General features: G+C 45.4%; 1 protein-coding gene across 1 annotated transcript; it reads right to left on the bottom strand.

Annotated features, from left to right (window-relative positions):
* Positions 1–39,069: 39,069 nt before the first annotated feature.
* Positions 39,070–71,741, bottom strand: Cybrd1 (cytochrome b reductase 1). The gene is made up of 4 exons (XM_048425938.3): positions 71,472–71,741; positions 55,346–55,554; positions 43,114–43,268; positions 39,070–42,428 (listed from the first exon to the last, which is right to left on the bottom strand). The coding sequence occupies exons 1-4, from the start codon at positions 71,656–71,658 to the stop codon at positions 42,128–42,130; spliced, it is 852 nt and encodes a 283-aa protein (XP_048281895.1). The 5' UTR covers positions 71,659–71,741; the 3' UTR covers positions 39,070–42,127.
* Between the last annotated feature and the right edge of the window lie 348 nt (positions 71,742–72,089).

The following is a 72,089-nucleotide window of genomic DNA, read 5'->3' as shown; positions in this document are numbered from 1 at the left end:
GAAACAGACCATTTTTATAAAATCTTAAAAAGAGAATCCTTTTTTATTTTATAGGTCCCAAGTAACATGTTAATGCATTTTGCCAATTATTAACAGCGTGGATCAAAAAAATTAACCTGTGTTTCATTTATGGAGAAACAATTTTTGCAAACTCTTCATCAGTAAAAGATGACTTTCTGTGAGCTTCTGCCTTAGTGGCCACATTATTTAATAAGCCAGCCCCCCATTTTGTTTTAGCTGTTAACATTTTTATAGAATTTAACCATGAATTTTTAGAAAGCAACTTTAAGAGCAGAGAAAATTTTCAGTAATGATAAACAGACAAGAGCATACCCAATAATATAGTTTAAAACCATGAATTCTGCTCTTTTAGCGCGTTTACTATGAAAATTAAACATTAATTTAAATATTAATTAGACAATTAAAAGAGAACATCTCCCAAACAATGAATTACTAATATCTTTGGAAATTCAAATAGCATTGACTTAATACTTTATGCCCTGACCACAATTGTTCTAACTAAAAGCTGGGCCCCATTTTAAATATTTCTTTTTCCCAAGAAGGGACCATTGACAATGAGTTATTCTCACTACTGGGGAAAAATAAAAAGCATTTTCCACGCAGGGATCTTTAATATAGAGTTATTCCTGGTCGGCAGGAAAAACAACAATAAAAATTTTTAAGCAAAGTTAAACAAACAGATAAAAATATTCTAAGCTCTGGCTTTGCTGTCGGCTCAGGCTGCAGCAGGGAGGCCCACTGTGGATCCTTCCTAACTCAGATGCTGCCACTCCGCGCTGGCAGGCCGATCTGTGGGAGCTGACAGGCAGACAGAGCACAGAGCTCGGACCACCCTCAGTTCCTTCTATTGGAAAGACCCTTTCGCTCTTCCTCCATTTCTACAGGAAAGAGGCTCTTTCCTTTCCTTGATTTTTCTCTTACTAATCCCCTCTAATTTTTAGGCCTTGAATCAGTATTCCCCCCCCCCCTTTACAGGGAAAGTCCCTTTACTTGATTAAGCATTTCTCCTTTTTCCTCTGAGAAATTTCCTTTTATTTCCACTCCTTCCCTCTTCGCTGTTGGGAAGATTTTCTTTTCCATTCCCTTTTCTCTGCTGGGAAGTTTCCTTCTTCCTTTTTTATTCTTGGTCTCTGGAGCTCTTGCGTTTTGAAATGCGCAGTTAAGTGTTCAGCCTTTCTAGTTTCTACATCTGTTTCATCTGATGCAGACGACTGGGCGGTGGTGGCGCCTGCCTTTAATCCCAGCACTTGGGAGGTAGAGGCAGGTGAATGTCTGTGAGTTCGAGGCCAACCTGGTCACAGTAGCTAGTTCCAGGACAGCCAGGACTGTTACAGAGAAACCCTGTCTTGAAAAACAAAAACAAAACAAACGAACAAAACAAACATCGGCTGAAGATGGAGGAGTGTCGTCTCAGTGTCCTGAATTCCTCTAAAACAGCATCCCCACTGACCTTTCGAAGCAACACTCTCCTCTGCTCACTGATATTTCCAGCTTGAGTGTCTTCCCTTTCACTTTCCTGCTCTACTTCAGGTACAGCTTTAAGTGACTCCTTGCTCTGCAACGGCTCCAGAGCGCTTGAAATTAAATTACATAAAGACCACAATTTTAACGGCATGGGCGCTCCTCTCGGGTGAGCTCTCCTCAAAGCTCTCCAGCTTCGCTTCTGCACCCTCAGTTTCAGTTGGACACGGGAGGTGCCTGAGACCGATGGCAATGCCGCTGAGTTAGCTGCAGAAGCTCTGTAAGCTGTCTTCCCTTTGCCTTTACTAACAGACATTTTAATAACTGTATATCCTGTTGCTCCTGAGGTGGGACGTTTCCCTTGTCCCTGCCGATCCTGGAGTTCCCTCACCCTGAGGGCACTTCCTTCCAGGTCTTAAAGCGGGGGCTCCTCTGTCCTTCTTTAGAAGATCCTTTGTCCATCTTCAGGATGGGCATAATTTTTAGCATACCCATACTTCCAGGATTGGAAAGCTAAGGCCTGTGGATTAGAAATTCAAGGCCAGCCTGGGCTATCTAGTGATACAATAAAAGAAACAATTGGAAGACCAAGGAGAATTCTGCCACTATCAGAGCCATCAATTGGATTTGAATGGTCCTGCTGTTGGCTGGAATACAAAGTATATTGCTCTGGTGGCGCTAAGACAATTCACTTTCGGGCTATGGAGATGGTGCAGTCAGGAAAGGCGTTTGTAATCAAACCTGACGACCTGAATATTATATTGGCAACCCACTTTGTGGAAGGAGAGAACCAACTCCCCAAATTACGTCTCTGACCCCCACATGTGACCCCCACTTGCACACAACCTCACAACTAAATAAGTAAAGTTAAAAAGAAATTTTAAAAAGAAAATTATCTCTTGATAATGTTGGGGGCTCAAGGTTTGTACTAAAAGTAAGGTGGGGTCTTTTAAAGTGGTATAACTTTTTTTTCTCACCCTTCTTCCAGTGTTGAGTTTTATTAGGAAACCTGCTTCAACATTAAAAACCAAGTGCTCATGGGAAAAGTATGCGTGCTGATGCGCAATCCATTCGCATCAATGCCCCACTGGATTGGGTACAGGAGTGGGATAATATCCCCTTTATGGGACTATTTAGGCAAGGGCATGTGTCCATTTCCAGTACACAAAATCTTACCAATTGGATATGAAGTATATTTACAAAGTCAAAACACACATCGACAGCCCCCCTTTAAGTTGGTCTTTTAATACTGCTGGGAATTGAAACCGAAGCCCTCAGCATGCAAGGCAAGTGCTCTTGCACTGAGTCACCTCCCTCGTCCTCCTTTTCTTTGGCTGTAGAAATTCCTACTGCCAGTAGCCTTTAAGTTGCCCACCCACTTGGCTGTGGCCTCTTATACTATTTATGCCAATGTAAAGCGCACGTCCGGCCTCTTTTCTGGCTCTGGGATTTGGCTGCTCTTCCCCTTTCTAGCAGAGGATTGTGATCTGTGAGTCTACCCTTAAATAAATAGCCCTCTATTATACTCAATTCCGAGCTAGTGTGGGATTACTTTTAAGCATCCTTCTTCATTCTTTTTACTTTTTTGAGACAGTCAAACTGAGCTGCTCAATCTGGCTGTGAATTCTCTCTGCCCAAGCAGAGTTGGGAATTTGCAATCTTCATAGCTCAGCCTCCGAAGTGACTGAGATTATAGCCCTTATATGAGTCAGGGTTTTCTAGAGTAACAACTTACAGAATGCTCTCTCTCTCTCTCTCTCTCTCTCTCTCTCTCTCTCTCTCTCTCTGATTTATTGGAATGACTTCAGTCCAGTTAAACCAACCATGTCTGGCTGTGAATAGAAAGTTCAAGAACACAGCAGTTGCTCAGTCTACAAAGCTGGATTTCTCAGCTGGTCTTAAGTGTATGCTGGACTCTTCAAGAAGTAGGCTTCACTGCTGGTGAAGGCAAACAGGCAAAGAGCAAACGCTTCCTTCTTCTGTGTCCTTATATAGGCTTGCAGCAGAAGATATGGCCCAGATTAAAGTGTATCTTCCGCCTCAAGTTATACAGGGGTCTGCAAGGCCAGAAGAGAGTGTGGGATCCCTTGAACCAGGAGTTACAGGCTCCCTGGTGTGGATGCTTAGAATCAAACTCAGGAGCTCTGTAAGGGCAGTATGTGCTTTTAACTACTGAGCCTTCTCATTACTGCCTGATCTCCCTCCAGATGACCTCCCTTTTGACCTATGTTTTTCTCTTATCATCAGGAAACCTGTGCAGTGCACTTCATAAAACAACTCCTCAGTTTTATCTGACACAGGAGTCCACACTTCAAAAGTAAAATATCCAGAAAGCAGGAAACTATGCTTAGGTTGGGTGTGTAAGGGAGGTAGTCAGGGATAGTTGGGAGTGTGTCAACAATGTGTGAGCAAAAGGAAATGCACTGGGGCAACTTAGCGAGGTGTATGTGAATGTTTGTGTGCACATGTGTGCATGTGTGTGTGTGTTTGCATTAGTCTGTGTCTGTATGTGTGTATGCATGCTTGAGTGCATGTGCATGAGAGACAGAGAGAATCCTGATACTCTTTTTTTTTTTTTAACCATGTAGGGAGGATACTCTGGAAAGAGGTCTTCAAGCTCACAACCACCTGCAACTCTGGGTTCGTGGTACCCCACCTCCTCTTGTGGCCTCTGCAGACACGGCACTCACATGCACCTACCCACACAAAAAATAAATCATTCAAAATTTTACAATGGACTAGAGAGAGCTCAGAGATCAGGAGCACTGACAGCTCTTCCAGAGGACCTGAGTTAAACTCCCAGTAACCACATGGAGGTCCACAGACATTTATAATGAGATATGGTGCCCTCTTCTGGCGTGCAAGCAGAACATTGTATACATAATAAATAAACAAATAAATCTTAAAGTTAAAAAAAGGTTACTGTAACTATTCTGGGAGGGGAATGACTGACTGCTTTATAATCTTCAAGGAAATATTGTCTTTTGAAGTTGCGCTGCACACATTGAACCTGGGGCAGACACAGATGTGATATTAGTGTCTTGACAGGCTTTCTTCTTCTTAATAATATTAGTGTAGTATTTGTTGGCATTCTAGCTGTGTGTGGTTGAGAGGGTCCCCGTGCTCAGGGACACTGGGAAGTAACTTGCTCCCCAAACACAGATACGGATCCCGGCTTTTGTCCTCCCTGTGACAGCTGACGGCTCCTTTTAACACATTAACTCCCTCTTCTGAGCAAACGGCTCCTTTGCCGAAGGACCGCTGCCATCACTCTTCCCCATGCCTCTGGATGCTGGTGAGCTAAACAATCCTTTAGCTCCCAGGGTGCTTATTCAATAAAGGACACTGCGGAGCTCCCAAAGAAACACTCCCAATTTACTCCCAGGGGATGCCTGTGATCAGGCTCCGACACCCTGTGGGTTGGTTCAATGAGAATCTGCACCTCATTCATCCATATTGTACTTTCTGCTTCATCTGTCCCATCCTAGAGATGTAGGCAGACCCAAGGCTCTCCTCGTACCTTGATGGTTGTCTACCCCAGTTTCCCCTACAATTTAGGGGGAAATGTTCATTGTTAAATATTTTAGAACTAATATTTTTTAAAGGTGTGTGTGTGTGTGTGTGTGTGTGTGTGTGTGTGTGTGTGTGTGAGAGAGAGAGAGAGAGAGAGAGAGAGAGAGAGAGAGAGAGAGAGAGAGAGATTCTGTGTGTGTTTGTTCTCACTGGGGCCAGAAGAAGGTATTGGGTCCCTGGAGCTGGCCGTATAGGCAGCTGTGAAGCACTGGATTCTAAATACTGGAGTATTTAGAATCAAACTGGTTCTTATGGAAGAGCTACAGGCACCCTTGATCCCTGAGCCATCTCTCTAGCTCTTTTGAGCTAATCTCATTTGATTTTTTTTGAGATACGACGAAGTGAGAAGATTGACAGTATCTCAAAAATGTATGCATGCACACCCAACACACACACACACACACACACTGGCTAGAAGTAAAGTAGATATAATGACTGATGTATTAAAACTGGCAAACCACAGAGTTGTTAAAGAGCTGAGATCCAGTCCAGCTTACTTCACAGATAAAGATCTGAGTCTGATGGACATGTTACAGGGGGTAGCCGCGACCATAGCAACAGGAATATTAATACTTAGTCCTCCTCGGAAGCAAGTCCAGACCTCCACTGTGTTGTTTGCTTGAGGAAATAAAATTTGTGCTGGAACAACACCCAATGGTTGTGCTGTAGACGGCTGCCGTGGTGCCATAGCGAGAGTCGTGTGGTTGCCACAGAGACCACAGACCACAAAACTGAAAATGTTTACTCTCTTTCCCCTTCCATCAAGCTGTTGTTTGCCCCCAGTGTAGGCCTCCAGAGTCCTCTGCTTCCATCTAGCAGACAGGAGCAGGCGTGGCGGAGAATGTAGGAAGCATGGGGCCACAGACAACACCAGGCCAGATGTTGTGGGGAGCAGAGGAAGCCTTGAATGAAGTCCTGAGTGACTGTGTGCTGTTGGCACGGGCATGGCCATGTCGAAGACCATGAGACCATAGTCTCAGACCTATGAGAACTTTAGATGTACCATTAAATGCTTCAGCGGGTTCCTGAGCACATCCGCCCCTGGAGCCCTCTCAACTTACGTCTCTGGATCTGCCTGGCACATGCTCACGGCTGCCACCCATGAAGCTGGATTGCAAATCTCTTTTTGGCATTGCCAGTTCCTTAAGATCACCGCGTGCAGAGGTGCACAAGGTCAGGAGGCGCTCAGCGACCTCTCTCGGGGCATCTTTTTCTGGAACTCCTAAGTGCGCCCCCAAATCTCTCGCTGAGGACGGCGAGTTTCGAGGCTGCCCTTTCTCTGCCGCCATCATCTCAAGCTTCGAGTGCAAAGCGCATCTCAGCAGAAAATGTGAGATGACTTCATCTCTATTTTGTGACCCTAACAAACATATAAAACGTAGAATGAAGCCATTTGGTATTTTCATCCGCCGCTCAGACCCGCACTTATGCAAAGCAGTCGCTCAGGCCATGGCTGCCATTATCCTCACTTTGAGCAAATCAAAAGGAAGAAGTGGCCGGGGCGGGGCGGGGAGCCCTGGGAGGAGGCAGGCGTGCTGGGGGGCTCATAGGACTAGGTAATCTTTTATGGGTCAGATTTACTAATTTGAGTAAGAGAGAGAAACCCAAGCCAAGGCTACCCAGAAGCCTCATTCCTGTTAGCTGTTTCTCACAGTGCTGGGAGGGTCTATACAGGCTAGCATGGGAGACAATAAGCAACTGTTTTACCCAGCTGTGACCATTGTGAGCTATAATAATCAAAGGTCTGGCCAGACATGCTCACATGTGCAATGATGGTAGGAATCTATGGGAGTTACCAACCACTTTCTGAGTGCATTTAAAGGCTGTTCCATAAGACAGAACTCATACCTGATATTCTTAACTGGGCCAAAAACCCATGACTGACTATGTTATAGGTCCCAGGGAGAATCTGCTTATTGGTTTCCTAAAAATGCATATAGTAGCAAACAGCCCCCTCTAAATTCTCATCATACCCATTTCTCGGTGTGTCTTTCAGCCCTTATCAGAGAAACTTCTTAAAGAGAAATAGATGGGTCAGACAGTAGTGGCACACACGTTTAATTCTAGCAAAGCCAGAGGGATCTCTGTGAATCTGAGGACAGTTTGGTCCACAGAGAAAATTCCAGGAGAGTCAGAGACACCTGTTTCACAGAGAAACCGTCTCGGAAAAGAGAGAGAGAGAGAGAGAAAGAGAGAGAGAGAGAGAGAGAGAGAGAGAGAGAGAGAGAGAGAGAGTAGCACAGAGACCCACAACTGGCCAACACACAGAGAATAAGACCGTGGGGTGTTTAAATATTTCACACTCTTCTCCAAAGGCTCAGGGCTCATTGTGGAAGCAGGGGACGAAAGCCTGTGAGGGCCAGAGGTGGCGGACATCCACAGCAAAGCGGTGTTTCCTGGATATTCACCGCTGTTGCTGAGCTCACAGCAGCTGTGGCAGCACACACAAGACCAAGCCAGCCAAAAAATCCTAGCATGGATGCAGAAGGCCTCATGAAGTCCCAGGCCTAGCTGAGGGCTGGTCTCGAACTCACAGAGATCCCGCCTGTCTCTGCCCCTCAAGTGCTGGGATTAAAGGTGTGCACCGCCACCACCTGGTGAAATTGTTTTTCTATGACTGAAAGAACCATGAAAATTCAAGATGGATTAGCAAGTAAGTTGTGAATCCTTAACCACATAGAAAAAAAAAGCATGAAAGGGGTTTTAAAATATAATTTGCTTGGGGTGTAATGTACAACAGATAGAACTGCAAAAGCAAAACCACGCATGTGTGTGTATGTCCACGTGTATGTGTGTGTGTGTGTGCGTGTGCATGTGTGTGTGTGTGTGTGTGTTCAGGAATATAACCTTGGTTCTAGGTGTGGCAGTTTGAATGAAATGCTCCCACCCCAAAGGTTCACATATTCGAATGCTTAGTCCCCAGTTTAGTTTATGAACTGTTTGGGAAGGATTGGGGGTGTGGCCTTGGAGGAAGTGTGTGACTATGACTAGGGTCAGGCTTTGAGGTTTCAGAAGACTATCACCATTCCCAGTCCTTCTGCCTCCCTCCCTCTTTTCCCCCTCCCTCTTACTTTCAGATCCAGATGTAAGGAAGTTTTGAGATTTCAAAAGCCCACATTAGGCCCAGTGTCACCCTCTCAGCTTGCTACCAGTGGATCAGGATGTAAAGCCCTCAGCTGCTGCTCTAGTAACCTCCCCTGTCTACTTCCCATCATGGTGAAAACAATCCAGCCCTCTGAAACTGTAAGCAACCCCTGATTAAATCATAGTGTCTCTTCACAGCAACAGAACCGTGACTAAGACACTAGGAAAGCTCTCAGCCAACCAGGTCGGCATTCCCAGCCTTTAGAAGCTTCATTTCAGAGGGTTTTGCTGGCTTCCACTTTCAGTCTCTTGCTATCCCCCCCACCGCCCGAAACATAATATTTGTATTAATTATTTGGTGCAGCGGACTGTGCCCATCTGCGCTCTATGCACCACCATACCGTTCGTGAACTGGGCAAGGGACTGGAGACGGAAACACACAAGGACACACAGAGACAGACAGCACAGACAGAGACAGAAACACGGGTCATCCTTGATGCCAGAAAGCCCCAAGAATGCCCCCTTTATTGTAGCTTATAGAGCCCGGGGCAGCTTATAGAGCCCGGGGCAGCTTATAGAGCCCGGGGCAGCTTATAGAGCCCGGGGCAGCTTATAGAGCCCGGGGCAGCTTATAGAGCCCGGGGCAGCTTATAGAGCCATGCCCCAGCCAAACACACCAGAAACCATTCCCCTGCCATCAGGAACGCCTGAGGGTCTCGTGCTCAGAGCAGCTGTAGGCACTCAGATCAGGGGAAAACAAGTTGTTTACAAGAAATTCAGGATCTGGGGTTTCACTGTTCCCAACAATTTGGGAATTTCATAGAATGCACCCCATCATACTTGCTTCGTATTCCTCCTGGGTTCGCCCGCCACCCTTGTGCACCACTCCCCCCCACCAACACACACATACACACACACCCCACACACACCACACAGCTCAATCTGTATACTCATTAGAGCATACAGCTGGGAGATCAAACTCCCAGCAGCCAGCCCCTTAAAGAAAACGGAGCCCTTCCCCGCCACTCCCACCAGAAGCCATTGACGGTGAAGAGCGTGCACTTCAGCATCTTTAACACAATTTTTGAGGGCTCTCTTCATAGCTTCCTTTCTGGACTGTTTCATTTGGCGAGGGGGGCAGGAAGAGGTCGGCACAGCTACATCTGTAGGTATCTATACCATTACAAAGGAAGCCAGCTTCGCCGGCCACGGCAGCTGGCGGCAGCAGGATCGTGAACCTCAACCTGGTTTCCAACTCACAGAAATCTTTCAAGGAGGCTTAGCTAAGGAAATGAACCACTCTTCATCTTGGATATCTTGTTGTTGCTTAGAGTCGGGGTTATTGTGCAGTTGGGCGGCACGTGGGGTGGGGAGCAGAACCTGACAGAGGTATAGGCTGCTACAGGCATGCTACCTTGCCCTCCCTGCCGGTACCCCAGGCATGAACATTATGTTTGCAGCCTGAGGGCAGCACAAAGGCCCGGTGCTCCCCTTGCTCCAACAAGCTGAGCCCACAAGGCCTGCGGGCCAAGCGGGCCAAGCGGGCCAAAGCTCTGCTTCTCTCTGCTGCTGCACACAGATAGGTTCAGCTGGGTCCCGTGTCCGTGTCGTCCCTGTGCCCCCCCCCAGCCCCCCCCCCCCTCCGCGATTCCCCCTGGCATCTCTCCCAGGAGCGATACTGTAAGTAGCATGACTATAGTTATTCTAAACTATTATGCATGTAATAAGATAAAGTCACACATTCATTAGGAACCGAGATGCTCAACACAAAAGCTGCCAATATAAGATCAGCACAGTACACACCATGTAGTCCTAAATTTGAACTGAAAATCTCAATACACGGTGCATCTTAAAAGGGAAAGCAATCCTACTTCCTACTGGAAGTCTGGGCACCCAGGCTGCTCTGCTGTTTGAACACAATTCTTCATCCACCTCACCCCTGCCCGCCTCCCCCCCCCCACACACAAAGGACCAGTACTTCTCACAAAAGTAGCTAATTTGAGCAGCAAATGATTACAGCCAGAACATCTAGTCATATAAAAGACAGGGAAGGTGTAAAAACCGCTAAGGTCATGGCTAAGATGTTCATTCAGCGGGGTTTCCTCAGACCAAGTGGAGGGCAATTCAGGCATCATGATGGATATCAGCGGCAAGAGAAATCAAGAACTATTACCCTGCGGTGGAAGACACCCAGGCGTTGTGCGCCCCCTAGTGGAAGTCAACTGTTTTACAGCGTATTCTTGAAATACAGCCAAATCTGAATCCGATACGGTAGCCACCACCAGTCAGACACATCTATGGATTTCAACTTCTATTAATCTGCATTTTTTTTGTCCAGTAGGGTAGCCACTTGTGGATACGTAAATTAAATGAATCGAAAGAAAGTAAAAAAAAAAAAAAATCGCCCCAGCCTCATCTACCTCATAGTCTTAGGAGCAGGTGTGCAGTGGGGGATGTTTTCATCGCCACAGACCGTTCTACGGGCCGGTACTAAAATGACTTCCAGCGTTCAGCGGGCGCACCTGGCGGGAGGACGCGGGAAACAGGTCCTGAAACGTTTACAGGAGACGTCCTAGTTTGCTTTCTTCCCCTGTAGTAAAGATCGCGACCAGCTTGGGGAGAAAGGGTCTATTTCAACATAGAGCTCCCAGGCCAGAATCCATCACCGGGGGGAGTCAGGGTAGGAACTCAGTCAGGACCCTGGGTGCGGGAACTGAAGCAGAGACTTTGGGAAAATGATGCTCCCTGACTTGCTCAGCCTGCTCTGTTCTTAGACAACACAGACTTACCTGCCCAGGGACGGCGCTGCCCACCTAGGAGCCGACGGGGCCGTTCTCATCCAAACCACCACAGCGATACTTCAGCTCCTTCTGTAAATGCTTGGTAAAGTAGATGAATGACTGAAGCTATTCTGACATTCTGGGTCTTTTACGTGCTTAATACTCCCCAGCGTCTGGAAGATACGAAAGTAAAATAAAAAAATAAATAAAGAATTCTCTGGTCTTGCTAGGTAGGATGCTTGCATGGAATGATTACAGAGACTAATGAGAGTAATAGCAGGCAAGATTAAAAAAGAAAGAGAGAGGGTCAAGGATTTAGGGATTAAAAAAAAAGAAACCTAAGGCTTAATTCTAATTTAGCGTCATTGGTAATAATGGCTAACACTAGGGAATGTATACACATTAACCCTTTGCAGGAAACCCTCCCACATCCTGTCTCATTCAAGTATATTTGCAAAGATAGAAAACTCTAGTGATTTTATTTTATTTTATTTATTTAAAATAAATAAAAATATTTATTTTATTTTGTTGTACACAGTGGTTTTGTGTGTCAACCTGGCACAGGCTAGAGTCACCAGAGGAAGGAACCTCAGCAGAGGAAATGCCTCCATGAGATCCAACTGTAAGGCGTTTCCTCATTTAGTGATCAATGGGGGAGGGCCCAGCCCATGGTGGACGGTGCCATCCCTGGGCTGATGGTTCTGGTTCTATAAAAGAGTGGGCTGAACAAGCCCTGGGAAGCAAGCCAGTAAGCGTCACCCCTCCATGGCCTCTGCATCAGCTCCTGCCTCGGGGGATCCTGCCCTGATTGAGTTCCTGTCCTGACTTTCTTCTGGGATGAACAGCAATGCCTAATAAACCTGTTCCTCTCCAGCTTGCCTTTTGGTCATGGTGTTTCACCACAGCGATAGAAACCAAAACCCTGACTAAGACAGGTGTTTTTCTTCCACATTTTACCTAGAGAATCTATAGATTCCCTATAGACTACCATTGCACATTTTACCTAGAGAATCTATAGATTCCCTAAAGACCGCCATTGCACACTTTGCCTAGAGAATCTATAGATTCCCTATAGATCGCCATTCCATTTGCCGTATTTGCACACATACCTGTACTTGCTGGAAGCTGAGGGCTTGGAAGGGTGTGGTGGGGATCAGACTGAACAGAAGCAACCCTGTGCTCTAACTGTAGTGAGACTTGGCATGAAATGATGACCTAGGTCCAGGTGACCCATCCTCTAGGGACACTGGCCTGCAAACGGAGAGATCTGTGCAGTTAGGAGAGAGGGAGGGACACCCAATGGAAGAGCAATAAAGCTGAGTCATATCGGAAGCTGGGCCCCATCGCCGTTTTAACCTTATATCTGATCAGCTGGACTTTCCACTGCTCTTCTGCATTCATCTCTATATGGCTGGTGTGAAACTTAGAGTCGTGAGACCAGATTTTTCTTTCCAATTCAATTGTAGCCTTCAGTTTCAAAGCAGATCCTAGCAGGTAAATAAACACCAGGTACAACGTTTTCCTCCTTCTTCTCCCCTTCTCCCCAGCAGGCTATGACCCTGTGGAGCTCACAGGCAAAGCGCAGGTGTAAGGTGGAGCACTGGCCTGTGCTCCTGCAAGCCCCCTATAGGAGTCCTGGGGGATCTCTGCTTCTACTGCGTCCAGCTGGTGGCTTTAATTCCATCTTAGAAGCTGGGCCCACATTCTAGTTGTTTCTGCTTTCGAGTCAGAGGGAGTCAGTTCCACAGTCTCTTTTCTTGGGTGTGTTCCCCGAACCATGCCGGCCCTCTCTGGGCTAAGAGAGGACACCTTGATTCAGTATAGAACATCTTTTTTGAGGTCAGAGGACAGCTATTGGGATTTGAATCTCTCCTTCCACCATGTCGGTCTGGGTATTGAACTCGGATTTGTCAGCCTAGGTGGCAGCTGTCTTCCCCGAGCGACCTTGCTGGCCCCAGACTCTCTGCCCATGGCAGTGTGGGAGAAAACACCTGTATCCTCTCTCCTTGTGGAACCACCAGGGCCTCCGCTCTAGCAGCTTTATTTAAACTCAGGTACTTCCTGAACACCCCGTCTCTAACTACGGTAGTTCAACTAAATTTTTATTTCAGGGGACCAACTACTGAAGCCACAGTACCAACTACCTCATTTTATAGGGATTCTCAGCACCTCCCCAATTAGAATTGTTCAACTCGAGCCTCCAGCTCACTCTTGCTTGATCCGGAAAGCCCCATTCTTCTTTTTCCAAACCCCACCCTCTCAATGAATCTTCAACAAAGAAAAGGCTCCAAAAGCCCAGTTCTACATTCTTGGCAATTGCAGCAGCCCCTCCCCTGGAGTTGCCAGTAGCCCAAGACCCTGCCTAAGTGGTCAGTGTAAGTGGAAGTGGAGACTGTTCTTTAGTTTTCCTGCAGCCCAGACCCAAATAATCACACAGAAACTATATTAATTATGACACCGTTTGACCAATAGCTTAGGTGTATTCCTAGCTAGCTCTTACACGTTAAGCTAACCCATTTCTGTTAATCTGTGTATCACCATGAGGCTGTGGCCTACTGGTAAGGTTCCAGCGTCTTTTTCCTTCAGCAGATACATGGCGTCTCCTTGACTCTGCCTTCTTTCTCACTGCATTCAGTTTAGTTTTCTGGCCTAGCTGTATTCTGCCCTGCCATAGGCCAGAACAGCTTCTTTATTAACCAATGGTAATAAAACATATTCACAGCGTACAGAGGGGAATCCCACATCAGCTCATCTTTGACCATACTTGGGCACAAACCCAGCAGGGACACTTCATCACCCCCTCGGTTACAGGGTATATAAGCTCTCTGCTTTAGTTCGACTGAGTGACTTCTCTGGCCCCAATCTCAGGGGCTGGAGGACTCCTCCAGTAGTTGCTATGCTGAAATATACTTGTTCTTTTGCTTTTTCAATTTGCCTTGCTCTGGCTTACTGCATTGGTGCAGAAACCTCTTATTGCATTATAGAAAAAAATCTATTAATAATCTTGTATGGTTTGAAGGCTTCTGGTTCTTCAGCTAAAATATCCGGGAGACCTGAATAACAGGACCTTGTCAGCCAAGTCATCTACGATTGTCTTGATTTTCCGTTTCCTACTTTCCACAGCTGTGAGCAATGTGTGTCGTTACAAAGTGCCCATCCCCAGGTGTTTTGTTATAATGGTACAAGCAGACTAGACATGAGCAATTATATCTGGGAAGACTGCAAATACTGGCTTGAAATCTTTTTCTTCTTTCTCTGTCTGACAAAGATATCAACGAATGGAGACATAAAGATAAGGCATGTTTTGTTTTGTTTTGTTTTTAAGTATTGGGGATGCAGAGATGGCTCAGTGGTTAAGAACACTGGTTATTCTTCCAAAGGGCCTGGGTTTGATTTCCAACACCCGCATGGCAGCTCACAACCATCTATAACTCTAGTCCTAAGGGTTTCAATACCCTCTTCTGGCCTTTTCAGGCAACAGGGCACAACCTTTAGCCATGTCTAAGTAATTCGTTCTCTTTTGCTTGAGAAGCCATGGCAAGACGTCTGATATTTCAAAATTACATTAAAAACCAAGTTTTAGTGTGTCACACTTGGCCCTTGGGTAATTCATTTTGTTAAATGGGTCTGTGGAGGAGAGAGTCTCCTTCAAACAGAACCACTCAGATGTGTCATTGGAGGACACATCCCTCCTTCCCCAGTTTTGTGCACCGAGTTCAGCCGATGCCATTCCTCTCCGAGATTATTTACTTACTCTGAAAAATGAAAAAATGCCGTGGTCTGTGAACCATGAGGTTTTATTCTTTGCTTGCATATCGTGTTGGTTTTTCTTCTTTTGCCTTTTTTTCTTTTTAAGAAAAATCACAAGAATATATAAAAGTTTCTGATGAATAGAACCCTACATTTTTAGGGAAAAATGGCTGGAGCAGTTTGGGGCTTGGGGCCGCCTGTTGCTCTCCGGTAAAAGCTTCCCACAGCCTTGGTTTTATTCCACTGCATGCTTGGTGCCAGGATTTACATGGCCACCATGGGGCAGACAGCTGGATTTAGCATAAGGAGGAATAACTGCTCTCTCCCTGGGGAGACACAGAAAGGATAAGTGCAGAAGGTACAGAGACAATATTATCGAGAATTATATTTCTGCTCAGTTCTTTTATTCATCCTGAATCCTGGATTCTGTTGCAAATAACAAAAGCAAGAAACTAGTTGGCCCGGAGCCAAGGCCTGGGACTGTGGAGGAGGCTAGTCAGCCCTCACTCGCTGAAGGTTCTGCATCCTCCAATCAATCAATCATAGGTTGAAAACGTTCTTTAGACTTCATCTGTACTGAGCGTGTGGATTTCTTTTCCCGTATAGTTCTTTAAACAATACCGTATAACTATTTACCTGGCATGCATATTGTAGTGGGTACCACATGTAATGTAAGAGGTGACTTAAAGGGAGTGGTCGGCTGTAGGTATCATGTATAAGGGACTTGAACATCTTCAGATTCTTGTGTCCGGGGGGAGTGGTACAAATCGCTCATGGGTAACAGTGAATTCATTATGGGGGGGGGGGGAAATGTGCTTATTATTCAACCAGTAGGCTAGTTGAAGAGACACTAGCCTACTCGGGCATGTGACTGTGGCAGGCCTTGTCCCTCTCCCCCATTTCCCCTGCCTTGCTAAAACCCATTAGATTACATAATCTAACCACCAAGGTCTATTCCCTTGTTTGCCTCGGGAGGAGGAATTGGTGAGCCCTCTTTGACTCACCTAATTAACATGCCCAATTAAAATTAAACACCTCATCCTAATGGGGGTTTCCCATTTTACTTTATAAACCCCCATTTGCCTCTGGGCTACACCTGTCTCCTCTCTATCCTGAGGCAGTTCCTTGTCCCTCCAGGACAAATACCGCTGCCCCCTTTCTCTTGTCCCCTTCTCTATCATGCCCTACTTCCTTTACCACCAATCCTAACCCATCCTAAAATAGACCTCCCCTTTTTCTCTTAAGAATGACACCTGCAAGGTCATTTGGTGCTGTTTTTCTGCTTGGTTCAGGAAGCAGTGGCTTAAACTCTTCTTCCCTGCTTAATAAAGGATCACTCTGTGAAAACAGGTGTTTGGGTGAGGTTTGTGCCTAACCTGGGGTCCAGGAGGGAACCTTTGCTATGCTACATTATTTGGGTTTATGTTTTGTTTATTGAGTATGTCAAGAAGCATAAATTAGTAACTGTCTGAACTAGGCAGGAAAGGAATTTCTGCCAGAAATCTTTCTAGCCACACAGATTGTACGTTGCCAGTTTGTATTGTTGCTGTTTGGTGGTGTTTTCTAAATATTTGTTGCTCGGGTAGAGCCTTACATTTCTTCTTCTTATTTTACACTTACGTTGTATTTATTTTGCCTGTGTGGGCTGTGTATCTGTCACAGTACACACGTGGAGGTCAGATAACTTGTGAGAATCAGTTTCTCCTCCCCTCGTGAGGTATCTGGGGACTGAGCTCAGGCGGTCAGGTTTAGGAGCAGCGCCTTCACCTGCCGAGCCATCTCATCAGCCTGGTTTTGCACACTGACCCTATTTTCGGGAGCCCTGATAAACACAGGTGAAGTCCAATGACTTCCCTACATTCATTGGAATTTCCCAGCTCCCTGTTCACACGCAGTCATTTGTCCTCGAATGCTTTCTCTGTTGCTGTGATTAAGCACCGAGGAAAAGCAGCTTAGAGCAGGAAAGAGTTTCTTGGGCGTACACTTCCTTGTCACAGTCTGCCATGAACAGATGCCAATAGAGGAACTTAGGACAGGAACCCGGCGGGGGGTCGGGGTGCAGGGATGGTGGGGAAGCCATACTAGTTAGCAATGAAGAAAATGCCCCACGCAGGCCTGTCTGCTAGAGGCAACTATTCAGTTGAAGGTCTCTCTTCCCAGGTGTGTCAGTTTGATGGCCCAGATTAACCACCCCGCCCTTTCTGGAGCCCTTCATTCTTTCCCCTGGTTTAGGAGCAAGCTGGGCCATCTAAACAGAAGCAGTGAGGGATGTCACCCCAGTCTCGTCCCTGGTTGCAAAGGAAATAATCTTAAGGTCTTGGGTTTATGATATTTGCCATTAGATTTTGATGATTTCCCTTTATCAGGCCTTTCAGCCTCAATTCATCAAGAATTTCCAACATAAAAAATGATTATTGGGTTGGTTCTGGTGGCTCAAGACTATAATTCCAGCACTTGGGTGGCAGAGACTAGAACACTGCTGAAAGGCTAGCCTGGGCTACAGATTGAGAGACTGTCTCTAAATGGGGGACGGGAGTTTAAGTTTAATCAATTGCTTTAAAAAAGATCTGTTGAAATAATCCATTTTAATCAATCAGATAATATACTGAATGATGGCAAATGCCAAATGGGCTTTGGAATGTTAAATTAATTTTATTTTAGACAGGGTTTCACCACATAGACCAGGCCAACCTAAAACTCACAGATATCTTCCTGCTACTGCCTCCCAAGTGCTGGGTTAAAGGCACACATACCATGATTATCCTGAATTAACTTTACTGTGGAAATAAACCTGGCTTGGTTCTGATGAACTGAGCTTTTAGTATATTACTGGTTGAGTTTATTAATACCTTGTTTAAGATTTATTTTATATGTGTGTGAGAGAGGGGGGAGAGGGAGAGAGAGAAAAAGGAGAGAGAGAGAGAGACAGAGAGAGAGAGAGAATGGGTTTTCTCTATCTATCCACTCCATCTTGAACTCTTAGGCTCAAGAGAATCCCCCTGCCTGAGCTTCCTATGTTGCCTTAAGACTTTTAACCAAACTTGGACGCCACTTTGCCCAATCTTACCTGGTGCTCGCTCCAGACTACACCAGCAGCGCCATAGGTGATCCTGCTGTTATTGTCTGAAGGATTTGGGGGCGGTTTGCACTGTCTCCTGAATGCTTCATTAGTCTTTGGAACTAACTAGGTCTAGAGTTTTCCTTGTGGAAAGAATGAAAACTGTGAAGCTCCTAGTGATGGGAGCTGAGTTTTGAAGCTGATCTGCTGTGGACAGCAACTCATGAAATTATGAACAGAATTTAGAGGTTTTAAACTCAGCCCTCAGAGGAGCCGTGGACACGGGGCTACAGGAGTTCCCCACTCAAGTTGCTGCTGGTCATAAAGATTCTCTTTTTCCCACTGTGTCTTTGATATATTTTACTTAATTTTTATGATTTCACCATAAAAATCTTATGTATATTTTAAAGAAAAATTTCTAATATGCCTCCATCTCTGCTGCCTTTGCAACTTGTGTCTTGTAATTATATTTTCACTAAAGTATAGATTGAAGTTGTAGTTCGCATATTGATTTCATTTGCGGCAAACTTACCCCTCTTATTAAGTCCGTTTGGTTTTTTTGTATAATAATTTTTCCTGTGTGTGTCATGTGTAGATGGGTTTTACTTTGAGTCGTTAGTTCCTAATCTGATTATGGAGATCAAATGAGACAGCAGGGCCATGGGGACCACTTGAGAGCGCAACCAGTGCTGCCATGCTGTGCCGATCCGATCCGATCTGGTCAACTTTAAATCTCCCTTCTCTGTTGGTTAAGAACTTGTCTCCTAGCCAGGTGGTGATGGCGCATGCCTTTAATTCCAGCACCCAGGAGGCAGAGGTAGGCGGATCTCTGTGAGTCTGAGACCAGCCTGTCTACAGAGCAAGTTCCAGAACAGCCAGGGCTACACAGAGAAACCTTGTCTCGAAAACAAAACGACAACCCAAAGAACTTTACCTTATTGCTGCAGTCTGAATAGTTGTATCGTCTTAAAATTCCTTTGTGTGTGTGCTTGTGTGTGAACGTTTGAGGAAGTCAGAGGTTGATACCAAGTGTCCTCATCAATTACTTTTCATCCTTCTTCCTGAGACAGAGTCTCTGACTGAACCAGGAGCTCAGCAATTTGGATAGAAGTGCTGGCCAGTGATCTCCAGAGATCTGCCTACCCCTCCCTCTCCAGTGCTAAGTGTATAATCTGTGCTGCAAATGTCTAGCTTTTTTTATGGTTCAAAAAGTCAGTGGAGTCTTTATTGCTTTGGGGGTATAGGACTCAGGAGCGCATGGCAGGATGGATCCGCTTCCTCTTCACAACCCCAGGCTTCTGGCCCTGTGGATGGCAGCCATGTGCAGATCAGAGCGGTGCTTGTTCTTTTGCCTGGACTATTACATAAACCGGACATGAAGAACCCGCAGAGAGAGGACTGCTGAACTTGCCTAAAGGTGAGATGATCCTTCGGGGTTCCTGATTCATGAAAGAGTCTGCAAGACATTCTGCAGGACACAGAAGAAAGTGACGGAACTGTCTTTAAAATTTCCTGCTTCATGGAAATGTCTGCTGGACACTATGGGCCTGTAGGTTGAAGATAGATGCCCTAACAGTACAGAAAAACTTTGAGTGACTGTTCAGACAGCAAGATGTCTCTGTCATTTCTAGAGTTTTGGAAGTTGCTTACTTCTTGTTTACTTAGGTAATATTATATCCTTCTGGAGTCTTTGATGGAGTTGAAGAATGGTTAGTTATAGTTAAAGTTTTCGATTGTTATGATCAAAGATAAAATAGATCTAAATATTGTAATTGAAATTTTTGCTTGATACCTGTTATATGTAATTTTACTATGTTAAAACCTTCCTTTTTGTTTAAACAGAAAAAGGGGAAATGGTGTAGGAGGTCTTTCAGTATTTGTGTTTCTTTTATTGGTTAATCAATAAAGAAACTGCTTGGCCTGATAGGGCAGAACTTAGATAGGCAGAGAAGACAGAACTGTATTCTGGGAGGAAGAAAGCAGCAGATAGGGCCAAGCCGCCATGAAGCTGCCAGGTCAGCTATGCTTCATCTTTCCCGGTAAGCCATGACCTCGTGATGACATACAGATTATTAGAAATGGGTTGAATCAAGATGTGAGAGTTAGCCAATAAGAGGCTAGAGCTTATGGGCCAAGCAGTAATTTAATTAATGCAATTTCTGTGTGGTTATTTCAGGGGTTAAGCTAGCAGGGCGGGCGGCAGGATGCAGCCCACTCCCGCTCCTCCATACTACAATTCTACTATAGAATAAGCTTTGCTAGTGGCATACCTTGAGAATTTGGAACTCCCTTGCTCCTGTTCTTGGTCTGGCATACCCTTGAGCCCTGGTTCTAATGTCTGGAAGACAGCCCTGACCCTTTGCCCTTTAGAGCTCAATGTGTTATATCTACAATTTGTTTTCCTGTTGTTGTTGTTTAAGTTGGTGTATGTTTGTTTGTTTAGTTGAATTTTGTTATTGTTGTTGAAATAAGATACTCCTATGTAATCCAGGCTAGCATTGAACTTGGGGCAATCCCCTCCCTCAGCTTCTCAGGTGCTGGAATTACAGGGATGCGCCACCGCACTCAGCTGTATTCTTGTTATTAACCCTGGATCTCAAGAGAGTGTTCAGAGTCTATGGGTCCACAGGATAGAGGCCCAGCGCCTGTTACTGTCAGTCACTCCAGGACACAGCTTTTCAGAGTCCTGCCCTCTCAGATGTCAGATGCAGGCTGCTGTCTAAACAAAGCTTGTCCCAATTGTTTTTGCTACCGGCTCTCCGGATGATGCAGCTGGGGTGCTTGCAGGATCTCTCTTGTACCCTGCATTAAAGCCTGGGTTCCCGCTAGGAGGCACTGTTTTCTCAAACCCCAGAGGTAGCTTTCCTATGGGGAGAGTGTGTGCGGCTGGTATCAGCTTTTGGATCTGCCTTGTCTAGGTACAGATAGCTCTAAGAGTGGCTGTGTCATGAGAGTATTTGTTTTCTGGAGGTTAGTAACCTCCCGGCCCTGGCCGTTTTACGTGAGAGCTCATGATTAGAGTGTTCTGCAGGTGATAAACGGCCCCAATCTACTGTGCAACCAGACAGTCAAGAGTGAGAGGCAGAAACACGAAACTACGGACCCAATAGAAGGAGTGCAGAGGTTTGGAGCCTAATTAGAGAGTTTGGGGACGGCGGTGGAGTGGCAGGTGACTGATTGGCTGCCCGAGAGCGCGGCGGAGAGAACGGAGCTCAGCAGAGAACATTGTGTGATGCTATTACGGAGCACATAGCTGAGAACTGCAGGTCTCAGAGAGCGGAGAAGGAACGTACGGAACAAGGCGTCCCTTGAACCAGAACCTGACCTAGTTAATTACAGTGGGAAAGAGGGCAGAGCCTGAAAGGGACTCGGGGAGCTGACACAGACCATGGCGTTGGGAAGCAAACCCACCCCAGCAGATAGGAAATGGAGTCACCTGGCTTTAACACCAGTTAGACTATTCTCCTTGATATAGCTTTCTGTGCTGCTGTGGCGGAAGGCCCAGGTTTCTCTTTCTTCTTGGTCAGACTGCCCTCATCTTTATCACCCAGATGGCTCCTGCTCACCCCCACTCTCCTGATTGCAAAAGGAGCTGAAGGAGGGGTTCTCGCTTCCTCTTAAAAGCACAATCCAGAAGTTGCACATATTATTCTGGCTTTCATTCCACTGTGAAAACTTACTTATAGGTCCACACTTTTGGGGCTTTCTGAGAAATGGCTCACACTTCTAAAATCTGGATGGCTTCTTGTCCTTGGGCTTTCTATTTTTCTCCAGATTCAGTTTCCCAGCACCCATAAACCTGCACAGCAGACTCATGGTTGAAAGACAGAAAAGGAAAACAATATAAGTAAGCCACGGTGTACCCTTTAACACAGAAGAGTTGCCACACACTTAACTTCTGCTTATGCACCAAGAAGAAAGATGACAGACAGTGCCATCAGACAGACAGTCCAAGTGAACTGCTCTTGTGCTGAGGCCCTCCACCAGCAGCCGCTCAGTCACCACTGGGAACCCCCCCCCCCCAAAAAAAAATATTCCAAGGCAGCCTCACAGCCTATGGCTAAAGGATGTGACCTGAGGGCCTGTAAGAACCCCCAGCATTCCCTCCATCCCCAGGGAGACTCTCCTCCTCCGGTGAACTTGATCTGTGGGTGGAGCCAAGAGCCAGAACTTTGGAAGAGCGGTCCTTTGGCCAGACCGGAGGAGACACTCCACTGCACCGAGACCCTGTGTGGTTTAGGACGTGGTCCAGTAGTGCTGTTAATCTTTACGCTCTGGTGGATTATTAAGAGCCAGCTGACCCCATGCTTTTCTTCCTTCTCCTAGCTAAACATAATGCTAGTCTCTAAGCATGTTCCAAGCTGGAGGCCAGCTTGTTTTTCTGACTCGTTCTTCCTCTATAACCTTGGTGTTTACACACCCCAGTTTCATTGTTTCATATGTTCCAAGAGTTGACCGACCATAGCATGTTTCGCGGTTCATTCCTATAACTCTCTGACCATAAACCTGTAATGTGTACCTTTCCCACGATCATTAAAATAACCGCCAAATTCCACCTTAATAATCACTGGCTTGCCTGGTAGGCAGAGGCTATCTGCCGACTACGGGAGACTGAAAGTTTTGCCCGGCTGAAAACATATTTCTGCCCGGCAACATCTCGGTGTTAGCTTCCGGTTCTTGTCACCAGAATGGACCCAGAGTCTGTGGCTACCTTCAAAACCAGTGGAGGCAGACATGGGAAGCAGAAAAAAAAAACTCACGATCCAAAATATATCAGAATCTATTTTGTTTGGTTTGTGTGTCTCTGTGTGTGCTGTGTGTACATGCCTGTGTGTACATGTCCATGTGTGTGCACATGTTTATGCAGCGTCAGAAGTCAGTGTCGGGTCTGCCTCTAGGACCATTCACGTGTGCTTGTTAGTTTCTGCCACCTTGGCACAGGCTAGAGTCACTTGGGGGAGGCAACCTCCGTCCAGGGGTCACCTCCAGCAGACTGGCCTGTGACACGCCTATGGAGCATTTTCTTGACTAATGACTGATGGGGGAGGGCCAGCCCCCTGTGGGCGGCATGCCACCCTGGGCAGGTGCTCCGGGTTGTATAAGAAAGCAATGAGCAACACTCTTCCGCGACCTGTGCTTTGGTGCCAGCTCCCAGGTTCGTGCCCTGGATCCCCTTATTTGTGAACTGTAACCAAATACCCCACCACCCCGCTCCCCGGTTGATTTTGGCCAGTGTTTGATCATAGCGGCAGAAACCATGCTTAGATAGCACCTTCGTTTTGAGACAGAGTTGCTCCCGGAACCTGAGCTCACCAACTGGGGAGCCTCAGGGATCCGCTATCCCTGCTCCCCGGCACTTGGGTGAAGGCAGGCACCACTAGGCACAGCTTTGTTTGTGGGTCCTGGGTTCCAAACTCAAGTCCTCAAGCTTGGGTGGCAAGGACTTTATTGACTGAGTCATCTCTCCACCCCCATACAAAAGATAGTTTAATACAGAGAATGCATATAATTTTGTAAGATTACATGTCCTTTTTTACGCTTTCAATACATTTTTATTTTGCTAATACTTTTAGATTCATACAAATGAAGTAGTTCGGTGTTCTTGAATGTGTCTTTTTATAAAAGTTTTTTTTAAAAAAAAAAACAAAACTCTGACCATTTTAATAAGAAATTTTCTCCAAAATTTAGCCCATGGTAGAAATTTCTTTTTAAAGTCTCCTTTTCTACTCTCAGCACATAAGATATTTAGTGAAATCACTTCACAACTTTGGACCTCAGTTTTGTCACTTATAGCAGAGATGACACTGACATTTCAGAGTTGCCAAGGAGACAGCACAATAAAGTAAATTTTAACTCTCTATATGGATGGAGTAAATTTTCCAGCCTCCCACAGAATTGTAACAGGTTGAACACAGTGTGAGCTGACGTGAAGGGGTTAATGTATTTAATTATCGTGTTACAGTGTGAGCTGACGTGAAGGGGTTAACGTATTTAATTATCGTGTTACAGTGTGAGCTGATGTGAAGGGGTTAATGTATTTAATTATCGTGTTATAGCGTGAGTTGCAGACTCGCCAATGAAGGCCTGCTGGGCTGATGCTGAGAAGCAATAGAAATCGCTGAACAATTAAATCTCAAGAACAAGTGGAATTGTTTCCCTAAGAAAACAAATACAAAGTTAGCGGGTCTGCTGCTTCTTCTAAGTAGAACACTCAGTGTGACTGAGCAAGGATGGGAGGAGACTCACGTCTATAAGACAGCGTCCCGTGCACTCTGCCTCTTGCTGTGAATCTAGTCAAGTTGGCTGGAACCCCACCATGAGGTGCTGGACACCCCTATGTTGGATTTTCACGGTTCTAGTAACTGAAGTGGAAGAGCCCCCCCCCCTTGAATGTGGGTGGCACCTCCCAATAGTAACCCAGATAAAATCAAGTCCAGAGGAAAGCTTTTTGCTCTCTTGCCTTCGCGTGTCCCTGGTAAGTTCATCCACCCTATTGCTGCTGCTGCTGCTGCTGCGTTCACTGACATCAGAACCTTTTTTAGGCTTCCAATGTGAACTGAAGATCCGTGGCTCTCCAGGAATCCTCTAGGCCTTCAGAGCAGATCGTGACGGCTCAGGCCTCCAGCCTCAGAGACTGGGCAATGATTGGTTCTCAGCTTCTCCCCACATGAAGACAGCATGGCTGGACTACCCAGACAAAATTATGTAAACCTATATAACAAATCCCCCTTTAATATAGGCACATTCTATGAGTTCTGTTCTGCCAGAGCAGGAGCAAAAACTGGACAAGACCTGGATAGAAATTAGAAGTAAGGGATGAGATTTTATGTAAATGAAGGCGGGAAAAAAAGACTTCCCTCGCTTGCCAAATAGTTGGAGGTGTTTGCAGTAGACTATTAGCAAAAGTGATCTGGGATTTCTGAGCACTTTTTCAATGTGTCTATGTTTCCTGCAATGAGCTTGCCCTGAATGGGACCACAAATGACAATCTGAGTGAGCCTGGAGGACGTTATTTTATGTGGCATCCACCAAGTGCATAAGAAACCCCGCTATCTCACTCAGATGTGGAGACCCAGAAAGTTAGCAGATGCTGGCGGAGTGGAGAGTGGGGTGGGGGGAATGAGAAAATGACGGTTAAGGTACACAGAACGTGGGCCAGGGGAAAGGCTCCGAGGATAAACACACCAACTGCTCACAGAACATGGGATGCGGCAATGCCTATCTAGAGCCCAGCATTCCTGTGTTGAGACGACATGTAGACACAGAATGGCTAGGACACTCGCAGGCCGCTAGTCTGGGGTACAAATCATGGCCCCAGAACCAGAGAGACCCTATCCGAAGGAGGCGGAAGGCTAAACCTGACACCCAAGGCTGCTCTCTGACCTCCACCAAAACACACAAGGGCAGTTACTCGGAAGAAGTAAGCTCTATTGTACAGCACTCGGGAGCACAGTACTGTATTCTTAGGAATGCTGAGATTTTTCTTAAGCCTTCCCACCTAGCCTGATAGCTAATACTTCTAATCCCAAAGCACTTGGGAGGCTGAGGCAGGAGGGGAATCATAGGTTTGAGGCCAGTCTGAACTGCATGAGTTACCACGTAACTTATTATTATCTTATTGAAAAAGGGAAGGAGAAAGAGAGAGTGTTTTTGCTTCTCCAAAAGAGTGAAGTAATATGCTAATTTCAGTAAGTTAGAAAATCTAATATGTACCCATATTTCGAAAACATGTTGTATAAGATTGACAAATGTAATTTTGATGTTGTCTTTTAATTAAAAAGATATTTAAAGGTCACATATTAACATTCAAAGTGGCTGGTAGGTTATATTACCTGTTGAAACACAAACTGAGAAATAATATTTAGTTCATCTGGCCAAAGTTTTTTAAAGTTACTAACCCAGAGGGGGCTGCCTGTGACCACCTGGGAGGCAGAGAACAAGTCAACAATAAAAAGCTAGGTGATTTCTTCTAGAAAGCAGGGCACAAGTGAATTGGTTTGAGAGCATTATTGAAAACACATATCTACCTCATCCCTGTCCTTTATTGGTGGGAACTGTTGTGTTTGATAAATTGGGAGGTCTAAGATGGGACACAGGTGTATTCAGCCTTGTGGAAACAGATGCTTGTCCTTCCTGCTGTGTCTATGATACGACATGAGTAGCCCAGCCTTGCTGGGGCTCCCTCTCTGTCTGTGACTCCCAGATCACATTCAGTGTCCCCTCAAATTCTACATACTAGACCACACTTCATCAAATCCAAGAATAAAAGTGGTCACCCTCCTATGTCACATAAAACCACGAGTCAATACACTTGTTCCACGTTGCCCATGTTAAGCAGAGTGTAGGTGTGTGGGTGGGCCTATACCTTGCCTAGCCTCCCAGAGACCAGCAGCAATAGAATCCACGTTCCTCGCTGGCTTGTATTGAATCTGTCATAAGGAGTGCAAACTAAATAGCCAGAGGGGAAGGTTCTAAGCAGAGGGACCTTGTTCTAAAGGAGACTGGAGTGTGCCACCCTCCTGGTATGTGGATGCGTTCACCCATCAGAAGTTCTTCTGGGCTTTGGGCTGTGATTGATGAAAGCACTGGTTCACGGTTATTGACTTCAGTTGTCTTCTCAGAGGCCTAGAGGGGGTGGGCTTGCCAGTTCTAATATGGGAGTCTATTTCAGAATGACAAACGTGGTTCCCCTCACCCCTATTACTAAGGAAATCCCAAGGAGTTTAAGAATTCTATGCTGTAGGGGGTGGAGGAAGCTCTGGGGGTGGATCTGAGTGCGAGTGTTATTGTTGACGTAGGAATGGCCTTGTTGAGGACACACACACACACACAGAGAGAGAGAGAGAGAGAGAGAGAAAGAGAGAGAGAGATTTTCTTTTCCCTAAAGTCTTCTGTGTTACAGGCCATAGTATCTTCGACCCCTGAAAACCTTTCATATTCCCCATATTTCTGCCTGGTCACATTGTCAAAAATAAAATTTTACCATTACTTATACATAGAGAAGAGAGGGGGGACTTCCTCGGCTATATATCAAAGTATTGCTGCGTTTTAGTTGTAATTAGCATCAATAGTTTTTAATTGAAAATTATCACAATATTTCCCCAAATCCCATCTCTCGAAGAAACAACCAAACCTAGTTCTGAAGCTAAACCTTCCTGGTGGCTCAGAAGCCAGAGGTGGCCTCCGTCGCCCCCTAAGGCCGCTGCGGTTGGCAGTCGTGGGGTTTCTGCCACCTGGTGGATGTTACTGGTAGCGCAGCCAGAGAGGCCGTCCCAGGCAGAGTGAGCAGCCACGGAAAAAGGACCGCCAGTCAGTCACTTTGATAATGCTTCAGCTGAGCTCACTTATTACCTGGGAAGACCAAGAGCCTGCGCGCTTTATTATGGGTTTGTGGTTGTTTATTAATCCACAACAGTATTGTTTTTGATAGACAACCTAAGATTAAGGCTAATAAAGGACTCTGGAATGTGGACGTGATAATTTTGTTGGCTTGAGAACAAAGAAGAAAGTCAGTAAATAGTACCTGGATTCTCCAGTAATTACTCCATCTTATAAATTACTGTTTTCTCCTATTCCAGCCCACAGTCTGTCATTCTTGAAAGTATGATATATTAATTTTGAGCTAAGCAATATCCACAGGGAGTAATCAGAGCTGGCACCGTACAGGTGTTTCCCAATGAAAAAGGTTACTATTGGAATTATTTATAAACGCATCAGAACGCTGAATGTTAAACCGAATGAATTTTTATCTGCTCATCAAAGGCAGGACTTACATCTGCAGCAAGTCGCTCCCTCCGGCTGACATTCCAAAGGTCATATCTCCATCAGGGTGAGGCTACCCCTCCTTGTTCTCTTCTCAAGGAGAAACCTTTATCAAGTTGGTTCTAATTTGATTATTACAGAATAGACAGCTCCTATGTCCTATAGTGTTCACTTCCTGAATCTCAAGTTCATCATTCCTATTAATTTCTTTGCACTTTTATTAGTACATATGTTCTGGACATAGCATAAAACATCAGATTTTTTTCATTTACTTTTAAACAAAGGAGTTTTGTTCCTTGACTATGTCACACATGTATGTGATGCAGTCTGGTCACCGGCCCTCCTATCTAATGCCTCTCTCGCCCCCACCAGTCCCCTCCTTCTATCACAGAGCTTCCATCCATTTTCATGTATTGATTTTTTTTTCTTTGTGACCCACCAGGCTTAACTGGGCCACCCATATGGGCATGGGTATGAGCTGTGTATTAATACTTTTATTATTAAAAAACATTGCTTTGACAATGTACAAAGCATCGACTTTGTGTTTAAATACACTCTGTCTGCTCATCTGCCTCCCCACCCCCACCTGTCTCTTTTCAGTGTCTCATTGATCCCCAATTGGCCTGAAACTCACTATGTAGCTAAGGATGATCCAGAATTTTCCATCTCTGTCTCCACATCCTGAGTACTGGGACTGTAGGTGTGTACTACCAGGGCCTGCTTTATACAGTCCTGGGGTTTGAACCCAAGGCTTCATGGGTAGCAGGTGGGCACTCTGTCAATAGAGCTACACCCAGATCTTTCATCTCACTCTGTAACTTGATCTCCCTCCCCCCAATTTATCATTATGGTTGAGAGACACATGCGTCTCCACAGGTCCTTTCTCTACAGCTTCCTGGCGTCCTTACACGGCAGTGACTAGATCCAAAGGCTGACATCCTAATGGCAAAGAGAAGAAGGGAAAAACTGTGTCTCCTTCTGTGACCTTGTTTGAGAAGACATGTAGTGTCTTAGTTGAGTTTATGTTGCTACGATGAAACACCATGACTGTGGTGGTTTGAAAGAAAAGGGAACCTCAAAGGAAGGCGTGGCCTTGTTGGAGGAAGTGTGTCACCGTGGAGGTGGGCTTTGAGGTCTCATATATGCTCAAGTAACACCCAGTATCTCAGACCACTTCCTGTTGCCTGTCTATCAAGATGTAGGACTCTCAGTTTCAGCACCATGTCAGCCTGCCCACCACGATGTCACACCATGATGATAATGGATTGAACCTCTGAAAATGTAAGACATACAGATTAAATGTTTTCCTTGATAAGAGTTGCTATGGTCATGGAATCTCTTCACAGCAATGGAAACCCTACTAAGACAAAGACCAAAAAGCAAACTGGGGAGAAAAGGGTTTATTTGGCTTATATTTCCACAGCACTGTTCATCATCAAAAGAAGTCCAGACAGGAACTCAAACAGGGCAGGAACCTGAAGGCAGGAGCTGATGCAGAGGCCATAGAGAGGTGCTACTTATTGGCTTGCTCCCCATAGCTTGCTCAGTCTGCTTTCTTACAGAACACAGTACCACCAGCCAAGGGAAGGCACCACCCACAATGGGCTGGGTCCTCCACCAATCAGTAATTAAGAAAATGCCCTCCCGCTGGATCTTAAGGAGGCATTTTCTCAGTTGAGGTTCTCTTCCTACAGATAACTCTAGCTTGTGTCAAGTTGATGTAAAACTAGCCAGGACATACAGGAACCACGTCTACCATGGCCAGTCTGTTGAAAGCAAGTCACGGAGGCCTCACTGTTCCAGGGGTTGCAGCTGGATCCGCCTTCTGTTGGAAGGACTTGTAACACCTGTGCTACTCTCTACGGTATAGTCCATGATACTGTACGGTTCGCAAGCTGGGTCAGGGCCTGGAGATTAAGGAACACACAAGAGACGTGGGTCATCTGTGAAGAGAGAATGCCGAATGCTGTCTATTCAAGCTGAGGAAAAGCCTTATGTACCTAATTGCTGCACAATGGAAATCCCCCGAGGTAGGTGGGAAATTACCAAGCCCAAGAGTAAACAATGGTCCTATAGCTGACCACTAGGGCGGCAGAGGGAGCGCAGGAACAAACAAGATGTTTTGCCAGACACTACAAGCATCCTCAATATGAGCCCCGGGAGGAGGGGTAGACCTGTGGGTCCTACAAGAACTTAAAGAATCCTCAGCCATATTTTAAGGGTTACAATTATCCCTCAGAAAATAAGTTCTTCACATTCTCCTCGAGCTGCAAGACGCACTCACACCCACCTGAAGCCCTTTAAACAGTGCATCTCCTGCAGCATTAGAATCAGGCCTGAGGTCCACGACCTTGGCATGGAAATCTAGAGGTGGCAGGGGCTCTATGGCTACTGCTGACTCACAGATGGGCCAAATAATTGAGCTTTGTCTATTTAAACAAAGGAATTGGGGCTCCTGGGAGCCTCGGAGGTGCCACAGGCTGTGGGAGGCTGGGGAGGGACGAGAGCCGTCTGGGATGAAGGTGGGGTCTCCCAGGCAACAGCCAGCAATGGCGTCACAGCCTGTCTCTCTTTCAGACAAAGAGTTGGGGGATTGGAGACGAGAAGTTCCTGTCTGCTACTTATGATTATAGACAGGTGTAGGCTTTCCTTCCACAAACGACCAGCTCTTCAGAGCCACGCTGTGTCTGTAGGCTTTCTGAAGAGGTAAAAGAAAGACCCCCAAGGAACATTTAGGGCAGGCTCGTTTATCCTCCCCCAAGTGTTTCCGTCGATGGTGTTCTGCTCTTAGATATTTGAGGTTCAAAAGTCTGAATATTCCTTTCGGTCCTAGCTGATCATAATTCATTAGAAAACTAAAACCATATGAATTGATTTCTAATCAACTCTGTTGGGCAGAATGCATGTTCCTCTTTCTCTAAGAACCTCCCAAAGCTTCCATGGGATTCTCTTAAGGCTTGCAAGCCTCATGTGTGCTTAAAAGGTCTATGAAGTGATCCCTTAAGCTCCCTAGACAGTCAACAGTTGTATGATTAAGCCCTTGACTCTGCCTTTGGAGTGACCTGGCAGCATTCTGGATTCCATCCCCTGGATGCTGTTTCACTGCAAGCACTGTGGGAAACCAGGCAGTACCTTCCATTCCATTCCAGAAACAATCCCCTCAGGTAGGCCATCGTTTCATTCCCCATGCGACCACAGGCGCCAATGTTGCCAAACTTTTGCTCCTCTGTTCGTGTCCCAGCAACATTTTCCTCAGGAATCCCTGACTAATAACTCATGCAGGGTTTCCCTTGCCGAATGTATTTTTCAAGTCTACCCATTTCCTACGAATTATTTCATCTTTACACCTGTATAATATTCATTTTCCACATGTTCCACATTTCTATCAACCGTTCATTGCTGGTGGACATCTGGGCTGGTTCCACTTCATACAGCAGTCTTGTAGTAGGACCCTTGGGATTATCATTTTTCCAGGAGATTCTATGCTGAGAGTGAGGACAGGCTAGCCAAAGGGCCCTGGGGCCAGAGGAGGGATTGGTACCTTCATGCTCACGATGTGGTCACGGCTAACTTGCACCTGCGAGTCTCTGGGTGTTTGATTGTTTCCACAGATTGTGGTGTGGCTATGGGCAAGGCAGAAACAGAAAGGTTTTCTTTCTCATCGGATTTGGTCAAAACTGTAAACAAATCCATCTCTCCTGCCAATTCCTAGGTTTTGAGGAGATAATGTCACAAACCCGAGACTTGAGTCACCTCAGCTCCATCGTACGGATGAAGTTGCACCTTGAGAGAGCCTCTGAAGTTTTCACACGTCCGTAAGGGGAATCAGGCTTGGGGCCATAAAGTGATTGCGCTGTAAATATTTAATTATAGGATATGTAATGTATAATCTCTAAAGCACTGCAGTGCTATGATATATTATTTATGATCTCGGTTGAGCGTTCCTTTTTTGATACAAGAAAAGAAGAGATCAGGCATCTGATTTATTTTATATAATGAAGCATGAATTTATTCTACTTTAAGGATTTGTGTAACAAATCAAACTGTCATAATGGCTGGAAACATCTCACTTTGAATCTCCATGATAATTTGTGTATTCCTGTCCTTAGACAGTGACCTTTCACCTGACCAAGCCTATATTTGCCTAGGACAACTTCAGGGGATCTGACATACAATGACACCGAGTTCTTTGATCTCCCAAAGAGGGAGTGATCTCCAAGTTATGCACAGGTTTAGGGATTGTAATTACGAATATGTTTCCACTTTAGTAGATCTGTTTTCCTTGGTGTATGTGTCATGTTTCTTGGATACCCATCATCACGCCGCATGCAGGCGTGTTTGCACGTGAGTGATGAGGCCACAACCTTACGTGAGCACGTGTTCTGCAGGTTTATTTTCCAGCTGAGTGTCGCCGAAAGCCCTCGAATCACCTTAGTGAGCGCTTTGTCATACAGTGAGGGGCAGCAATTGGTTACGCAAAGTTGCCATTGTGCAATCAGGAAGCACAATCAAATCAGAATATTCCAGAAACAGAACAGGGCAAACCATAGTGCCTAGCAAAGTATAGGAATATCTTCTGAGAAACACAAAGATAGCTTCCCCTGATGCTATTGTACCCTTTATGTCCGTGTTTAACTCATGCTGCTTTTCCCACTGAACCAAATACCAGCCTCTCTAGACCCCTCACATTCCCCCTCTTTGTCAGAGCTTGTTACTTAGCTATTGTGCACAAGTGCCAAATCTTCATGAATAAAGTCACTCGGTTTTCTCTCTCCCTCGACAGCAGTGATTACAAACTCATAAATATGATTCAGTTTGGCCTGAGGAATGATAAATGAATGTACGCTTGAAGGACCAAGTGTTTAGACAGCCTACAGGGAACTCGCCCCAGAGCTGAGATTATCTCCCAGGCTTTTACTCAGAGTTCCTCACTTCAACCCCCTCCTCCAAACTGTCCAGGGTCAAGTGGTATCATTTCCAGTTCATCTTTTAGTTATAAAACAGAGGTATTGTTTTGTCTTTGTAGTGCACGTGCACACATGCCTGTAGGGCAGGGGTATGTACCTATGTGTTCTAGTGCCTCAGCAGTTGAAGGTGTGGATCCCTGGAGCTGGAGTTACAAGCAATTGTGAGCTGCCTGACGAGGGTTCTGAAATCGAACTCAGGTCACCAGATTTTAATAGCTGGGCTGTCTCTCCATTCCCTGTTCTGATCTGTCTGTGATGAACTACTTGGATGGTTTCTTACTCTTCGGGGGAGTAAGAGGGTTGAGACGGGTCTCACTCTGTCACACAGGCTGACCTCAAATTAGTGGCAATCCTCTTGCCGCTGAGATGCCAAGCATGCACCACCACACCTGACTAAAGTTTAGCCTTTATTCTGTTACTGCCTCTCCTGTCAGCCTTCATAAGACCCACTGACCCTCCTCCTGAGGGCCCTCAAGACCACAATTACCGCTCCACTCATAAGCGATGAGAACTCGGGCTGGAGAGATGGCTCAGCCGCTAAAGGCTAGGCTCACAGCCAAAAACAAGCCATGAGAAGTCTGGATCATTCTGTGTTGAAGGAAGGAAATGGGGATGGGGTGCAATGGTCAATAAAGTATGACTTTACTGCTCTAGCGTGAGCGTAGTTGAGTGACTGTGAGCTGACCTGCACACAGAACTAACTGCTAAGAGGATAAAGAAGGGCCTGTTTTTGTAGAGGATGGAGAAATGAAGTGGCTTGCCCAGGATTACACTTCTAGATCTTTATAGCATCCTTATAAGAATCCTCTCTTCCTGCTTGGCCCTTTCTCATGATGCTATGCCTCTAGGTTTCTGTCTTTGGCATCATTATTAGGAGATGATGAATGTTGATGCCTCTGGGGACCTGGCAGCTAACCTGTCTGCAAAGCAGGCAGGCTGTCCCTGGGGCCAGCTATGGTCTAACCAAGGGAGGTGTTTTAATTTCTCTTTCCTGATATCAGAAAAGCATTGCGTTCATTTAAAAAACATTCTCTTCAATTTCTTGTAAGATTAGATTAGACAAAGGCTAGAATCATGTCAATTAGGCAGATGAGGATCTAAAGATGCATACTGTAAAGTACTTGTAGATAATTTTTGTAGCACTTAAGTAATAAAGAAATTAAGATGCTGTAGTGTGTAATCGTTAACCCAACATTCAGAAAGCTGAGGCCTGAGGGTCATGAGGCCAGCTTAGGCTACACAATGAGACTCTATCTCAAAACAAAACAAAACAGTAATAAATGTTAATTATAGAAAACATAGATGTCAATAGGGGAGTTTAAATTTTCCATCATCTTACTCTGCTCCAAAGATTACAGTTGTTCATTAATTATTTGTTTTATTTTTACTGCTAATTATGTATGTGTGTACGAAAGAGAGAGAGAGAGAGAGAGAGAGAGATTTCAATGTTGAGGTACCATCTCCATTTCCCATCTTGCTCTACATACACCTTCAGTGGAATGGTTCTCAATAGGGGAAATAGTAGGGCTGGGACACAGCACTAGGAGCCTCAAGAGACTAGGGAAAGACACTGAGAGAGGCAGAGAGGATTTAGCTAACTTCAGGGCCACTCCCACAGTGTGTTCTTCATTCTAGAGCAGCTCTGACTGCCCCACGTGAGCTTCTCTCCCCCACTTACTTCTTGTCTCTCGTACTATGCTAGTCTGCTTATTCAACAAATATCTAGCTGCCCCTATCGTAAGTTTGCAAGTTCAAATCTCAACAAGTGTAGGAGTCAGGGGAGGAGAAACAAGGAGCTCATAAATCTACCTGGTGAGACTGGGTAACGGCAGGACCTGTGTTCTGTGACCCTAAGGAACAACACCCAGGGCAAAGGAAAGGCAGAACCACTGAACGTGTTTCCTCACCAATGTCTATGGATCCCAGTGTCAGAGGGAAAGTTGGCTATAGTAAGAGAAAGTGGGGTGGGATATTTGAGTACATCTTATCAGATCCTGACCTGATTAAAATTGCAATATTTGAAGGCAGAAACTGGTCCTAAACCTGACATGGCTCAGAACTTAGAATATTCTATTTGCCATGCCATGGCCTAGTAGGTAAGACTCCTCACCATTGGGTTTGTATCCGAGTACCACATGAAAAGCTGCGGCTGGCACTGTGCCTGCCCATGACCCCAGTGCTGTGGGGTCAGATGCTGGGGAATTACTGTCACCCTAGCTTTGGGTTGTGAGAAACCCTGGTTCAGAAGAACAAGGCAGAGTGGCCAGGGAGAGTACCTGACATCCTCTCTGGCCTCTCCCACAAGTATTAAGTGTGCACCTGCACGCAGGTGTGAGCATGTGTGTGCGCACGCGCGCGCACACACACACACACACACACACATCACACACCTGCATACACATAATAAAAAAGAAAATTTGCTCTGCCAATCAACATGACATGCTAAAATTGTGTGATACACGTCACTGCTTTGAGACACACATATCCTTTCTGAAGTGATAACAACATTAGTCTCATTGAATCTCTTTTCTTTTTGTCTGTTTTAGTCAGTATGAAGAGACACCATAACCAAGGCAACTTTTAGAGAAAAATAAAGCATTTAATTGGGGCTTGCTTACAGTTTCAGAGGTCCATGATCGTCATGAGGGGGAGCATGGAGGCATGGAGGCAGACATGGTACTGGAGAAGTAGCTGAGAGTCCTACATCCTGATTCATAGGCAGAGAGAGTGAGGCTGAGTCCGGCAGGGGCTTTTGAAACCTCCAAACCCACACAGAGTGACACACTTCCTCCAACAAAGCCACACCGACTCCAATAAGGCCACACCTCCTAACCTAATCCTTTCAAATAGCGCTATTCTCTGGTGACTAAGTGTTCAAATATATGAGCTCAGACAGGAGAGGAAAAGATGGTGGACAGAGTAGCACATATGGCGGAGAGGAGGGGGAACAGAGATGTGGCATTAGAGCGGGTAAGGGAGCATGGCTGCAGCCGACGAAGGGTCAAGTCGTTGCCAAGTAGAGTTGGTCCTCAGGCCACCACCGATTCTGCCTCACCCAGGCATCACCCACTAGGTCACCACTGGGCCTACCTCACTCAGTCATCACACCGCTTGGCCGACAGGTCCGGCTGTTGCTGCTGCTTGTCCCCGCAGTAGGAGGAGAGCATGTGGGTGTAGCCAGGTCAGCCAGCACCAAGAGCAAGATGTACAGCAGCCTGGAGCTCCTGCAGGTCCTGCACCTGGCATTTTGTTCTCTGCACCTATTTTCCCAAGAATTGACTTTGTCTGTGCTCTGTATAAAGTATCAAGCTGATAGAACACTTTCTTCTACGCAGAATTCTCTCTTGGCCAGTGATCAAAACTCCAGTATGCTGACATCTACAAGCCTAGGCTACGGTTGTTTGGCATTCCCCTGCCTGTTTCGACCTTATAATGAGCATCAGACTCTCACCTGATCCTGCAAGATGTTTAAAGCAGGCATGCTTCCTGCAGCATTTGGTTGGATAAGAACTACATTTAACTGGGTAATTAACCAGGTCTGCAGTTCAGTTAGAAGTTGGACAGTTACCCTGAGCAGTGCTGTTCAGACCAGTTTTTCTCTAAGGAAAGCAATACAGTCATCATCCATTTGTTAAAACAGAAAGCTCTCTGGCCTGGAGAGATGGCTCAGCAATTCAGAGTGAGCACTGCTCTGGCAGAGGACCCAAGTTCAGCCCCCAGCACGCACATCAGGCATCTCACAATTTTCTGTATCTCCAGATCCAGAGGATCCAATGCTTCTGGCCTCCTGTATTCATGTGCTCAGACCTAGACACACACACACACACACACACACACACACGTACAATTAAAGATAAAGAAAAAGAAAAGAAAAAAATCTCTGTTCAAATAAGTAAAACAAAAATACAGTGTATTTTCCGTCTTGGAGATTTCAGTTACATACTGGTAATTAAAAGTGCAGGATAGTTCTGGTTTTCCATGATGGAGGCATGACGTTTAATGTCCTACCGGTAACAACTAAACACCATTGACATTAAAAAATATAGTACGTTTATGTGAGTAGGGAGGAAGGGAGGTATGCGCACGTCACCTTGCAGGTAGCGGTCAGAGGACAACTTTCTGGAGTTGGTTCTCTTCTTCCCATGCTGATCCTGGATATCGAGCTTGGGTCATCAGGCTTGGCAGGAAGTGCCTTTAGCCACTGCGACGTCACACACACACAAATAAGTATATTTATATAAACCTCCATGCTGTAATCCCAGCACTTGAAAGATTGAGATAGGCGAATTAGGAATTCAAGCCAGACTGTGGTGGCGCACGCCTTTAATCCCAGCACTCAGGAGGCAGACACAGGCAGATCTCTGTGAGTTCAAGGCCAGCCTCGTCTACAGAGCTAGTTCCAGGACAGGCTCCAAAGCTACAGAGAAACCCTGCCTCGGAAAACAAAACAACAACAACAATAACAAAAAACCAACAACAAACATTCCCTGAGGGCTGAAAAAGAGGCAGAGAAGTTAAAAACCATAGAAAATGCTTCTAGGGGCTTAAAGCACAAAAGGGTAAAATCCCACTTGATCACAGAAGCTTGGAAGTGGGGTGAGAATCTGGAAAGACAGTATTTGAGGGGGTCACTGAGTGCACATTTAGTTAAGAGTGCATTTATAAGATTGGCTGATACAACCAGAACCTAGTTGTCACTCTTTGGGACTGTAGAGCTGAAGGGACCAATCGCTGCTCAGTCCAAAGCTGAAGTTGTCTCAGAACAAGAGAGAGCAATGAAGCTGGACCTGATGCAGAGGACCCGGATGCCCCCTGAGGAGCTGTTGGTGCAAAGCCACATTCCAAAGCTGATAAGTCTCCGTCTGGGCTGTGCTGTGCTGGCAGTAACACACCCACTCCAGGGCACTCACCTGAGTATGCATGAGCAAACTTCCTCGTCCTCCACTTTCTGTCCCAGACGGGGTCCTGGCCCACTGGAGGGTGCCCGTTATATTCAGAACGAGTCTTCCCCACTCAATTCATTGAGCCACAGGCCTGTGGGCCATTCCTGGTAATGCTCTCATAGACACAGCCAGAAATGTGTTTGCCAGTTTCCTGCACATCTCCCAATCCAGTCAAACTGACAAACCAAGATTGACATTACAAGAACTTTAAAATCTGGACCTAAACGCCACTTGGCCCTTATACAACATACATGTGAGGTAGGCTCTAAGCCACTCATTCGAAACTAAAGTAAGAGATTTCACCCACTGCTTATTAACTGCTCATCAAAGCAGTTTAGAGCCTTTAGAAGAGTGGCCCTCAACCTTCCTAATGCTGCGACCCTTTAATCCAGGTCCTCATGTTGTGGTGACTCCCAACCATAAAATTATTTCATTGCTTCTTCAGAACGGTAATTTTGCTGCTGTTACGGATTGTAATGTAAGTATCTAATCTGCAACCCCAAAGGGTTGAAAAGCACTGTTTTGGGGACATGGAACAGGACTTAGAACCTTCTCACGTTTCTATTCATGCTATTCAAAATGCAAGGCGAACTGGTAGATAAGCTAAGAAGTAGCTCTATGCTGTCTACTGTCAGTGGAAAGACCACCAATAGGAATCCATTTCGAAATGACCCAGGCATTGATGGAACCGGAGAGAAGGCTGAGCCACTAAGAGCACATCCTGCTCTTGTGCAAGACCTCCTGGAAATAAGCAATGAACACGACGTCTCCAGCCGGAAAGGAAATGACAAGAGACTTGGGATATCAGAAAGGAGCAACGGCCGCAAGAGTAAAGCTATGGGACTGGAGTTCAGCAGATTTTCTTCTAATCTCGGGTTTTCTAAGTTTTATTCACTAGTATCAAGAATTATAACAGCTCATGCCCCCATAAAGGCATACGCATAATAAAAAATAAATATTTTTTGAAAGTTACTATGAGCAGCTGTTTAACAGGCAGTACACTGGACAGACTTGATGTGGGATTCCCCTCTGTGTGTTGTGAATGCCATTGGTTAATAAAGAAACTGGTTTGGCCTGATAGGGTAGATAGGCGGGGAAAAACTAAACTGAATGCTGGGAGACAGGAGGCAGAGTCAGGGAGAAGCCATGGAGCGGCCACCAGAGACAGACATGTTGAAACCTGGATGGTAAGCCACAGGACTCATGGTAAAATATAAAATAATGGAGATGGGTTCATTCTAGATGTAAGAGCTAGCAAGCAATATGCTTAAGTAATTGGCCAAGCAGGGACTTAATTAATACAGTTTCTGTGTGGTTATTTCGGGAGTCTGGGCAGCCAGGAAACAAACAAGCAGCCTCCTTACAACATAGACTTGCTGTGATTTTTTTCCAGTTTATTTGCATGATCTGCAGCACACTTCCATGGGCTCCAGCTTGGATTCTGTGGACGGGAATGCCATGGGTTTGACAGCCTCAATACCTCTAGCATCATAGAAAGACTGGCATGCAAAGTATAGAAAAAAAGCTCACAGTATTTTCCATAAAAGAACTGAAAAAAAAGGTAACCCAATTGAAAATCAACTAAAAAAATAAATTATGGGAAAGAAACTTGGAGCAAACAGATTACCCCAGCTACCCCAGAACAAACAGATAATATACATACAGAAAGCTTGGAAGTAGGTTTTTATTGCTATATTAAAAGTCAAGAAAAATAGATACATATATTCCCTACAAAATTATAAAATAATCAAGATAATACTTTTCCATCAATGTACTGAGATAAAAAGACAAATTTATAGATAGAATTATTTCCCACTTAAAGTGTTCAGGGAGCTCATGAATGAAGAACAGTCATTTTTCCTCCTCTACATTCCTATCAGACCTAGACGTTATGGTAGCTCCCTGTTGGAGTTCTCTTTAAAAAAAAATCTAAAGCTAAATATTCCATTTCATTCCAACTAAAATTGGCATAATATACGACTTCCTCCTTTGTATTTTTCATGTGCAGCCATGGTCAGTGAGTGAGCACTGGGGCTTCCAGCTCTGCAGGGAAGAAAGCCTAATCAAAATGAGACGTACAATTTATGTTGTCCTTTAGAAAATAGAAACTACTTGTCACCGGTCCTTAAAAAGTACACTTTAATCTATCATTCCATTCTAAGGTCCCGGACGCTATTTCCAAGGGCACAGATGCAAAGAAAACCACCCAGCTAACAGGAAGCAAAGTGTCGTGGAGGCTGGGCTGTTTGACACAGGCACAGGGGAGCTGTACACTTTTGATGACATTAATTCAATAAAGTATATTCATTTCGATTTCTCACCAAGCCCTGGGAAAGAGAAGCCTTTCATGCTGACGTAGATCCGTGTTGAAATAAAGCTTTCTTTCCTGAAATTAGATTATGGGGTAAGCCAAGCCAGATAATCTCTGTAGAAGATATAAGCTATAATTATTTTGGGAGGTTTCAATCACTGTTTGGAATTGATACCCAAGCCTTTCTTCTCCCCTATTCTTTGTAGACTTTTTAATGTGATATTTTGGGGGGAGATGCTTTAGGTAGGAAACATCAGCTTTTGAAAGATAAAGGTGTAATTATCATCAGAATAAAGAGCCCATTAAAAGAAGAGTCTCAAATAGAAAGATCTTTTCGATATATTGTGCTATGCATCTTTCATAAAAGCTGGAGAAGAAAGAGAAGAAGCTCCTATAATATTACCCTCACATTAGCCCGCTTGAGAGCGGAGAAAGGGCCGAGATGAAGGGTGCTCAATGCTTTGCAATGCAGCTATTCTGGTGCCAGTAATTAGCGCTGCACTGATGGCCTCTGTGGGTCCCTGTGGAAAGGATAGGGCGCCAGGATACTTGGGGCTCAGTTATGAGCCTCCCCTTCTCCCCCCAGCATCGCCCCGGGATTCGGCCCAGCTCTTTATGTCGAGTCATCATGTAGTAAACTGCTCCGTGTAGGCGTGTAGTTCCTTCTTAGCACACACATGAACTTTATCTGTGTATTGGACTTCTAAGATAGGTGTCGTGTTATCCCAGGAGGGCCCTGAATTCCCCATCTAGCGGAAGACCGTGGGTCTCTCACTCATAGTCCTTTTGACGCTGTTAACCAATTTTGGAGATAGAATTAATTAAATTAGAAGAAAGCGATGATGCAGTGAGGGGATTCTGAAGTGTTATGAAGTTTAAGAGCTCTGAAAGATGCATTTGGGCTTTGGAAATAGGCATATTGTTGTTTTGTTTTGTCAAGACAGGGCTGCTCTGTGTAGCAGCCCTCGCTGTCCTGGAACTCACTCTGTAGACCAGGCTGGCCTCGAACTCACAGAGGTCCTGGCTCTACCTCCGGAGTGTTGGATTGAAGGTGTTAGCCAGCACGCCCGACTATGAAAATAATCACATTATATAAAAGGATTTTCACTACATAACAAACATGCAACTGCATTTTGCTGTAAACTACATTTTTTTTCCTCCACATTAAAATTCTTGTGTTTCTTTTGTCCTTATTTTTTATTTAAAAGGCAGAGCTGTGCTGTGTGGCAGGTGGCCCATGCCTGTAATCCAGCATTTGGGAAGTGAAGGCAAGGAAGGCTACACCCATGTTCAAGGTGGCCTTGTCAGTTGCACGAAGAGGCCAACTTGTGTTACTAGTGAAACACAGGTTTCTTCTCTATGCTGCCCGGACTGGTTTCAAACTGAGTCTCAGATACCATCCTCTCAAGCAGGTGGAACTAGAGATTCACACATCTGTTCCCAAGTGTTACAATCAAAAAATGCAGCGAAAGAAAAAGAAAATCAAAAAATCTCCATGAGGAATCATTTCCTCAGTTACAACCTCAGGTTTCCCTCAGAGTTGAGATAGAAATCCAGCCACATGAAAGATTATCATCACCTTTGAATCTCAGTTCTCTAGTAGAACTCCAAATTCCACAAAAAAATCAGAAAAGAACCTGCCTATGGCCCTAGGGAAGGACAGCCCAGGATACAATTCTCTCCGAATCAGAAAGTCCTTCAGCGGCTAAGATCATGAGGTACAAGAACCATAATGATTTAATCTTGAAAGCTGTGAATATCCTAGACCACATCTTCCTGTCAGCAAAACAGATGCTCCTGGAAGTCTAGGCGCTGTGGGCTGAGTGTAAGAAAATCTTCCAGGTCTAATCAGAGATCTCTTTAGCTGTCTTTGACCCAGCAACTGCTCTGAAACGCCCTCATATACACACTTTCATGTCCAGGGCCCATGCGAGCTCAAATTGGCTGGAGAGGGAACCGAGGTGGAAAAGGGAACTAATTTTCCTAAAACGCCATTCCTTGCAACATGTTTTACTCACAATAGCTGTGTGGCATACGGGTTCAAACACCGTTCCAGGTACTTGTGACTATTTTAAAAGTTAGGACTGGTTCTACCTTGTTCTGAAATCTCTGGGCTCCCAGAATTAATGAGGCATAGCGAGAGGCCAAGGGCGCTGTCTGCTCTGCAAACAAGCCCCTGGGCAGGCACATTCAATGCTTGGGTCCTCAGGAATAAAGAAGAAACAATCACCACGTAAATTGATCAAGCCCTTTTACATTTGGTAAGTTTTGGCCCCAGGATACAAATGCTCTGGGGAAATCCTCCCTGGTGACCACAGTATACATTGGCACTATGAACCCAAGTCACCAATGGCTAGGCAGGAGAAGCTGAACTGTAGGACTGACTTCGGGAGAGAAGAATAGGCTGCATCTACATTTCACATGGTGGATCTCTGGCCCGCATCATCAAGGCCGAGGGTTCTCTTCCTGGCTGCTCCCTCGCTGCTTAACTCAGCATCCGCGGTGTCAGGGCTGCGGTCAGAACTTATGGCTATGGCGCCTTCTAGTCCATCCGTGCCTCCACTTGGTTGAAGAAGGATAGAACCCGGTTCTCTGGGACGCTTCCACTGTGGCCTGGTGACAATCCAGAAGATGAGGGCTCCAAATACCAGAATCAGAAGGCCCAGTGTATTTGTAAAAACACCCTCTGGCGGGAATGAATGGTACGCAGGGGTTTTCCTAAGAAGAAAGAGAAAGTGGACCCAGTTACAAGCAAGCACACGGCAGACACAGAATACACCTGCTCAGAAAGAACCATGGCACAGCTTCAGCAGAAATGTCCTTACAGCATTAAAGAGACATTTAGATTATACTGTGAATACTGTAAAATTCCAAGTAAGAAAAGAACATAGTACTTGGGATACCTCATGTCACTTAAGAACTGGAAAAAGATACAAACAAAAATGTATACATATAATAATTACAATTACCATAAAAATATGCACCCCAAAAGATGGATGCGCAACCCATAACCCCAATAATTCTGTTTTTAGTGTTAACTATACTATGTGTATGGGATAATAAATTATTTTAAAAGTTTTTAAATTTTAATTTTAATGATGATATGGCTATTTATGGAGCCAGAGAGATGGCTCAACAGTTAAGAGCATTACTGCTCTTCTAGAAGACCCAGTTTGTTTCCCAGCACCCACATGGCATCTCACAGCTGCCAGTAACTCCAGTGCCAGGGGATCTAATGACCCCTTCTGGTCTCAGGGGACATAGCAAGCATGTAGTAGACAGACACTCATGCAAGCAAAAAAATAAGTCTTTTAGAATAGCTATCTATATTCTATTTCCCCAGTGAATAAATATTTTAAAATTTCTAGCTTAGGTATTAAGGGAAAGAAGACTCCAGACTTACAGGGCAAAAAACAGCTTCTCTGTTATTCCCATGAGGACTGTTGCAATCACTGTTCCGAAGAGGAGAAGTCCAGAATACACATGTATGGGCATGATGACTGCCCGGAGAGACGGCGGAGCCCATGGGAGCAGAAAGATCAAGAAGCCTAGGACAAGCTGAACATCAGAGCACAGTGGTTATCATTTGACTTCAGTTTTAGATTACCCTTCACGGTGGTATGTGCCTTCAGCCCCAGCGCTCCAGAGCCAGAGGTAGAACCAAGGCAGAAAACAGACAGCAAATTTCTCTGTGCACAGTTCCAACATTCAACAGTAACACCTAGAATATGCCCTGTCTCAAATATCCTTCCAGAAAAGTGTGCATGTGCCTGTGCCTCAATGAAAGCTAGGAATTTGTTTGGTAGTTTTCTGGTGTCTTTTACTGAGACCTCCTAGTGAAATACATAGTTCTCATAGTCTTGGTTTTTTTTGACTCTAAGGTCCTTAATGTTATCTCACTTCTTTTGTGACTTATGTGTATATATTTATTTTTCATGACAGGGTCTCACTATGTAGCTCTGGCTGTCCTGGAACTTGCTCTATAGACAACGCTGGCCTTGAACTCACAGAGATCCGCCTGCCTCTGCCTCCCCAAGTGCTGGGATTAAAAGCGTGCACCGCCACCGCCAGTCAGTGATGTGTCTGTTGTAATCCTGGAAGGCACAACAATTTCAGTAGGCAGGAAGCCAGGCATTTGCTTACAGAATCTTTCAGCAATTTAAATCTTACTTTTGCTATTAAAGATGTTAGTCAACAAAAGAAAATTACCTTTCAAAGGAAAGGGGGAGCCTCATGGAGGATTTGACTTTGTTGAAAGTGTTTCAAAATGTAATGATGCAAGCTTATAATTTGTATTAATTTACAATACTTTTTATTTCCTTTTAACCACCTCAGTCTTACTACCTTATAGCAATAAATAACCTAGTGGACTCAAAAGCTCAAGATCTTCTGTCCCAAAGCCAGCAGTTTCCAAGGTGTGATTACAGAAAACATGACCAGGAACATATAAGCCTCAAGTACCTAATGGATGCTCCTAAGACAATGCCTGAGCCCCACACAGGCCTGCTACGGCAGGTGTTCTAGATGTCAGAAATCTGCGTTTGAACAGGATGTCCTGGTGACTTATGTTTGTTCAGATTTGAAGACCACAATCCAAAGGCATTGTTTAATGGCAGGGGTCATCATTGTGGGCACAGTTCTTCATACAATGGATCCTGTCCCAGGAGGTAAGGAAAAATAAAATCTAAAAACATATTACTTAGAGATGAAAGTGAAAACAATGTGATCTTAATCATGCTTTAAAATTAAACATCAGTCAGGCAGTGGTGGCACACGCCTTTAGTTCCAGCACTCAGGAGGCAGAGGCAGGCGGATCTGTGAGTTTGAGGCTGGTCTGATTTATAGAGTTTCAGGTCAGCCCGAGATACACAGAGAAACCCTGTTTTGAAAAACCAAAAATTAAATTAAATTAAATTAAACATCTAGGGTGCTGGAGTGATGGCTCATCAGGTAAGAGCACTGTCTGCTCTTGGACCCAGGTTTGGTTTCCAGTTTCCACATAGTGGCTCACAATTACCCTCAATTCTACAGGATCTGGTGCTCTCTTCTGGCTTCGGAGGGCACCACTTACCCACACAGTATACTCATATCAGACAAAACACTCATATACATAAAATAAAAATAAATCTTTTAAAAGGTTAAACATTTATTTCCTTCTATATGTAGGCATAACTATAGTAGAGGAACTAAACTCAAATATAATGATGATGACTTTAGACTTGGCATTGCCAGTGATTTTTGTCTTTCCTTTATATTTTTATACATTTATTAAATTTTTAAATTAATACGCAATCTTCTGTGGTGGTATAAATGAGAATGCCCCTGTAGGCTCAAATGTTCAAATGCTTGGTCCTCAGTTGATGGAACTGTTTGGGAAGGGTTTGGGGGTGTAGCCTTGGAGGAGGTGTGTGACTGGGGTCAGGCTTTGAGGTTTCAAAAGACTATCACCATTCCCAGGCCCTCTCTCCTCTACCTCTCTCCCTCCCACTGTCAGATCCAGATGTAAGTTCCCCACTGCTCCTGCCATCCTGCCTTTGCTTCGCCGTCATGGACTCTCACCCGCTGAAACCGTAGCTTAAACTGAACACTCTCCTTGGTAAGTTGTCTTGATAATGGTGTCCAATCACCATAGAAAACGAAGGCTCTGCTCTAATTAGATAAGAAGCGTTTATGTTCACAGAGCCCTTTCAACAGTTGAGCTTGACTCAGTTATTTCTCTATTTAACTATATGACTCTCTCTACGGTGCTAGTTTATCCCGATGTGTTAGCCCAGACTGACCGCAAAACTCACTAGGCAGCTGAGAATGACCTCGCATTTCTGATCTTCCTGTCTTCACTTCCCAAATGCTGGGGTTACCGGCCTGTGCCGCTGTGCCTTGCTAACATAGAAGTCTTAAAAAAGAAAATTAAAAAAAAATTATAAAAAAGGTGCATGTGAACTTCCAGACACTTTTAAAAAGCTTTTGTTGCAAGTGTCATTCGTGAGAGCAGGACACAGCTACATGGTTAGCTTTCACATGAGGTATTGTTTGCTTGGGGGGGGGGGGTGGTTAGAGGTAGATTTAATGGCTCATTTTAACTACTGATTACATGGAAGTCTCTTCTACCTCCCCTTCATCTTTCTGCTGTTCTACATATGCACTCACGCCTTCATTTTCCACATATTTTGAAGCCTTTGTTATGAACCGGAAGCGGTCTTGAGTACTTGGTCTGCTACATGAGACGAACCAGCACCCTGCGCTCCTGGTACTCACTGCCCTTGCTCGGAGCGCACTAGAACATAGACAGGTGTGGAGACACATGGCTGCCATCCCAGCACTTGGGAAGCTGAGGCAGGAGAATCACAAGTTTCCAGGCCATTCTGGGCTCTGTAATAAGACCTTATCTTTCAAACAGGGGGGCAATGAGTGTGTATGTATGTGTGTGTGCACATGCGCACGCTGGAGAGACGACTCGGTGGCTGAGGGCATTTGATGATCATGTAGAGGACCTAGGTTAATTTTCTAGCACTTACATGGCAGCTCACAAACCCCTCTAATTCCAGGCACTGGGGGTCTGACACCCTCTTCTGGCTGCAAGGGCAACAGGCATGCACGTGGTATACATACATACATGCAGGCAAACACTCATGTATAAACTAAAAATAAATACACTTTTCTTTAAAATCTTACTGTCGTGTCCAACTTTCTGTTACAGCTTTTGCTTTTCGTTGATTGCTCTCAAATGTAAGCATACACCAGAATGGCCTGGGAGAGTTGTTACATAGTAGATTTCAGTCCCCAGTCCCATGTTTTCTAATTGAATTGATCAGGATAGAAGCTGAGAACCCAAGTTTCTCGTTGCCCTAGAGATGCTAATGCTGCTGTCCTGGTGACCAGACTTTGAGAAATTCTAGCTTCCTTCATATTCAAGCTAAGTTCTTCACAGGCAAGAGCAAAATGACACTTTGCTTTCAAGGTTAAAAATCCTAACCAACTTGTAAAGAACATGCCCATGGGTGTCGGTCGGTAAAGCAGATACGGTCACCGAAACAGAAGCTCCACTAAAACGGAAGCTCCACCTCTGGCTCTGGCTGATACCTCTATCTCCCCACTGTACCACCTTTCTATCAGTTGCCCCTGGCAACATCCCAGCCTGGCTCAGCTCTCATCACAACAAACCCTGGCTGCTAGGCCCGACGGAGTGATGGAGTCAAGGGAGGCTGCATCAGTGGAAACTCCTGCTTTTAGATGACTGCGTCTTTCCAGGTCCCACAAACCCTCCTTTTCTGGTGGCATCCTATCAGCGTTTTTAGTTGTCCAAACTTCTCTAATGAAAAGCAGAAGAGAAAAAACAAAACCCACACAAATATTCCCCAAATCTCCAAACACCACCTTCGGCTCCTAGCACTCTCAGCGACTACCCACATTGCCCATGTTCTTCCTGCTCCACTCACCCAGAGGGCCTGGCAGAGGTTTTCTGCTTCCTCTTCAATCCACTACAACCTTGCTTCTGCCCTTCACGGTCATCACTGACTTGCCACCACTAATCCTGAGGGACTGTTTCCAAGTCATGTCTGCAGATCTTCCCCGGAGCATCAGACGTCCCTCAAGTCCTGGAGGGTCCCCCCAGGGTCCCCTTCTCATCTACCACTGGCTCTCATTCTTTTAATCACATTCTTCCCAAGCCTGGTCTCTAAATTTCACATCTGAAATAACTGGGATCTACCCACTGCCCTTCACTGCTACTATCACCCCTGTACACCAACGAATCTCTCCTCCAAACCGCAAAACACCTACTAGACTTCCTGTATTGATGTCTCTACATCTGCCAGTTCGTGTTCCCAAACCATTGGCAGCCTTGCCTCCTTCCTCTTCCTCAAACATAACAAACTCCTCCCACAGGCCAGAAGATGCTCTGAGCTTCCAACCCCAGGATTGTGGCTCTGGTTCTCATGTGGAACTCCCTATGCCCCTTTATAATCAGAGTACTCTCCCAGAACACTCGGAACCCACCATCTACCAAACACCCAGCTACCTGCCTCTCCCTGCAGACATCACAAAGGCAGAGAACATGTCTCTGGGATCCCATGTTTGTCTTGTGGAACGATGTATGTGCCTGCTTAGGAAGGCACTTTGCTGTAACAGATATTTCACTCTGCTAAAGAAATGAATTTCACTGACATAAAGTGCATGTTCTTGACCATGAAGATACCATGACACCTAGGCAAAATAAAAGCTACCATTTTCGGATCAAAAGGAATCTACCACACATTTATACTCTAGTGACAACAGCTAATACATCATTTCAATGTGCTCTGCCCAGGGTTGAGCCTTTTCAAGCATGATTTGGTTTTGATTCCTATGATTTTATGAAGGATCATGAGTCTTGCTACTGTAGGTGAGAAGCTAACGGAACTCATTTAAAGTCAGCACCTACCAAATGTAGGGACCGTGTCAAACAGGTGTCACTAGGCATTCAGACTCAGTATTTGAGAGGCAGAGGCAGGCGGATCTCTATGAGTTAGCCCAGTCTATATAGAAAGTTCCAGGCCAACCAGGGCTACACAATGACACCCTGCTTAAAAAAATTAACACCCAAATAAATGATAATAAAAAACAAAACAACCAAACAAGAAACAAACAGACAGACAGAAGTCTCCCTAACTGCAAATCCTGTGTTTGTAAATATCACGTCCCTTATGTGTGAACAACGAAGAAGCTACCAGTAAATGTCCCTTCCTCCAAACAAAACCAAGAAGTGTTGTGAAACCAAATTTCTGAGAAGTCCAGAGAACACAGAGGCAAAAGGAACAAGAATCCAGCTATTTCAGATCTCACAGAATGTCCAGATGATCAAATACATTTTTAGTTCACTGTTGAAATTTTTAATCTACTGATGCCATTGGTTATACTAACGGATTAAAGAAGAGAATGATGTTTATCTCAACAGAGAAAAAACATGCAATAAAATCCCAGAGTCACTCCTGATATGCAAAGAGTAATGAAAGCTTCTTATAAAACAGCGAGAGGAGCTAGGAACTGTCAGTAAGCTGCCACAAACACCCTTTCCCAAGCAGAAGTCAAAGAGTCTTATCTCTTATTCCACACACTTCTACACACTTTCTCAACTTCTCCTGGACTGTCGAGGATGCAGAGACAAAAGCAGGTGACAAAGCTGTCATTGCTGATAGATGGCAAGGGCAGAGACAAGTCAGGAAAAGATGCAGTAAAAATAATTCATACGGAGAAAAAGGAAGGGGTACAAAACCCCAGCACCCCCTAAAGCAGATTCCAAATGAGTTCAGACTGTAGGTTTTATTAATATTCTTAAGAGAGTGGAGGGTGGTGATGCATGCTAGTAAACTCAGCACTAGGGGGCTGAGGCAGCAATTTGGCTGAATTCAAGACCAATCTAGGCTACCTGATAAGATTCTCTCAGGAAACAAAACAAAACAAATCAACAAAAACAGAGAAAGGAAGAAAGGGGAATGTTTTGCTCCAAGTAGTTAGGGTGGGGAAGGTGGAGACTTCATAATGAAGTCATAGAAAGACAGCAAAATTGAAAAACTGTAACCTTGGATTGAAAATGATTCACTTGGCTGCATTAAAATACAAGAGTTTCTGGAGAGAGGGGGTGGGGGAGAGATGCAAGATTCAAATTGGAAGAAAATATAGAAACACATTTCAATAAAAAGGAAGTTGATTCAGAATTCCTGTAAGTCCTTAAAGAAATACAAACCTATTTTTATGTACCAAAGAAACAAACCAGGTACTAGGATAAGTATTAGAACCACAAAATAATCTTTTTAAAATTTATTTATTTAAAAATCTAAGGTATTCAAGTGTGTGTGTGTGTGTGTGTGTGTGTGTGTGTGTGTGTGTGTGTGTGTATGTGTGTAGCTGTACCTTGGTGAGGGGTGTGGAGGTCAGAGGACAGCTTGTGAGAGTCACTTCTCCCCTTCCACCTTGTGGGTCCTTGGAATCAAACTCAGTCGTCGGTTTTAGCATAATGTACTTTTATCCGCTCAGCGGTCTCACCAGCCTAAAGGCATCCTTTTCTTACTCACTGGTTTGTTAGAAATGACAAGTTTGAAGAGGAGGTGAAGAGCGTTCTGAGTCTGAGACCAAGCTGAACTACATAGTGGGATCCTGTCTCCAAAACATGGGAGGTTAGGGGCTGGAGACGGAGCCCGGTTGATGGAGTGCTTGCCTAGGGGGTTGATTAGTCTTCAACCTGACACAAATTAGAGTCATCTGGAATGGCAAACCCTCACTTGAAGAATTGCTGCTGTCAGATTGCCTACAAGCAAGTCTGAGGGGCATTTTTTGGATTAATGATTGATGTGGGAAGGCCCCGCCTACTGTATTTATTCTACCCCTGGGCAGGAGAGCTTGGGCAATAGAAGAGAACAAGCTGAGGGGGCTGGAGAGATGACTCGGTAGTTAGGAGCACTGGCCCCTCTTCCAGATGAACACAGGTTCAGTTCCCAGCACCCACATGGCAGCTGACAACTGTCTGTAACTCCAGTTCCAGGGGATCTGACACCCTCACACAGACACACATGCAGGCAAAACACGAATGCACTTCAAATAAAAACATGTAAATTAAATTTTAAAAAAATGCAAGCCGAGTAAAACAAGGAGAAAACAGTAAGCAGCATACTGCGATGGTCTCTGAGTCAGTTGCTGCCTCCAAGTCTGTTTTGAGGCCCATCCTGACTTCCCTCGATAATAAACAGACAATAACCTGTAAATGTCATAAAGCTCTTTCTTCCCCAACTTGGTTTTGCTCAGCGTTTTGTCGCAACAGAAAATCAAGCTGGATACCTCACAAGCACAAAGCGCTGGGTTGTTTCCCAGTACCACAAAAATGGGGTGCGGCGGTACACACCTTGGGTTCCTAACACTTGAGAGGTGGTGGCAGCAGAATCAGGAGTGAGATCAGCCTTGGCCACATGGTAAGCTGGAGGTCAACATGGTCCCATGAGACCCAGTTACAAGCAAACAGACGGTAGCTAACAGAAACAATACTGTTGAATTAGTGGCCCTAAAAAGGTTGTGGGCTGGAGAAGTGCCTCACTGGGTGGCTAAGCGCTCTTGCACAGAACCTGTTTGGTCCCCAGCACCCACATGGTGACTCACAGCCATCCATAACTCCAGTTCCAGAACTCTGATGCCCCTTTCTGACCACCAAGGGCAGCAGGCATGCTCACAGTGCACATATATGCGTGCGGGTAAAACACTCGTACATGTAAAATAAAAAAAAATCAAATCAAAAATCAAGTAAAAACTGCACTTTGATTTGGAACATAGTATAAAATATTTTTGAAAGTAACTAAAGAGGCCACATGGACGTAGTAGTTCCTTTTCTGTTGATGTCATAAAATGAACAAAGTAACTCACGTAGTAACAAGGAGTTTATTTTGGCTGAGTGTTCCAGAGGGATAAGAGTTCAGTCCATCACGATGGGTAGGCAAAGCAGGGAAGGACAGGAATGGTGGCAGGGACAGCTGAAGCCTTGCACCAAGCAGGGAGAGTGAGCAAGACATGGTGGGAAGCCTTTCATCTTAAAGCCTGTCCCCAGTGACGTACTTCTTCCAGCAAGGCTGTGCGCCACCCAAACCTCCCCCCAGAGTGCCACCAGCTGGGGGGGCCAAGTGTTCAAATGCCCAAGACTATGGAAGCCACTTTTTATCTGCTCTACCACAATGAACAACGCATTTACTATTGTGTGTTCATCCGCTGATTCACAGAATGTGGTAAAAGTATAAAGCAAAATCAGAAAGCGAGGAAAAGAAGACTCCAGGGGAAAAGAAGACCTGGGGACTTCTAGGGACAGGAGCAGCTTCAGAAATGTGTGATCAAGACTAGGTGGGTAGAGGGAGGGGGGCCCCTGTTTTCGGAACTAGATAGGCTGTGAAACCACAGACGTACCTATAATTATAGTGATTCATAACTTCTGTATACACATGCATATGTGTACAAACGAGATTGATTTTAAAGTCCTAGAGGCTAAATCTCACAGGGCGTAAAGAATCCTGGGCTTGGAATGTTCACAGCCCATCAGTCTGTTGTAGGTATTATTGTTTGCCGTCTTCTAGTTTGTTAATCAAACAACCCAGACATCAACTGTTTGGCAGGCAAACCCTGATTTTACAGTGCTGAACTCAAGCCCCAGCAGAACATTTAATCTTAAAAATCTTTCTTCCTCTTCATCCTCTGGGCTAGCATTGTTCCTTGCATTGAACTGGAGGAGCACAAACTGACCTCATAAAGATGACGTCATTCAGGAGGAGGACCTTGATGGGGAAGCGCATGGGGAAGCGTGCAGCAATGCGGCTAAGACCAAAGCGGTGGCTCTTGGAGACTGAGGTATCCTGTCCTCCCCACAAAAGTGGTGGCCGCAGGGACCAGCACTCACGGTGATGCTGTCTCTGCCAGGAAGTGAAAACTGATTTCTCATTTCTGCGGATTTCACCTAGTGACCTCACGCATGCTAGGCTAACGATCTGCCACAGCATCCCCAGCCCTCTTTTATTTTCCTAGTTGAAACAATGTCTTACTATGTTACCAGGACTAGCTTTGTACTAATGATCCTCCTGCCTCAGAGTCCTGAGTACGTGGGAGTTACAGGTCCAGGCTCCGTTTTTGGTTTGTGTTTGTTTTGTTTGCTCTGTTTCCTGCTGAGTTGGCCTCTTTTACTTCTTTGGTAAGCTTGTCGAGCCATGCCACCCTTCTGGTGGTGAAATGGGTAAGATCCAATGCAGACGCAGTTCCATGCAGACACAGTATGGCTCCGAGCACAGTCCTTTCCCTTTGCTGCAACTCAGAACAGTTTGGATTCTGGCGTTCCGCATTCTGGGCTCAGAAGTGCTTTTCTGCTGCACCAGTTGTCTGAAGAGTTAGACAACTGACTTGGCTTTCTAGTGGCTTCTTACCAGCTGGCTCCAGCTCTTCTAGGAATACGGCGGAATGGGTCGGTTTAATCGTGAGAAACCAAGATGCAGTCTCTCAAAACAGCTCAAGCGCACGGGCAAGCATGTGCCACAATGCACATGAGCAGTCTGAGGACAACCCACGGGAGTCATTTCCCTCTAGCATGTAGACCCAAGGGATCCAGTTTAGCTTGTTGAGCTTGGTAGCAAGCATCTGCTGAGCTGTCTCAATGGCCCCAAGTCTTTCCTATTTGGTTCATTTTTTATTATTAACATTTAGCATTGCTTACCCATTGACACATGACATGCAATTATTCCCGCAACGCTTGAGTCTTTTCTGTTTACTTTGATGCCTTACGTCACATACATTAAAAAAAAAACTATGTAGTAAATATGCATTTTTACCCTATATGACTTTTGGATTTTATTTACCAACCTTCTGGCATCCCCTGTCTTATACCACACAGACTATACACATTTTTTTTTCTTTTTTCCTTGTCTTGGTTTTTGCATTTAGGTCCTTGTTCTATGAGGTTTTACTCTTTTGGCTCTTTAGAGTCCATCACCCAGTTCCCAAATAAATCACACACAGAGGCTTATTCTTAGTTACGAATGCCCGACCTTAGCTTGGTTTGTTCCTTGTCAGCTTTTCTTAAATTATTCCGACTACCTTTTGCCTCTGGGCTTTTTTTCCCCCTTTCTCTTGCTTCTGTATATCTTACTTTCATTCTTACTCCACAACTGGCCGGGTGGCCGGGTGGCCGGGTGGCCGGGTGGCCGGGCCTGGGTAGCTGGGTGGCTGGGTGGCTCGGTAGCTGGGTGGCCGGGTGACTGGGTAGCCGGGTGGCCGGGTGGCCGGGTGGCTGGCCCCTGACACGTTCCTTCTTGTTCTCTCATTGCTCCTCCTTCCCCTCCCTGCCCAGATTTCTCCTTCTATTTATATTCTCTGCAGGCCAACCCTGTCTATCCTTTCTCCTGCCTTGCTATTGGCTGTTCAGTTCTTTATTAGACCATCAGGTGTTTTAGACAGGCAAAGAATCACAGCTTCACAGAGCTAAACAAATGCAGCATAAACAAAAGCAACACACCATAAAATAAAATTCCCCAACAGAACCTTAATCTAGGTTTTTTTTTTCCTATTGTGTGATATGGTAGGTTTGGTTTTCTTAAATGCATAGAATCTGTTAAATAAGTGTTAGAATAACATGGAAAAGTTCTTATACATACTCGGTCTTTTCCAGCCTCTCTGGTCCTTCTGTGTTTGTTCTGTTTGCAGATTAACTCACTTGAAACAACGAAGGTATCCTTTCATTTCTTCCTTAAAAGTTTCTTGATTATTTTGGATATGTATTCTTCTACATAACAATTTTTATGATTCTCACTATGTTTACATTGAAAATTATGTTAAGCATAGATATTAATTGAAGGAGGAAAGATTTCTATATCAATTTTTCTCTTTGAGTAACATGGTATCTCTCTGATATATTTGTGGTGGTTTGAATGGAAATGACCCCATGCCTCATAGGGAAAGGCATTGTTGGGAGGTGTGGCCTCTGTTGGAGTGGGCGTGGCCTTGCTGGAGGAAGCATGTCACTGTGGGTGGGCTTTGAGTCTCAATAGCTTAAGCCAGACTCAGTGATCTGAGCGAGATTCTGCTATCCAACTAGAGCTGTTTTCCTCATTGATTGAGAAGATCACAGTGGATGCAGAACTTTTTCTGTATCTTTCTCCTGCCTGGCTCCTTTCCATTCCAGTCCCATAACTCCAGGACGGCTAACAGATCTAAAGAACCAAGAGTGTCTCAAGAGAGTAACCATTATTTAATGACAACATATCACCATTCAAGGCTTTGAAAAGACGTATATTCATTTAGAAGAAAAATGGCCAATGTCTGTTAAGTGGCCCTGCTTTTTAAAGGGGTCATTTATTTTAGGATAAGCTTTAGGGTGGTATGTGCCCATTCTAGTGTCTCACTCTGTAGTCATAGAAAAATGAAGCTCACAATGATATCCCAACCAGGAAGCTGAATATGCATTCTGCTAACTAACAAGGAAGGACAATAAATCAATACCGCTTGCCAAGATTTTTCAACAAAGTGGCGAAGACCCAAAAAACACAGAACATTAGCTTTTTACTCTGTGACATAAAACTGCTGAGTATCACATGCCATTAAATTTCATTTCAGTACAATGTTTTCAGAATACATACCTTTAACAAAATACATGCAAAGAGTAAATAAAAGATCATCATGCCTTTGAAATCTTGCAAAAAAATATCAGTGCTATCACTTAGAAAAGGTTAACCTAAAAATGCAGCGGAGAATGTGGTAAAGAAACACATAACGCCCACCTAGGCTAGTTGATTCAGAACACGGAAGAGAAGCCTGGGTGATGTTAGTCTAGATGTCAGGAGATGGTGACGTCCCACCTCTCATTCTCTCATTACAGATGGTTGTGAGTCACTATGTGTTTGCGGGGAATTGAACTCAGGACCTTTGGAAAGAGCAAGCATTGCTCTTAACTGCTGAGCCAATGACTTTCCTACCGACGGGTGTCAAAAAGATAAATCATACATCTGAGCTCCTGGGCTGTGAATTCTGAGGTTCATTGCCCCCTCGTGGCAAGGGTTATTCTGGACACAGATGAAAGAGTAAGTTTAGAACACTAGACAGTCACCGGGCTGCTTTCCTTTTGTTTATATACACAGCAAGACACTGACCTGGAGGACGTAGAGTATGACGGCGGTCAGCCCAACCCAGCTGTGCAGACTGTACATATGGGGGATGTTTTGGACGTTGTGGTTATCAAACACAGCCACGACGGCGATGATGGCGAGGATGGCGGCCACGGCATTTAGCCCCGCGTGGATGGATTTCATCAGGAACTTGCTGCACTTCCAGGTCCATGGCAGTCTGTACACGATGATGGCTAAGGAAGCAACGTATTTTAGAAATCAACACAAAGCAAACCATTTGACCCGCTGGACAGTTTCTTTTCAGGGACTTTTCCCTTGGTTTCTGCTTCTCCCAGCCTCCCCTTCTCTCTGCTTCTCCCAGCCTCCCCTTCTCTCTGCTTCTCCCAGCCTCCCCTTCTCTCTGCTTCTCCCAGCCTCCCCTTCTCTCTGCTTCTCCCAGCCTCCCCTTCTCTCTGCTTCTCCCAGCCTCCCCTTCTCTCTGCACCCCTTCTCAGTCTCTTGTGCTGCCGTTTCATTCCTGAGTGTATACCCCAAAGAAATAGATGTATCCATTCCCCAACACACACCACTGTTAGCCCACCACTTAGAGTAGCCCACATGTCTATCACCAATGCATGTGATAGTAAGAGACCCGTAATGTGGGATGTTCTTCTGTATGTGTGTTGCTTTTATTGGTCGATGAATAAAGTTGTTTAGGCCAATGGCTTAGCCAGGCAGGATATCCGAACAGAGAGAGAGAGAGAGAGAGAAAGAGACAGAGAGAGAGAGACAGAGAGAGAGAGAGAGAGAGAGAGAGAGAGAGAGAGAGAACGCGGAGTGGAGGAGACCCCATGTAACTGCCAAAGAAGAAAGATGCCAGAACACTACCAGTAAGCCACAGCCTCTGATGATACATAGATTAATAGAAATGGATCAGTTTAAGACGTAAGAGCTAGCTAGGAATACACATAGGTCACTGGCCAAACAGAGTTGTAATTAATATAGTTTCTGTGTGGTTATTTGGGTCTGGGCGGCTGGGAACAGAAAGTGCAGTCTTCTCTTACAGATCCGCACTACGGAATACGGAATAATACACACTGAAAACAGTGCATCTGCTTCATGTATACTTCTCGGAATATATACCAAATTCAATAAAAAGCCTTAAAATACTTTGTCCACATTAACCAGCACACAATTAGCTTTTTGTTAATTTGTCACGAAGACAACAGCCCCTCTCTGCCTATCTGATCCATGTCAGGAAAATTCTATTTGGAAACACGCGGCAGATTGAAAATTCTGAATACTACTTCCGTGGAAGATGGGCCTCACTCCATCAGTCATGGGCCACGTACTTTCTTCATTCCAGGAAGTAAGGAAAAGGAACCTGACACCATCAAAAACCAATATGATTTGGATATATTAAAATTTCTTAGGTTGGAGAGACGGCTCATGGTTAAGAATATTTACTGCTCTTGCAGAGGGCTCAGTTTCAGTTCCCAGTACCCACATGGTGGCTCACAACCATCTGTAATACACAGTTTAGTGGATCTGACGCCCTCTTCTGACCTCCTTGTGTAACAGCCATGTATATGGTACACATACATACATACACATACACACTTATACATACATAGATAGATACATACATACAACAGACATTCATACACACAAATTAATGTAAAAGAAAAAATTTTAAATGCTCTAAGATCATACTATCAAAAGCCAATATGATTTGGATATATTAAAATTTCTTAGGAGAAACACACCTGAAATTTCTGAGAGGAGAAACACACCTGAAACCACAAAGATAGAGGAGAATGCAACCTCACTAAAGGTTTCATTGCAGGATACCGTGAGTCCCATCCTGCGGTCCCGTCCCAACACCTGACAGATCTCCCCAAGAGGACAGCATTTCTTTTACTTGACCCAAACTCCAAGGGATTGTCACTTACTGGTCAATACTTATGGAGATACTTTATAAAAATCTTGATTGAGGGCCGGTCAGGTCGCTCAGAAGGGCAAAGCATTTGCCACCAAGTCTGATGACCTGCGCTTGATCCCCAGAACCCACAATTGTCCTCTAATCTGGACCACTGTGCCCTGGCACACACACACCTCCACAATACATACACACAGAGAGACTAAACAAATATAATAAAATCATGCTTACTGCTGATGGATCATAAGAGGACATGGAGACTCTCCTGAAGCCAGTTATTACAGAACCGTAGACTGCTGAGCTTGCTCAAGGCACTTCATTTCATCTCAGCATATCCATGTCTTGCTATTTCTCTCCTGTGTCCTAGACCCTAACACAGCCTCACAGTATGAAGGTCCATGAATGTTTTCCAAAGTCTCACTTTGAGCTAACTGTAGACTCGCATGTAACTGTGCAAACACATACAGAAAGCTCTCAACCCTCTCCTTCCAGGTCCTCCGGACATCTTGCTTACCCGGGACATCACAAACAGGACACTGGCTTCAATGTGACTTACTGCCCTGATCCAGGTTTCTCCACGTCTACTTACTTCTGTGAGAGACCCACAACATTTTTGAAAGTAAATGGACACAAAGCTCTTCCAGCAAACTGACCAAAATCTAGAAACCAAATTACTGTCAGCTCAAACACCAGTTTACTCTCCTCCTGCTTTTTCTCCTTTATGGATTTAGAGCCACAGCTTGTATAATCATGGGGAGTAGATACCCCTACCCCATGACTCCGTGGCCTTTAGTCTACAGCATGAGGTCTTTTACAGTCTGTGTGATCCGAGAATAGTAAAATTAGTTAAGTGAAAATGTACAATGTAGGGGGCTGGAGAGATGGCTCAGAGGTTAAGAGCACTGACTGCTCTTCCAGAGGTCCTGAGTTCAATTCCCAGGAACCACATGGTGGCTCACAGCCATCTATAATGAGATCTGGTGCCCTCTTCTGGCATGCAAGCATACATGGAAGGAATGTTGTACACATAATAAACAAATAAATCTTTTTTTAAAAAAAAGAAAATGTACAATGTAAAAAGACATAAAATCACTGGAGATAAAACTCAGTGATATATATATATATATACATATATGTGTGTATATATGTGTGTGTGTATATATATATATCATATATATAGTGGTGGAGCAATTGTCTAGCATGTACAAAGTCCTGGGTTCGGTTCCCAGCACTGACATGGGGAAGCAGAGACGGGGCAATTACATATTAATTCCCTGGTTTAATGTCATTCACACACACACACACACACACACACACACACACACACACACACACACACGTTTCAAACATTCAGAGACAACTGAAGTTCCAGTGAAGCATTTTATTCTTCCCAGTGCTACAGGCGACATAGAAGAATGTGCCAAAACTTCACATAAAACTGAAACCAACCTCATGCTACTAACTCCTGGCTCAAAACTTGAGTTTTAAGCCATTTGCATTCACGCAAAAGTCTGTTTGTTTTGTGGGTTGTTGCTTTGTTTAGAACAGGATCTCACTGTCATTCCCCAGGCTGCTCTTGAGCTCCTGACCGCAAGGAATGCTCCTGCCTCAGCTCTTGGGTGGTAAGTAGTTTTAAACTGGCTGCACACTAATGTCCTTTCTCCAGGAGTGACAGCAACCGAGAATATTTAACCCTTCGCTGATGGCCTTGGTTACCAGCAAAGCTCCCATGATTTTCCTAGGGGGAAGGCTCCAGGCAGTCCTGAAGTGGGATGTGTGCTTTTGCCACTGATCCAAATAGACCCAGACAATCATAATTTCCGAGTCTTTGTGATACTTTTCCGTCTCTTCTATTGCTTCCTCTCCAGTTAGGATTCTCATCAGCTATAAGTTCTAGCTTACTTTTTTTTATGTTGTCCCTAATCTTAATGTATGTAATCTATGTGGTCAGGGCACAGGGACTTGTGTGTGTGTGTGTGTGTGTGTGTGTGTGCGCACACGCTCGTGTGTGTGTATGTGTGTGTGGTGTTTTCTGTGTGGTTAAAAGGATTCCTTGGAGTTTTAATGGTAAAACGTGTTTTTATAAGCTTGAGAACCCCGTAGCCAGTTAGGGTCCACCCTTCACAGGCGGCTGATGTGAAGGACTTAAGCGACTGAGTCAAGGGGTTTTCCACATCTGTCCAGGCTGCCCGGAAACTCTGCTGCACGGCTGAGAGTGTTCGAAAGGCTCTCTGGACAAGTGAAGGGTGGCGGGAAATGTATTTTCAAATGCTGTTTACACATTTCCCAAAAATATATAAATATCCAAAATACCATAAGTTTAAGCAAAACTGGGTGATCTTAACAAATCAGACCACGTATTTTTTTCAACAAGAAGCCACTCCTAGCAGCTGTAAAACTGCCTAGAGCGTGGAGGGTACCAGCTGCTGCTCAGCACAGCTGCCTAGACTCTATTCTTGAGATTCGGTGAGAAGGAAGGAGAGGGGGCAGGAGTGGTGTGACGCAAGGATTCTGCTGGCGGCTCTGACCTGAAGGGCCGCTCCCTCCAGGAAATGGGAGGAACATGAAAGGCACGAGAAAGACGCTTTCAAGAGCCTTCAGAGGAAAGCAATGGGTGGGAGAAAATAGTAAAAAGTGAGGAGGAATGGGAGGGGGACTTCATAACTGCATGTAATTCTTCTCAAGTCTGTCAAGATGGAAATACAGCCAAGTTATTAGAAAATTTATGAGAGCCTAGTTGCATAATTGAAACTCAGGGATATAAGAAAATGTTCATTCTGTAGGAGGTGATCTCCGGATTGGCGCCAGCTCTCCTCCCATCGACAAGTGCAAGTGTGTGTCACATGAAAAGCCTGAGTCTGTCAAACTGAGCTCAGGTAAGAACAGAGGGCTTAGGGGGCAGATGAGTCCCCAGATGTAGAAAATATCCGATCATAGTTCTTCTATGCTTAAACCTTGTGACTCATGAAGGAAGAAACATGTCTACAAACATGTCGTGTGCCTGTCACATATTGGGAAGTCACAAAGTATCAGTGAAAAAAAATTAACTAAGAAGCAATTAATTCTGCATTCTCAAAACATAAAAAGTCTCATGTTTATTTTGGTTTTTTTCATTTTGTTTATTTATTTATTTGTCTATTTCGGGGTTTTGAGACAGGGTTTCTCTGTGTAGCCCTGACTCTCCTGGTACTCACTTTGTAGACCAGGCTGGCCTTGAACTCACAGAAATCTGCCTGCCTCTGCCTCCCAAGTGCTGGGATTAAAGGCGTGTGCTACCTCTGCCTGCTTCTTTCAAAAAGTAAGATATAACTGGATAGGATGGCTCCCACCTGCGTTCCCAGAACTGAGAGGCTGAGGCAGGAGGATTCTGTTAGTTCTAGGCTAAGCTGGGCTACAGAGTGAGTTCCAGGCCAAACTGAGCTACAATGAGATCCTATCTCAAAAAAAAAAAAAGTAAGACATATTTGAACATTTGAATATATTTAGGTCATACAACATGATATTTCTTTATTATTATGAAATGGTTAGGTTAAAGTACCTAGCATACCAGTTTTTGTTACAACAGGTCCTTTTCTAATATTTATTTATTTGTGTGTGTGTGTGTGTGTGTGTGTGTGTGTGTCTGTGTGTGTGTGTGTGTGTGTGTAAGCTGGAGGACAACTCTCAGAAGTCAGTTCTGCCACCGTATGGAATTTGGGGATCAACTCATAAGCGTGGCTGCAAGCACCTCTACACACTGAGCCGTATCACCTGCCCAAATCCTCTTTTAAAAGTATAAACTGGGAGCCGGAGGAGTGGATCAGGATAACGTGCTCCATGTGCCATCATAAGGACTTCATTCTGGGCACTGGGGTTGGGGGCAGGTCCCAGGCGCTTGCTGTCCAGCCAGTCCACACTAATTGGTGAGGTCTCGGTTCAGTGAGAGACCTTATCCCACAAAATAAGGTGGGGAAAGACAGAGAAAGATACTTGAAGTTGACCTCCAGCCACACATGCACATACACACATAAGTGCTCCAACACATACGTGTGCATATAGATACCACATATACATCGATAAAAATGCACAAATCAAGATCTCAAGACAAACCACACTACAAACACAAATGCTATTTTATATAAGATCAAATGTGGCTTTCAAATAAGTAAAAAAGCATTTTTACACTTGGGCCCACTTAACAGTAAGTTAAGAGTAAACCATTGAGTCTGAAGCACATGGGGATTTGAAATCACTTACGAAGTCTCCTTAAACACGGTGGGCCTTTACGCTTTCCTTGCCACTAGAATAAAGTATTATTTTCCCTCTGACATGTTCAGGGCAGCATCACCCATCCCTAGAACTCACTTTCCAGTTTACCCGGTCCTACACTGAGGGCCTCAACTTTAAACAGAAAAGCAAAGAGCCCTCTTTAAAAACCCTGTCGTGGCTACAAACCAAAAGTTTGCAACATGCCAAATTCCAAGAAACTGAAGTGCAGAGAGTGATGTGGACGACTGGGATTTGGCTCAGCATCCTGGCTGTGAGATGTCTGAAATCATCGCAAAGGCAAACGCTTCCAAGCAAATAAATGTGCAAAGGGTATCGGGGCAGGAAGAATTCGTCCACTGGCTAGATATTTTTAATATTGAGGAGTAGTTTTTTCCTTTTTAATATTTTACTTATCTTTATTTTATGTGTATGGAGAGTTTGCCTGCATGAATATCTGTGCACCACGTGCAGGAAGTGCCGGAGGAGACCAGAAGAGGGTGCTAGAGCCTCTGACAGTGGAGTTACAGGCCACTGTTACCCCACCGCATGGGTGCTAGGAATTGAACGCCAGTCCTCCGGAAGAGCAGACTGTACTCTTAACCACTGAGCCGTCTCTTCAACCCTGTCCATCAGTATTATATGGTGTTAGAAAATTGGCTATTAAAGTACTGGGTCTGATTTAACCTGGTTGATTGACCATGGCCAGGCTTATGATTGTTCAAATGAGGAGTCGAACAGATGATCCCAGACAGTTCTAAACATTAAAGGATCAGTGCAAACCTACACTCAACTGGCCTGGAACTCACTCTGTAGACCAGGCTGGCCTTGAACTCACAGAGATCCTCCTGCCTCTGCCCTTTGAGTGCTGGGACGAAAAGGGTATGTACCACCATACACAGTTATAAAATACGTTCTTTAAAAGAAAAATGTTACTCATCTCTAACTAAATCAAATGGAAACAACTTACAGAAAAGACAAAACTACCTTCCTTCCCTCTTCCTTCCTTTCTATACTAAGGATAGAACCCAAGGCATGCTAAGAACGGACTCTACCAATGATCTACATCCCCAGCCAACTGTTCATGTTTTAAAGTTTTATACACTATTTGGCATACAGCAGCTGCTTAAAATACACACACACACACACACACACACACACACACACACACACACAATTCAGGGCATGATGGCACACACCAGTTGTCCCAGCACCCAGGAGACAGAGGCAGGAGGATCACTGCAAGTTTGAGGCCAGCTTGGTCTATATAGTGAGTTCCAGAAAGCCAGGGCTACAAAGTGAAACCCTGTGTCAGAAACAAACAAATGTCCATCAACTGGACAGGATAGTGCATGAAGAAACGGAATGAAGAAGAGAGGAAACTCTGAAAAGAGCAAAGACTGTCATTACTGAGCTTCTCATCTTTCAAGGAGGTTTCCATGGGAAAGAAAAAGACTGAGAGAAAGATTTCTAGTTTGTCATGGTTAAAGGGAAATTGACGAAGCTGGGCTAGGAACAGTTTAAAAGCTGTGAAGTCCAGACAGAAACCCTCGAAGGGATCTGGAGGATACAGATTAGAACTCGAGAATTTTGTTCGTCACCACACTGTTGGGGGTTGTTTCCTCGGCTTGTTTAATTTTAGGTTGAACTAGGTTTTTTCTGTTAAGACATTTTTATTTTTTTATTATTTTATTTATTTTTTTATTTCATGTGCCTGTATGTCTATATAAGGGTGTTGGATGCCCCAGAACTGGAATTACAGATAACTGGGAGCGGCCATATGGGTACTGGGATGGGAACTGAACTATTGAAGAGCATCCAGTGCTGTTAGCCTTGGAGCCATCTCTCTGGTCTTTATCATTTTTAATTATGTGTGGGCATGTGTATGTGAGTGCGGATGCCCACAGAGGCCAGAAGAGTTGGATCCCTCAGGAGCTGCGGGTCTAGGCAGTCATAAGCCACCTGATGAGAGCAATTGCTGGGACATAAACTCGGGTCATCTAGAAGAACAGTACATGCTCTTAACCCTGAGCCGTCTCTTTCTGGGCTCCTTGAACCAGGTTTTAAGTATCTGCACTTTGTTGGAAAAATGGGTGCCTCTGGCAGCTACAGGCTGGCATCCCCACATAGCTGTTGCTAAGTGGGAGCTTCTGCTTTGCCAGGCTTCTGCATGCCGGTCCTCGGCTCTCCATGCAGGCCTGTATTTAGCTGCATGAGGATGTAACCCGGCGTCACCGATCCTCATAAAAGAGTCGCTTGTTACCAGCGGCATCAGGTAATGCCACTTATAATAAAAACCCCCGGCTGGCGATCCATGTCTATACTTCGAGGGACAATGAAAACCCCATAAATTCTTGATGAGAATGGCATTACTTTGGGTTTCCCAGAGAGCAGCATTCATTGTTTTATCTTGTGTTTGTTTCCCGAGGCGAATTACCACAAACTTAGCAGTTTAAAAGAACCAAAACTTGGAGTCTTCAGAAATGGCTCAGTGGTTAAGAGCACTTGCTGCCCTCACAAAGGATTTGGGTTCAGTTCCTGGAACCCACAGGACAGCTCACAGTGTCTGTAATTCTAGTTCCAGGGGATGTGATACCTCTTCTGACCTCCTGAGGTACCAGGCACGCACATGGAATGCATGTATGTAGGCATGCAAAACTCTCACATACAAAAAATAAATAATTACAAAAGAAGAACCAAAATTTGGGCCAGCAACATGGATCAGTGGCTAAAGGAGCCTGCAGTCAAGCCTGATCTCCCAAGTTCAGTTCCTGAGACCCACGTGGTGGAAGAAAAGAGCTAACTCCCGTGAGATGTTCTCTGACCTCTCTGTGCGCGCGCGCACACACACACACACACAAATAATAGATGTAATTTACATTTTTTTCCCTCAGATCTGAAGGGCAGGAATTCACAATCAAGGTGTTGCCTAGGTTGGTTCCTCTGGAGGATGAGGGGGAGTGCATTGCACCATTTTCTTGTAGCAGCTTGTCTCTTAGTAGACTGCCCATGGTTTACGGTGCTACCCAGCTTGCGGAGACACCAGGTCAATCTCTGCCCCATCCTGCCATGGCCTTCCCTCTGAGACTTTGTCTCTAACCTCCTTCTCCTTCCTCTAAAAGGGAAGCCAGTAACCAAATGTGTAGCCTATCCTCAGCCAACGATGATCTCGCTTGAGGGCCTTAATTACATCTGCAAACACTCTATTTTCAAATGAGGCATAGTCTCGGTATCTGGGATTAGGATTCTGGTTTATATTTTGGAAGCCATTTTTCAACCGCCACAAGACCCTTGCGGGGATCCTGAAGACGCTGGTTCATGGGGGGTATGAAGTGATCCTGATCCCTCCAGCACAGGTATGCTCCCCTAGCATCTGAGCTGTCACCCGGGAAAAGGAGCGTGTGGCTGACTAAGGACAGCTGTGGGTAGCTTCCAGGGACCGTTGCTTCCGGGGTGCCTGTTGAGAAGAGCTGCAATCTCCGGCTCCTACCCTACTGAGCAAGCTGGTCTCCTGCAGTGGTGGCTCCAGATGTCTCTCAAATGACTGACTGGAGAAGGTGTAGAAAGGGGAGGGGAAAGGAATCGTAGACTGCCGTAAAGACAGTTCAGTTCTATGGAAGGGTACCCAGGAAAGTGAGGCAGTGGCCAGGAGAGAAGGGAGAGCCCACGGTGCTGGGGTTTTGTGTTTAGGGTTTATTTACTTAGCTCCTTAGTTACTTTATGTGTGGGAGTGTTTTACCTGCATGTATGGATGTGTACTACATATGTGCCTGGTCACCTCAGAGACTAGAACAGGGTGTTGGACCTTGTGAAACTAGAGTTACAGATGGTTGTGAATCACCATGTGGGTGCTGGGATACGAACCCAGGTCCTCTATAAGAGCAATAGATGCTCCTAACCACTGAGCCATTCAGCCAGCTCCCAAGGGTAGGGGTTTTTTATTGATTTTATTGAGCTATACATTCTTCTCTGCTCCCTTCCCTTCCTCTCCCCTCCCCTTCAACCCTCTCCCATGGTCTCCATGCTCCCAATTTACTCAGGAGATCTTGTCTTTTCCTACTTCCCATGTAGATTAGATCCATGTATGACTCTCCTAGGGTCCTCATTGTTGTCAAGGTTCTCTGGGATTGTGAATTGTAGGCTGGTTTCTTTGCTTTATGTTTTAAAACCATTTATGAGTGAGTACATGTGATAATTGTCTTTCTGGGTCTGGGTCACCTCACTCAGTATGATATTTTCTAGCTCCATTCATTTGCCTGCAAAATTTCAAGATGTCATTATTTTTTTTCTGCTGTGTAGTACTCCATTGTGTAAATGTACCACATTCTCCTTATCCAGTTTTCAGTGGAAGGGCATTTAGGTTGTTTCCAGGTTCTGGCTATGACAAACAATGCTGCTATGAACATAGTTGAGCACATGTCCTTGTGGTATGATTGAGCATCCTTTGGATATATACCCAAAAGTGGTATTACTGGGTCTTGAGGAAGGTTGTTTCTTAATTTTCTGAGAAATTGCCACACTGACATCCAAAGGGTCTGTACCAGCTTGCATTCCCACCAGCAATGCAGGAGTGTTCCCTTTACCCCACATCCTCTCTAGCATAAGCTGTCGTCAGTGTTTTTGATCTTGGCCATTCTTACAAGTGTAAGATAGAATCTCAGAGTTGTTTTGATTTGCATTTCTCTGATGACTAAGGATGTTGAACATTTCCTTAAGTGTCTTCTGGCCATTTTTGATTCCTCTGCTGAGAGTTCTCTGTTTAGGTTTGTACTCAAGGGTAGGGATTTTTAAAAGATGACAGATATAAAATATTGGAGTTAAGCCAATGGGGGAAGAAACGAGCAGTGTGAAGTGGGTGGGTTGGCGGGAAGTGCCGGGCAGATGTGCAGGCAAGGAGAGAGGAGCACAGAAAGCACTCAGGTAGGCAGAGGCTCTCAGCCAGGGAGCCTGGGAACAAAGAGGCTTCCCCAGTCTGACTGGACTCCTTCCTTCCCTGGCTTTGGCTAAGTGGTGTTTCTAAACTGCTGAACAATGACTAGGCGACAGGGATGGAGCTTTTACTTTAGATGCTGTTGTCATTATTGCTATCATTACAAATGGGAGGCTATAAAATTGCATTTGGTTACTATCAAATTAATGAGGAGACAGGAGTAACTCATTCCGCAGTTATTCATTGCCAGGTGTATAGCTCGGTGGCAAAGCACTTGAGTGGCATGTATAAAAGCCTGGATCTGTTCCCGGCGCAGAAAAAAAAAAGATATTTCTAATAAATATTCCAAGCAGAGGCTTGGAATGCAGCTCAGTAGTAGAGCATTTGCCCAGCAAGAACAAGACCCTGGGTTCACTAATGCCACAGGGGGAAAAAAATCAGGAAAAAAATGACTGATTTATCACTCACTTCTAGGCACTAAGGATCCAGCAGGAGCAAAATAATTGTATTTAAAGTACTCTATTGGTTCCATTATTAAGTGACTCACATGCGGTTTTTTAAACAAAAACATGTTTTGAGGTCCTTTGGGCTGTCCCTTCACTCTCTGTAAAGCCCCAGTTCCCAGAAGCTGGGAGACTTTGTTATCATGGCTTCTCCCCCAGGGCTCTTGGGGAAGTCATCTGGGGACTTTCACCATGATCTTCTTTGCCAGGGTTTAGTCCATGAGCTTTTTCAAATATATTTAAGTGATCTCGGAATTTGGTCACTTACAGCTGCATTAGGAGGGCTATTGCAATTGCCTCTAATAACCGCTCTCTCTTTCCGTTAGTCTTTTAAATGCTACTTGAATGTAATTAAATTCTCTCACAGAAACCAACCTGAGATCACTATGCTATTTAATTTCTCTCCCTTCAGCTTCTGTCACCAAAGGAGCTGCACATACAGAAAGGAAGGAGTGTAGAATTGCCCAGGCTTCTTTTCATTAGCGGAGACGCCTGAATTTTCCACTTTTCACTGAAGAATCCATTCCAGCATGCTGAACCTTTACAAACGTCAGCTGCCTCTCGGGGTGCTTTCGGTTGTTTACTCTGCGCCCTTCTTTACAACGGCCATTTCTCCGAGTTCCCCACAAGGTATTTATTTCCTAGGAAGCGCTTGTTTTTAGAGGCACACAAAGCCTCTTCTCAAGTCTTCCTCATTCTTGTCAGAGTATGACTGGATTTCCCATTAGTTGGAGATTTTATTTAGCAGAGAGTGGTGGCACACACCTGTAGTCAGTGGCGTGCACCTGTAGTCGGTGGCGTGCACCTGTAATCGGTAACACACACCTGTAGTCAGTGGTATGCACCTGTAGTTGGTGGCGTGCACCTGTAGTTGGTAACACACACCTGCAGTCAGTGGCATGCACCTGTAGTCGGTGGCATGCACCTGTAGTTGGTAACACACACCTGCAGTCAGTGGCATGCACCTGTAGTTGGTAGCATGCACCTGTAGTCGGTAACACACACCTGTAGTCAGTGGCATTCATCTGTAGTTGGTAGCATGCACCTGCAGTTGGTAACATGCACCTGTAGTCAGTGGCATTCATCTGTAGTTGGTAGCAAGCACCTGTAGTCGGTAACACACACCTGTAGTCAGTGGCATTCATCTGTAGTTGGTAGCAAGCACCTGTAGTCGGTAACACACACCTGTAGTCAGTGGCATGCATCTGTAGTTGGTGGCATGCACCTGTAGTCGGTAACATGCACTTGCAGTAGGTGCCACACACCTGTAGTTGGTAGCATACACCTGCAGTCGGTGGCACACACCTGTAGTAGGTGCCACACACCTTCAGTCGGTGGCACACACCTGTAGTTGGTGGCACACATCTGCAGTCGGTGGCACGCACCTGTAGCCGGTGGCATGCGCTTGCAGTCGGTGGCACGCACCTGTAGTCGGTGGCATGCGCTTGCAGTCGGTGGCACACACCTGTAGTCGGTGGCACACACCTGCAGTCGATGGCACGCACCTGTAGTCGGTGGCACGCACCTGTAGTCGGTGGCATGTGCTTGCAGTCGATGGCACGCACCTGTAGTCGGTGGCACACACCTGTAGTCGGTGGCATGCGCTTGCAGTCGATGGCACGCACCTGTAGTCGGTGGCACGCACCTGTAGTCCCAGGACTTGCAGTGCTCTAACTAAAAGGTCCCTTGAGCACAGAAACTCAGGCCAGTCTGGACACCATAACAAGTGTTATTTGTTTGTTTCAGACCTTCTGTAATCTGCTGTACTTTAGGGATACATACATTTCCCGAAGGATATCTGGTATGTGTAGGGGACAGAGGAAAGATTTACCTTATGGCTTCTTTTTTCTTAAATGTGTATTTTGCCTGCATGTGTGTACGTGTACCACATGCATGCATGGAGCTCACGGAGGTCAGAAGAGGGTTAGGATCTCCTATAACTGTAGTCCCAGGTGATTGGGAGTCACCAGTGGGTGTTAGGAATTGAGCCCAGGTCCTGTGGAAGAGCAGCCAGTGCTCTGACAACTGAGCCATCTCTCCAGCCCCCTCTTTGCAGCTCCTTCCTTCAGCTAATTTCATTCATAAAGGTTCCGAAGGACCTGTCCTTATTCTTAACCGTTTCAAATATTATTTACTGTTTGCTAGATGCACACGTAAAATATCTTAAACTTAAAGTAGTGATTTGTGTGTTAGCCATCCCCGCATCGTTTCCAAATGCCCACGTTACAGAATGGCTCACATCACAGTTTCTATTAGAAATATAACATCTTGTAGCATAGAATGTCTACCCCCGAGGCAGTAAAATGCCCTGGGACAACATGACTAGTCTTTGACCCATGTTTCTCTCACGGCCTCTAAAGTCAACTTCAGATGTCCTAGAGGACTTAGGATGGTCAATAGTTTCTGACTTTACAGTGGCATGAAAGCCCCGTGGCTTTCTGTACCGTACTTTGAGTTTGATCTATCTACTCTGACTTTGACCTGGGCAGTGGCAAAGAGCCAGACACTCAACCACAAGGATATGAACAGCAGCGCTCTGCAGGGCACATTGGCTAAGCCATGAGGTAGGCATAGTAAATGCACCTCCAACTTGCACCTTCCAGTGGATTTACTGGGGATCCAAGACCATTCTAAAGAGAAGAGCATCTCTGTTCGCTCTTTGTAGTGTGGTCTTTCCACTGCTGGGCTGAGGAGGACTGTGGGCCACGGTGCAGAAGAACTAGTAAGAACACTGCATGTGTCTGCATGGGTGAAAAGGGGCTAGTTTACGTCCATCGACTGCATTGTGTGATTAATACGGGTCGCGAGCCTGTGATTCTTATAAACAGGATTGGTAACGTTGTCGGACAGCGGGCCATCAGCACAAATGGACTGACCGAGCTTAGAAGAGCCTTGTCTAAGAGCGGCAGATGAAAATTTCCACGATCTCCACGTACATGTTTTTACCCCCAAAGTAAGTACATAGATTAAGCCCGAAGTTTCCAGAAAATAGAAATCCTTTTAGGGAAAGAGTAAAATGGATTCCAACATGAATGGAGTGTCTTGAAGTGTATTTTTAGATGAAGTTTTGATTTCTTAAAAAGACCACTTTTCAGAAACCGGGCATATTGCCATAAAAGCAGAATAAGTGAAGAGTGTTCAGGGGCAACCGTGGAAAATAGGTGTTGGAAGAGCTTCTACTTCCTCGGGGACTTTAACGCCTCCGTGTCTGTTTATTCTTAAATAATGCATCTAGTGCAGGCAGAAAAAATGCTCGATAATGTTAGTACCTCTGTGACGGTCTTCTCTTGGGTATGTCAGGCAACACGCACTGCCTTTTCCTCACCCGCAACTACAGAATACAGTCCAAGTCACTGAAGGGTTTCCTGGTACCCAGGGCTGTTCTGGGTGGATGGATGTCGTGAAGAGATGTCTGGGACTACTTGATTAAACAGAAGATATTAACAGCTCTGGCCAAACAAAAGGGCTCCACCAGGAAGGAAAGAGCGTTTCTGGTGGCTGGAACCTTGGAACTTGGATATGTTTTTCTCAATTTAGGGTGGTGGCCAAACAGCTGGGAACTAACTGCAAGGAAATGGTTGGGATGCTGACCTCACACTAGAGAAGCCTCGGTAGGCTGAGCGTTAGTATTTCCGTGGAAGAAGGCAGGCCACACTTGCTGGAGGCTGTAGCTTCGCTTTAAAGCGTAAGGGGGGGGGGGGAGGGAGCGGGTGGTGCAACGACACAGACAGAAACATTTTTTTTTTTTAGGAGCGAAACCAGCGCTTCTCTGTGTTTGCTTGTGTGTGGGACTTCCAATATTAGAGAAGAGGTGACTTGTTCAGAGCCCATGCTGGAAGTTCCAGCCCGTTGGAACCTGTTCTGAGCCTCTCCACTAGTTAATGCGAACTAACTCCAGAAAAACTGCTTTGCTTTTTTGAGTGCATTCGCAGTCACCACCTTTTGGAAAAGTGAAATTGTGCTGCGCCACATTGGCTGAAGGTGACAGTTATGTGGCATTTGCACAGTAACACGCGCGCATACACACACACACACACACACACACACACACACACACACACACACACGAAAACCGACGGGTCCATGCTGCCCTACTGCAGCCTGCAAACCGAACCGGGGGTGGCCAGTCATCCCTCGGGGCCACGCCCTGCTCGCATCTCCCACCCAGATTTGGGGCCACGGGCCCAAAAGAAACTCAGCCACAGAACTTTAGCCACATCAACAAGTGGAGCGAAGCCAGGCAACAGCCGTGAATGCCTGAGGCGCCCGGTGCTCGGGAGGAAAGGACAAGGAGAGAGGGTGGAGGAGAGGACTCCTCTGGCTCCAGCTGAGGATGCTGTGCGGGCATCCGAGCTCCCCGCCTACGTCTCTGCCTCTGAGACCTGAAGTTCAAGGGCAGGCCTCGACAAAGCAGCGGTTCCGAGCCCCTGTCTGCGCAGGCCCTCCCCGCCCACAGGAGTAACTTTCTCTAGTTTCATGGATTCGGAATCCTCGATGGCTTCCGGATCCCCATCGCGCAGTGACCCCGCCACTCCCCCTCGAGGGCCCCAGTACCGATGCCCTGGATGAAGACGAAGCCGGTCACTGCGAGCACCGGGTGCCAGTTAAACTCGAGCGCTCCGCCGTCCCAGCCAAGCCCCTCTCGGTAGTGCAGGACCCAGACGAGCACGAAGAGCACGGACAGGAAGCCCACGAGCAGGGCGGACACCAGCAGCCCCAGGAAGCCTCGGTAGCCCTCCATGGCCGTCAGCACCCCATGCTCCGCTATAGACTGCGGAAGAACTCGGCGCTGCGGCCGCGGACTCGGGGTACTGGCCCGGCGGCGGGGCCGGGGCGGCGACTCCTCGGCGCCGTCTCCGCCCGAGGGGGAGGAGCTTTCTCGGGGTAACAGGCTGTGGGGCCTCCCGGGGGGTGCAGCGAGCTCCGAGGCGGTACCCCCTGCCCCATACTCATACACCCTAGTCACGCGGCCACCGAGAGCTCTGACTGCGGTGGCTGCCACCTGGCTAAGCATCCGACCCCCCGGGGCGAGTCAGGTCTCGGTCAGTTCCTAACCGGGAGAGCTGCTTGGAGCTCAAGTCTAGCACTTTCCTTGAACTCTTCCCGCCTCGATTCCTTATTTGCGTGGGCGGCAGTGGCACACGCTCTTTGTTACGGGAGAAGAAGCAATCC

This window comes from Myodes glareolus, chromosome 21 (genome assembly GCF_982192425.1).
Source record: "Myodes glareolus chromosome 21, mMyoGla1.1, whole genome shotgun sequence".
Classification (NCBI taxonomy): Eukaryota; Metazoa; Chordata; class Mammalia; order Rodentia; family Cricetidae; genus Myodes; species Myodes glareolus.
This window is presented reverse-complemented; position numbering and strand designations above follow the sequence as displayed.

Bases quoted from the DNA above. Each gene is read 5' to 3' on its own strand.
- Cybrd1 (XM_048425938.3), bottom strand. From the start codon at position 71,658: ATGGAGGGCTACCGAGGCTTCCTGGGGCTGCTGGTGTCCGCCCTGCTC. The intron at 55,555-71,471 runs GTACTGGGGCCC...TTGCTTCCTTAG, and splicing joins CGTCTTCATCCAGGGCATCG to CCATCATCGTGTACAGACTG. The intron at 43,269-55,345 runs GTCAGTGTCTTG...TCTGATGTTCAG, and splicing joins TCATACTCTACGTCCTCCAG to CTTGTCCTAGGCTTCTTGAT.